Source organism: Chrysoperla carnea, chromosome 2 (genome assembly GCF_905475395.1).
Source record: "Chrysoperla carnea chromosome 2, inChrCarn1.1, whole genome shotgun sequence".
In the NCBI taxonomy this organism is placed as follows: Eukaryota; Metazoa; Arthropoda; class Insecta; order Neuroptera; family Chrysopidae; genus Chrysoperla; species Chrysoperla carnea.
This window is the reverse complement of record NC_058338.1, coordinates 32,287,492-32,348,439: the sequence shown is the minus strand read 5'-3', so window position 1 is coordinate 32,348,439 and position 60,948 is coordinate 32,287,492. Positions and strand designations below refer to the sequence as shown.

The following is a 60,948-nucleotide window of genomic DNA, read 5'->3' as shown; positions in this document are numbered from 1 at the left end:
CTGGCGAAGTTGCGCACATTAACTTCTTCCCTCGCTAATATAAATTTATATCAAAAACTAATATGCAACACTCGCAGCTGAAAAATCTCATCCCTAGCGAAGCATGCGGATAACGGCTAGTAAACATATAATTGTCTTAGTTATTTAATAATTTTATAATTATACTAACATTTGCGCCCAAAAAATATTAGGAACTATGTTATTATTTCTAGAAATTTGAGGATCATGTTTTATTGGCAGTGCTCTTAAGTAATAAGGTTGCTCTATAAATATTTAAAACGGTAGGATTAGTTTAAAAAAACTCGACTGAAATGACTTTCTTTGAAATTTTGCATCAGATAGGTATTTGTAGTTGCACCTATGACTTAAATCGGCCTTGCGTCATTTTTACTAACTAGTCTGTATATTAGAAATAAAAAAATATAATGTCGTTTTGATTAAAAAAAATTACATAATCTATATGAAACATTATTTCATGTAATTAACCCGCATACGAGCTGCTGAACGATTTACTCACTGAAAATGATGTATTTTTAACGGCGTTACTCACAAGTTTACTTACAGCATCCAAAGTAGAAATTGGAATCTGAAAATTATAGAAAAATAAATAAACGTAATGTACGCAGCACATCTTGGGTTGACTACTAAATCAGAAGTATGTATTTTTTAAACTAATACTACAATTGATTCATACAATAAAAACTAAAAGTAGCTATAAAATTAAAATTTTTAAAGAATCAAACAAGTATTTGACTTCTAAACTTAATACCTTAAATTTTCAGAAAAATATCTTGTAAATAAAAAAGTAAGCTCTGCATTTATAATGCACCAAGATACGAAAGGAATATAGTTCTTACCGGGTGTCCCACGACACCTCTCGGTCTTTTTTTTAACGTTTTTAAATTAAAAAAATCACAGCTTTAGCTGTTTACACTTGAAAAATCAGTTTAGAAATCGAGAAAATGTAAAGACTTTTTTTGGAATGAATAAAAAGACTATCGCGAGGTGGCCATACTCCGGTTGGAGTTATTTATTATATTAGGTACTACGACAGAAACTATATGAAAATGACACGCGATTTCAAGTAATTTTTACGATAATTTAAAAATTATAAAAAAAAAATTTAGTAATTGATTCATGCCAAAAGTTGAATATTTGACACAACACTTACATTAAAAATATCACGAATTAATTGTCCACCACCGCCGCTTGAAAATGTTGATGAATATCCAAGGCTACCTGCATGACCATGGCCACCACTAGAGGTTGACACAGCAGCACTTGATGATATTGTTTTGCTACCACTACCAGCAGCTACATTATTAGCAGTTCCACTTCCACTGTAAGCGTTTGATGCTGATCCTGCGATATCAGCAGTTGGTTGATATTGTTGTGGCAATTCTTCCTTTTCTTCACTAATTGGTTCTGGTTCTCTGTTCGGTTTGCTAAAATTGCAAAAATCTTATTAAATCTGGTAAATATATTAAATATTTTTAATACAAAATAATTTAATTTTAGGTATTTGTTGGACAATATTCGCAAGGTTTGTTAAAATCATTTATAAAGTAAAAATAGCTATTTTAAATTTGTATCAAAAAATGTTGTAATAGTTTGAAAATTTTTACTAATTGATTTTAGGGATTTATTGGGTGCAATATTACATAATCAATTTTTAATAGTGAATAACAGGTGAAAAAGATTTCAATTGTATGAAGGTATAAAGGTAAGTAATTTTAATTTTTGTATTAACTAAAACAATTCTGAAAATTACAGAAAATTTTAAATAAATGAACTTATTTTATTTAATAAACATTTATATTAATTTTGTGTTTCCCTGTGGCATCGTAACGGCTAAACGGATGAACCGATTTTGTTTTGTTTGAAAGGATATTTAATGGAGAGTGTTCTTAGCAATGCTTCAAGTGCGAGTTTAGGGTTTCCAGAAAAAACTAAAAAATTGGCGATGATCTCCATTTCTCAGTTTGAAAAATTGTTTAAGGTAATTTAATGGAAAGTGTTTTTAGGTAGATTTCAAGTCGAGTTTAGAGTTCTGTACCCGAAAATTTGCCGGGGGTTTAGTCGAAGTGTTTTTAGAACAGTTGGTTCTTTGATGTTAAACTCAATCAATTTACGATTAATTAATTTTGATTTGTATTAATTATGTTAAATTTATTTCCTCATATTTTTCTTTTCGATAACGGTAAATATTTTTGAAAACCAAACTGCAAGTGCAGCATAGTATTACCAAAGTTATAGCCGTTCGGATATTGTTTTTTCATTAAAAAATTAACGTTGTTTAGACTAAATCGATTAAAAAAAATTATTGAATTAAAACAATTAATGTTTTCCAGTAACGCCTTTATACCAGGAAAATCCGAAACATTAATTCCAATACAATAGCACTTTTAAGGTACCTAATTAAAAACTGGTGTTAAAAATTAAAATCAAATTATTGGTGACATAGTTTCAAAGTGATGATCATTTTAAATTGTCAAAAAGAATGAAGTAATTGCATTCAGTAGTATACGTATAATATGCAACTTTTTCAAATCAACGAATTCTTATCTTTGTTTGTTAGTCAATATTAACTTATTTATTTATTATTTATTATAATGTAGTTTAATTTTTCTTAAAATAATAAACGAAAATATTTATTCATTTTCTTTTAAATTCGTTAAACCGGTTATACGATATCGGCTTAGCGACAAAAAAGAAAAGTCCTGATCGAATCCTTCTATGTATAAACATGTATGAATGTATCGGCTATAGCCACCAATATTCATTTGAATTATAAGCCGAAATATCGTCTATAAAAAACGCATAAAATAAAACTATTTTGTTGTATATAATGTCACGAATGCCGTAGTATAATCATAACTTAGGTGTGCCTAGGTTGAAGTCCGAATTATAGTTAATGAAAGAAATGGATGCTTTAAGAAATATAATTTTTAGTATATTTATTAATTATTTTTTGGACCATGTTTATAAAAAAACCATAGATTTTAATGGAAAGGTAAGTAAAAAATTGTACATATTTGTTTAAAAAAAAATACCAGAAGGTAATGAATAATAAATTCAGTAATTTAGTGGTAGTTTTTTTCCACTTTGTAAAGTCGTAGCTCATTAATATGCAAATCTAAGAGTATTATTTATGTGGGTAAATTTGAATGCTAAATTTAGATAATTATTCCATTATTGCCTTCAACATTTTTTTTACATACTTATACGTAAAATAAACATCGATAAAACAGATTTTCTCTTATATCATGGCAGGTCTTATAGGTACCATGACCAAGGTACATTGTTGCAACTAATTTTAATAAGGACATAAGTTTGTGAGGTTACTGTTAAGGCTGTACATAAAAAATTTTGTATTTTAAGTTTCAATTGAAGAATATCTCTTCAGAAATATATTCAAGATAATTGTTTTATAAATGCAATAAATATTTTGCCGACACTCGATAAGGAAGAATTTCACTTATTTCACGAAAGTCATCAAAATATGAATTTTTTGGGTGTTGAAAGATGGACACTCAGCTCTCTTGAGGACGGGGTAAAACAGAGGATTCTTGCTCTAAACGGATATTCATAAAATTTAAGCTTATTGCTCAGTTTCAAAAACTTTCTGTAAGAGCTAATCTTCAGCTAAGACAATTTTCGTAGAAAAAGATTTTTTATACGTGACCTTTAACACAACCCCTCAAATTTTTGTCCTTGGGTCATTCCATCATTGCAGGTGTTATATTTCAATCTTCAATCGATAAAACAATATATTTATTTACATATTCCAATAACTTTGAAGAGTTTACCTTTCTTACACTGCGTGTTATCAGTTCCTTTTATTTTAAATAAGTATCATTTTATTAATTAAGGTATATTGCGAACTACAGTCTCGTCACCTGTGAGTGAATAAAAAACGAAGTTATCAGAAATAGAAGTATCTATACATATAAAATGCTTTGTTCTGAATGACTGACGGATCATTACACAGCCTAAACCACTTATCGTTGAGACCTTGACGATATAAAACGAAAAGTAAGAATACAAATTTTCGATATCTGGCTCAATTTTCAAAATATCGAAAGCTTTCTTTAAAAACCGAGGCACATATCGAAAAATTTTATTTTACTTTTCGTCTTCATTCATGAAGTTTTAACAAAATTCATGAACATCAAAAAATTCTAAATTTATGATTTAGTTCCTACTTTGAAGAAATTTATTAAAGAATACTTGCAGTTAAATGGATGTTAGATATACCCTGTGTAGACATAAAAAAAAAATATATATTGAGGCGCGTTTTGAAGAAAAATAAACAAAACATGTGAAAATACTATTTTTTAAATGTATTTGGTTAGCCTCACTTTGTGGACATGGAAAAACGGCATTCGACTAATTATGTACTAAGATCAATACTGCATGTTCAACCCGATCAATTGTCTCAATACAGCTATAAGAAATCGTATTCGATAGGATTTTTGAACAATTCTATTAGCTGTTCACTTACACGTATCATTCCTTACATAGATTGAAAGCTATGCATTGGACATTCACTTCATTTGTATTCTATTTACCACTGCGTTAGCATATGTCTAGAAACTATTTTTATGTAATAAATCAAATGTAATGGAAATGTTCACACACAAAAAATTCCAATGTAAATATATACTAAGTAAAATAATTTCTACATAAATATCAAGGACTTGATTGTGTTCAAGTAAAATTCGAATGGAAAATTAAATTAATAAAGATAAACAATATTTTCTATCTATATGATTATTAATTATTTTGATTATATCAAAACATTATAGAACTAGGGCTAGACGTGGTATTGGACTGTTTTTAAGATCGCGTTTCTTCTACGTGAATTTTGATCATCAAGGACCTCCTTTAAACGGGAAACTTAACAGAGCTATTCGTAGTCCAACAATTCTTGAAAATTACAATTTTTAATGTGTCCTACAACACGCTTCTCGTTATTAGTGAATTTTAATGAACTAAGAGTTTTACACAACCTTGGTAATAGTTTCTGAACTTTCCAGTCGTTCTGAAATGAATGCCAAATTTTACGCTTAGCACTAGACCTATAATGAAAAAACTCTTTGTTTTGACTATCAGTTAACTTCCTTTTTGCCAAGGTCAAAATTAATTCAAGATCAGTTTATATTCCTACGTCAATTAAGATATTTTTAATAAATTAATTATTTGTTGATATTAATATGATATTATAAATTTATCTTTGCAGTTTTTTTTATCAAGAAGGAGGTGAATTAGGTTACGTAGAATTCGTCTATCAACCTCTGGGATATATTTTTTTTGCCTTTTAATAAGAAGCCTAATCACAAGATGGACAAAATACCTTTGTAGGTTTGAAGCCTAACTGATTAGACAATATCTTTGTGACATATTTTTTTAAATTAGCTTTTGCCTTCATCACTTTTCATAAGACTACCATCAAAATAAAGGCATTTCATTGTTTTTGCGGCTTTTATATATGGCAATTAGAAGAATTGTCATAAATGAACGTCCATTAAATTTTGTTTTTGATTTTTTGGTTTGCATTGGTGTGTGGTACTCATGTTAAGCTAAAAAATTTGCTACTTTAGACCCGAATACCATTTTGTCAGACGTTCCATCATGGAAACACGTCTAATAGATGTTTTTATTACTTGATTTTTGTCTACAGACACTCAACAGTTTTAGGTATTTTAATTTCCAAAAACCAAATTTTGATTATTGTTGGAGCCTGTCGATGGGATAATACACCAGAAAGTTGATAATTTTTGGTATAGTTTCTCATACCCACTGTATGAAACTTAATGCGTGTCCGGTAATTGTATTCGAACTGCAAGTCGAAATAATTTCTTTGAAAAATGAGCAAAATATATTGGTTTTAATAGGTCAAATGAAAAAAAAAACCTTTTAATGCTCCAGTCACGAGCTATAATAGTTAGGTACTGTATTAATTTGCTCTCAAATGTTTAAAAGGGCGTATTTACTCTGATTAAAAAGTGTTCATAGGATTAAGGATAACAAGAGATATGAACAATGAAAATGGTTTTTGTTGTTGTCGTTAAAAAATGATCTGATAATTTCAAAAAAACATGATCTGATAATTTCTAAGAAACTGTTTAGTACAACAGCTAAAACTAAATGAAATTTTATTTTTATTTTAAAAGATAATTTAAAATTATTGTACAAAAATTGTAAAAATTTTTTTGAGAATTTGTTTATTTAAAAAATTATACAATAAAAATATTATTTAAGTCATGAATATTAATTATTTAATTTATCTAAAAATAGTTAAATTAAAATCGTTTTACCACATTCACAAAATACTTTAAAATAGTAGTGGAAAATAATGTAAAGAAATAAATATATGTTTTATATTTAGCTTCTGACAGTTCAGACAACGAATAAATAAAAATCAGGGACACTTTGAAAAATGATAAGGGTTCTTATTTATCAAAGAGTCGCATAAATATTTAGATGCGATGTAGATAAACATCTTTTATCAAACCTATACAAAATCGATTTCCTAATTTATTGTAAAAATAGTTTCTTCTTTAGCTATTATAACGTGAATGTGGCATCAAGCAAACTATGTCTTTTTGTCACTTACACAATTCTTTCCACAACTACTTCTTTTTCATTGGATGGTGCGAAATGCTTTTCTACATATCCTCCACCACTTCCACCTACACTTCCAGCAATACTAGCACTTGCTGAAAATGATCCTCCACCAACAACAGCCGGTGTTTCAACAATTGGGGCAGAATAATGCTTTTCAACATACTTTTGTTTGGTGATAACCGGTTGAACAACATTAACACGTTTTTCTACATATTGAACTGGTTCTTCGCTAATATAAGTATAATATTTTCTGTGGTGTGGGCGAGAACGAACTCTGGAACGGAGTTTTGTTTTTGTTTTGTAAATAACAGTTGGTTCTACTTCAGAGGATCGTACTTCAATTTCTTTGTAAATTGGTGCAACTGCTACAGGTCTTGTTTCAGTTATTGTTTTTGTTGCAGAACCACTTATGCCTGTAGTTGCAAATGCTCTTTTTGATCCTTTTGTTCCAGAACCAGATACTTCACCATCTAAGCCAGCACCAGCTGCTACACCATTACCAGCTGTTGCACCTGCATACAATCCACCTCCTGTGATACCATCTCCTATAAATTCAAAAAAAAAAATCCTATAAATTCAAATCTTCTATAAATAGTGATGTAATTGGTATGGACTGGAAAAAAAATCATTCTCCATCTCTTCCTGAGAATAAATCCTGATTACGAGCTTGCCTTATTATTAAATTTAAACCGTATATCTATAAACCATACTTTGAGATCAAGTCTTCTAAACGGTTGGATCGATGTCATTGCTCGAATAAAGTTTTACTCGTGACTAGGCTGTAGATTTTTTGGAAATCAAATTTTTTGATTTTTTTCTTCGATTCTCGCAATTCAAGAATGTTATTTAGTTTGCCGTTTATGTTAAAAACTATTGCATTTGCAACTATCACAAGGGTTGCAAAATCGAAGAATTTTTAACCATTTTTCAACCCCTTTGACAGTTGACAGATAAAAAAAATCATGGAAATGTCGATGTATTATGGGCTTACAATCTATTATACTGCATTTGCACAAAAATAAATCTCCCAACACATCGTTTGAGGTCTATAAAATTTATTTGGGATGGCTTTTTTTTTTAATGGATAATTTTTTTAAGAAAACCAAAAAATATAGATTTGGGAGGTTTTTCTATTACACAAAACTTGTTATAAATGCAATGTCCTCTGATTAACTTAATTTCTAGGATATAAATTGCATGTTCGAAGTTAATTTCAATTTTATGATGTGCCTTCTCTAATTATAAATATTATAACTATCATTATTTAATGCATGATGCTATCTGTCTTTTATATACAAACACTTTACAAAGCCTTGACTTCAATGCTAATTTTTAATACTTAGTATGAGAATAGTAAATATACAGTTAATTATATTAAGTGTATTGTTTAATTTCATTATTACATAATCAATAAATTATGTATGTATTAATTAATTACAATTTTTTTATAAATCATTCAATTAAAAAATTATGCAAATATTTCTTTAAAATAGTATCAAAAACTTTGCATTTTGATAATGAATAAACATTTGTTCATGAAATGCAGTTATATTAAAAAATAAAAAGTTGTAATTAATCTATTAATCGGACGGAATGAATAATTTTTTTATCAAATGGCTTTGTTGAATGTTAAGATAACAAGAATTTTGTACCGCGTGCTGGATTTCTAGAACTAACATTTCTTCTGTCTTAAGAGATTATGCAACACATTAAAACTGCAAAACGATAAAGTAAATCTTTTTTGCGGCCCGGATTTCGCACCAATTTATAGCTAATGATTTTGTTTAATCATAGTTGAATTGACCCATGAAAATTTTCCAACCACTTTATCTGGAGTCTAGTTCTCATCCATAAAAGCCATCTAGTACTCAGAAAACTTGTAAGCTGGCCCTTGAAATGGTTCCGTAAAAATGAATACGTAAATAATTACTTGAAAGATTTCGAGACAAAAAAAACAGTAAACAAACAAAAAACATTATAAATAAATTCATGATTATCTATTTATGAATGCCATCCATCCATTAATAATTAAGAATTCATCTCAAGTAGTTTATTTTTCAGTCATATTTCCCCCAAAAATATAGACTTATCACTGAATATTTTAGACTTCTCCAACAGTTCCCTTTTGTTCAATTAGCTGAAATTCGATATGCATGGTTGTATACAAGGCATATAATTATAAACCACATGAAATTTGAAATACAAAATTCCAAATACAAAATTTCATCTCCACTTTTATCTTCACTCTTACACCCCCTGGTGTTTAAATATATATAAAAACAAACCTCGAAGAAGTTTTTGAGTCCATAAGCAATACAGAAACGAACTTAACATTTTTATATACAATTTTATGGGTTCAAAAGTATTAAAAGTCAAAAATCCTGCTTAAATAAAAACATAAACTATTTAGAAGCATTCTATGAGGGGGAAACATAACGTTAGTAAAGAAGCTCTACTACTCACGAGTATTTCTTTTTTTATTTAGTTTTATTACTAATTTATGTAGGTATTGTAAACAAAGATTTAATGTGCAATAATATTTAAGTTGATATGATTGTACATTGTACTCTGCCTATTCATTATTTGTGGACACTTGGCAATGAAAACGCAATGTAAATTTTTGTTATGTTTGTGTGGGGTCCACAAATTTCGTATCAAATAAACAAAAAATGTAAATAAAGTAATTATTGGCCGGTAATGAAAGAGATTTGGATTGTCTCAAGTCACTGGGAGAAGTATACATAAATGTGAATTTTTTTAAATTTTGTTGTGAAGGGTTGGTGTAGTGCATGGTATATGCATGAAGGAGGTGCACTCAGACTCTGAAATAGAGGAGCTGATAAATGAAATCATCAGCGAAAAGGTGGTAAAAAACATATATAGTATCACACTGGGCTCTATAGCCTAAGTGTGTCCTTCGTGGACAGCCAATATAACCTTATCTAACCTAAGCTCTCCAATATCTAAAAAGGTGTATTTAAAAAAATAAATAATCAACTTTCATTAAATTTTCAAAGGTGTAAATATAGTTAGTTACCATTAACTGCTCCTCCTAGTCCAGCACCAGCTTTTTGTCCAAACGGAGTTTCGGCAGATGCATGTAATCCACCATGTGCAGCATTGCCAGTCAAAAGTCCACCAAGCCCCGCAGAGGCTTTGTATCCACCAAAGTTCACACCGAAATTACCATTTTCAAATGTCAAAAACGGCTAAAATATAAAGAAAAAAATGTTTCTTACTATTAACTTATGATAATTTAACCATAATACTAATAAATGATTAAGGGGAATTCATAGTCATGAATTCTTGTGTGGCTTAATTATGCTTAGCTCAATAAATTTGCGAGAATTTCCGCCGAGAAACTGTTATTGAGCTAAGTTTAACAAAACCATACAAGCATTTTTATAGGTTGACGTCATCATATGCTGACGGGCACCTGGTTAACAACGATACATACGTCTTGTTTCAGACCATATTTTAAAAGCGTGTGTTAAAAGATAAAAATTGTGGCTAATTTTTAATAAAAAACTTACAAGTCCAAAAGCACCTCCTCCACTGGAAGATGCTGAAATTGATCCAGAAGCTGAAGCAGAACCTGAACCAGATGGTGCAGCATTTACATATAAAACTATGTAAGTTATTGTACAAACTGCGATAATGGTCTTCATTCTGAAACAAAAGTAAAAAAGTTTAACTTAAAATAAAAAATCGAATCGTTTTCTTTTTTACCGTGCAGATAATGTATGAATCAATAAGGTAGAAATCTTATAAGGCCTACAGTAAATTAAGGCAATAATTATAGAAACAAAATTGAATAAAAAATCACTAATATTTAAAAAGAAAAGAATTTAATGGTACTGGAATTAATTTACTTATTCCTTGAATATGATTAAATATTGCAATATTTATTATAATATAATTATTTGAAAACAGGGATGAAAATGTTCTTTCGTAGATATTATGTTGCTGAAATAGCCCAAAAATTGTATTTTCTCGCTAATCCTTGAAGAAAATATAATTTCTTGATCTCACTTATCCTCTTTCCATAACACTTGCAGGGATTGTTTAAAACAGCTACAATATATGCACAGTATATCGAAAAAGTATATCAGAAAAGATGACCATGAATTGTTTAAGATTTACTATTTTACAGAAATCTTTAGCTTATGGTTTAAAGTAATGATCATAGATGGAACAGTAAAATGTCAGATTAAATTAAATTATGTTAATTTAAGAAAATATATATCTTTGTAAGTTATAGCTCATGTGTTATTCTTATGTATGAGCTATATTGTTGTACAGTTTCATTCAAAATCGGTAGTTTTTGCGTGGAAGCGTTACAAACAAACCAACAAACAAACACCCTTACTTTCACATTTATAATATATAGGGATTTGTAGTAGAAGTTGAATGATTGAAAATGAAATTCTGAAGTTTTTTTTTTTATAAACGGGTATAAATGGCTAAATTCACCTTTTGAAACATGAGAATTTAAAAAATTTAACTATATTAATAGAATTAGTAAACTAAAATACATCATTTCATTTTTTACTTTCAGAAATTTATGATTGTAATTAAATTGAAACCATATTTTTATTATTATTTTTTTTTTTTTACAGTTATGATTGCGTAGCCAAAAATTCCTCTTGAATAATTTATTTTATAAAATACCTACCTCGGAATTTTAAAAATAAATTTGTTTTACTCATGTATAATTAAAATCAAAAGAATTATATCAAAACGAACATTTGAAAAACAAGCTTTTAAAAATATCAAAGAAGTGATAATTATTTTAACAAATAATAATTAGATATTAGTTTTGCTCCGAGATGTAAAAAATTCGAGAATGGAATGTGTTTATTTAAGCAGTATGTAAATTTTAAACAGGCGTGCCCCTTAATTATTACGGTACAAAACGATGAGTTTGAATATTGATATTTGCAAGTTATCTTGTTTAAACGATTCTGGAAATCTATCTCAGAAACAGGACAACCAGCACAGAAAACACGGTTTACTTTGCTAAAAAAATATTAAAAAGAAAATCCTAGTGCTAAGAAATTTTTCTTGCTACAAGAACATTTCTTCCTACTCCAAGAATAGTTTTTCTTTTTATTAAATTCTCGTTACATAATAAAAAATTATTAGTCCAAGAAAAATTTGAGAAATTTTATTTTCTCTATAGATAGGAAAATTTGTGAGTGCCTAAATTAAATGGTTGTTTTAATTTTGGAACAAAATGATTTTAATGTTGGTAGAAACTATTTCGAAAGAATTGGTACTTCTATCTGTGTCTGCTGATTTTAATATCATGTATATATGGAATAAATCAAGGTATATTAAGGTTAGTTCCAAGTTTGTAACGCTTAAAAATATTGATTCTATGAACAAAATTTTGGCATAGGAGTTCATAAAATCTATTGCCGGTTTTCCGTTTGAATGTCTGTCTGTCTATCCGTCCATCTATAAATACGATAACTCAAAAACGAAAGGAGATATCAAGCTGAAATATCAAGCGTACTCAGAACTTAAAAAGTGAGGTTGAGTTCCATAATGAGCAACATAACTCAATGGAGTCTTGGGTCCCATTGTAAACCGTTAGTAAACCCAATGTAAACAGTAAGATCCATTTTGTAAACCGTTAAAAACGGAATAAATGTTTAATGGTAAAAATGTTCTTTATAAAAAATAAACAACTTTTGCTTTAAACATTTTAGTTTAGGACAAATATTGTATGCAAAGAAAGTTCTAGAAGCTTTGATAGTTACTCTTAAAACATCTAGAACTTTCTTGTACTTAACCTTTGAATCTTAAAAGATTTAGATGGTGTAAGCGCAATTAAATATGTAATATATCAACACTTGGCTTGTATTATGTTATTATTTGCGCTCCCACCATATTTGCAAAGCAATCTTTTTTAAGAGTTCTAAGCGGATTAACAGACAGGCGTAAATAAGAAAAATAAAAGCTTAGCGGTAAAATAAAACTAATTTTATTTTATAAATTGTACTATCAATTAATCTACCAGAATGATTTCTACTTTAAGACACTCATTGTTCAGTAATACAACTAACGCGATATTTCGAATAGTAGGTAACTATATACAACTAAGATTAAGAGACATTATCTCGATGATAATTACATAATCTTGGAACAATAAATAGCAAATGTATTCTCTGTTCTACTTTATTTAATTAATAAAGTAATATTGATTATATAAATCTTAATATATTATTCCGAAAATGAATGTATTATTATCTGACATGTTATGTTAAAAAATTGTTTATTATTTTTATTTCTTTTTTCTATCCATAAAATTTTATAATGTAATTAAGTTTATTTTTAGAAGCTCTTTAGAGATGAATTGAAGATTAATCAACAATATATTAATTATTTATTTGTTGTAATATTCGTAAATGTTATAGTTGTATCCATGTTTTTGTATCCATCTTGACCGACTTTCTCTTTCGATTGCGATTATTTGACGTATTTTAATTATTTGATTGTCGGTGTGTATTTTTGTTTCATTGCATGAAATCAGATTGTTAGTGCTATGCCAGATTTAAAATTTGGATGGGCAGTTGTTACTAAGCAAATAATGAAATATAGGTGGTTTTTTGTTTTCTTAAGAAGTGCAATTTGAAGTTTTGGAGGATATCCTACCACCCAAACTGATTTTTACGATTCAAAAATAAAAATTGCTGAACCTTTAAAAGTGAGAGTTCAAGGTACCGAAATCATTATTTTGTTTATGAGGGTTTCTCATTAAACCCGTATCTCGCTTATACTGATACATGATGGGTTTTCCCACTTACGGCTTAGACAAAAACAATGTTAGTTAGTTAAGGAAATTGAGGGACTTTCTTTATAAAGGTTTTTGGTTTTCACTTATAGAGGTTTTAATAGTTAAAATGACGAGACTTCGCTTTTATTCTTACTTATAGAGTTTTCTGGCTTAGCCATAACTCATTCCTCCCAGGTTACGCTGAATAGCCATTGTTTAACATTAAATTTCCGCGGGAGAGAGTAAACGTTATCCCACGCAACCATCTTATCATTTTCAGACATTTTCATTTAGAAAAGAGTTGTTTGTCAAGTTTTTTTGGTCTCAAGTCTGGTCATTCCAATTGAAAGCTATACGAAGCCGCAAAGTCAGACAGTGGTTAAATATTTTAAGCATTAAGATTATCATGAAACACCGTTTAAAAATCGCTGCTCAAGATGTAAGATGGTAGAAGCATTACAACATTGTCTGTGGTTTAGTGGTCTCATTTTTTGTATAAATTTTGTGGTTATTATAAATAATATGAATTAATTAATTTAAATCATAAAATAAAAAATCATGTTATAAAATTGTATAATTTAATTTCTTGGCCAATTTTATGTTCTTACAATCCTAGTTAAACAATTAATTATAAATTACTAAATTACTATTACTTATTATTGTTGTTCACATTTAATTATGCACACAATATTTACATCATGGTCTTTCGACTAATTTTGATATATAATATGTTACATTCAATCGTAAACTAATTATTGACAAATTCTTGTCCAGCAATCTTAATTAAAGAGAATTGAAAAAAATACACTCGAACCAGGACTCGAACCCGGACTTCTTGGATTCATGTCAAGCGCCCTACCAATTAGGCTATTCGAGTTCTAGACACGAATGCAATTTTTTCAACTCAATGATTTTTTTACTTTGTTTATCCACTTTATTTATTATTATTACTTATTATTGTTGTTCACATTTAATTATGCACACAATTTTTTTTTTTTTTCAATTTTTTTTTTCAATTCTCTTTAATTAAGATTGCTGGACAAGAATTTGTCAATAATTAGTTTACGATTGAATGTAACATATTATATATCAAAATTAGTCGAAAGACCATGATGTAAATATTGTGTGCATAATTAAATGTGAACAACAATAATAAGTAATAATAATAAATAAAGTGGATAAACAAAGTAAAAAAATCATTGAGTTGAAAAAATTGCATTCGTGTCTAGAACTCGAATAGCCTAATTGGTAGGGCGCTTGACATGAATCCAAGAAGTCCGGGTTCGAGTCCTGGTTCGAGTGTATTTTTTTCAATTCTCTTTAATTAAGATTGCTGGACAAGAATTTGTCAATAATTAGTTTACGATTGAATGTAACATATTATATATCAAAATTAGTCGAAAGACCATGATGTAAATATTGTGTGCATAATTAAATGTGAACAACAATAATAAGTAATAATAATAAATAAAGTGGATAAACAAAGTAAAAAAATCATTGAGTTGAAAAAATTGCATTCGTGTCTAGAACTCGAATAGCCTAATTGGTAGGGCGCTTGACATGAATCCAAGAAGTCCGGGTTCGAGTCCTGGTTCGAGTGTATTTTTTTCAATTCTCTTTAATTACTAAATTACTAAATTATTTTTACAATCCACCGTTCATTAAATAATGTTGATGAGTCATGATTTTGAAAGAACTTATTTTAATATAAGTTTAAAGTTCATCATAGATGTATGTACATATGTGCAACATTAAACATTATTAATCCTTCATTGACATAATTTTTTATTTACTTTCCTAAAGACGTAGTCTACTAGACAATTCTGACACCACTCTTATTTAGCGATAATAAACAAAAAACTACTGCTAGTGTACCAGTGATAGGATTTTTCGCCTTATACTGTCAAGAAATGAAATTGTATAATAAGGAAAAAGTGTCAAAAATATGTTTGTGAACTTTTAATTTCAGTGTAGTAGAGTAACAGCATTTTAAATAGATCGGAAACAAGGAAGTGTTCCATTCTCTCAAAAACATGGCGACGGAAGGGCGAAGAACTCAAGTGGAGAGAAACTAAAGTATCTCGTTGTGTACTTTTTATCTCTCATTCGATAGAGAGACAGCCACAAAGTACGCAATGCTGGATAGGCACCATCGTAAATTCAGCCATGGGCGCTTATAGCTCGAGATAGGAGCTTTCATGTCCTTATTATATATGTTCTTGATCGGAAGGATTTTTTTTAGATTCCTAGTATATTTGAGCTGTTTCAATGACTGACAAAAAAAGCCCAACCAAATAATTTTATCTAAGCAATGTGCCAGTGTCTCCTAGACTAAAGAATACATTTAATTTAAAAAATGAAAAATAAATTATAATAATTTTATATGTTCTGTTAGCCAATAATAACACATTTCTAATGAAACAAATTAGTGGTTTTTATTTGTTTATATTAAATGACAGTTCAATTGCATCATCATTAATAAGATATTGTGTGGTTATTTTGATTATTTCCTGCATGTTAAGTTATGAAAAATGAAAATTGTAAAAAAAATGTCATCAATATTATTCTAAAGCAAAAGCCGGAGGACCAAGAACATCGTGTTAATGTTCATCATACAAATTTTGTCCCATACGAGATCTTAATCCGTGGTCAGCAGTGTTATACACGCAGTCTTGGTGTTTTTTCACTGCCGCGGAAAGACGTTAGAGTCTAGGATGTATAGTTGAATAGGGATGGAGATATAGGTCTATTTTTATGATACCTTCTCCAGCTTTAGTGGCCAGATTAATATACCTAAACATATAAGATCGATTTCAATTCGTCTTTAACTTGCAATATACATGTGTTCGAGAGGAATGTTGCAAGTCAAGTTTGAGATAGATATCATCTACCGCTGCAGTTTTGTAAACATGTTTAGTTTGGATAGCAATACCTTTTTATGACAAGCATGACCTGATTTTTCCATCGCTTCCGCCATATTTGATATACATGCCTCTTTTTGTTTAAATTAAAAATTTAAAAAATCCTTTTTAAAGGACTAGCTTTTATTTTATTAAAAAGTAGAAAATTATTTTGCAGGAGTCACTCATACATGACTATTCGTAAAAGCTTGAGACGCTGAATATAAAATATCAACAATAATTCGAGGCACCTCGAGCTTTTACGAATAGTCATGTATGAGTGAAATAATATACTTTCTAAATTTTAGCAAAATAAAAGATTGTCCTTAAAAATGTATTTAAGTTTTTTTTTTGTGAGAATGTCATAAAATTGAGCATTATTTAACCAACGAGTATTGCAAGGACAGGGAATAACAATATTGTGTATATAAAATTATATAGATTTAAATTTTGATGAGGAATTCTATTAAAACTTATTTGGTACCTCAATAAGTCAATCAGTCAATCATTTATCGAATTTTTGATTATATGGACAGTTAATTTTTCGAAAGTTATAATAAAATTTATTCATGGGTAATTATTTAATTAATAAATTTAGGAATTACTTTATATTGTTTGTTTGTATTGTTGTTATTGTATTCAGAATAATCAGTAAATAATCAAAAAATTTCATTTATTGTAAGCATAATTTTACAATTAAATAAATTATCATTTATCAAAGACAGTATAAACAAGTGAAACATACAATTGACTGAGTTAATTGTTTAAATACCATGTATAGACAGTGTTGATTACACATACATGCATGTCACACATATATAGCTGATATTCCCATATAATACATACTATACAATTTGCGCTCTCGCGGATAAACAGTGATGTTTACAAAAAAATATTTCAAACAAAAGTTGTTTATTTTTCTATAAAGAACATTTTTTACGTTGTTCTATCTCTAACGGTTTACAAGATGGGTCCTACGGACCCAAGACCCCATCGACCTATGTTCCTCATTTACGAACTTGACCTGACTTTTTACGTCCTCAGTACGCTATCAAAATTTCAGCTTGATATATCTTTTCATTTTTGAGTAATCGTGATGACAGACGGACAGACAGACGAAGACGACAGACAGACAGACAACCGGAAATGAATTAATTAGATGATTTTATGAACACCTATACCAAAATTTTGTTCCAAAACCAAACCAAAACCTATACCAAAATTTTGCATGGTATCAATATTTTTAATCGTTACAAACTTGGGACTAAACTTAATATACATGTTTATTTCATATATACATGGTACAATTATAATATACAGTCTGATTTTAGAATAATTGTTCACATGAATTTTTTGTATTGCTTGGATGTCAAGAATAAGTTAATTGTTCACATGAAGTTTTTTGTACTGCTTTGAAATAAGTTTTTTGACAATCTGTACATAAGGCATTTTATAAACATTGTATGTTGAATCATTAAAATGAAGAAGGAGATAAATAATAATAATTATTATTATTTGTATTTGATTTTTTACAATTGATTAGAATTGTACAAGTAAAATAAATGTTATGTTGTAACATAATCATTAAAAGTTTCAGATTTCGTAAGTAAAATTTATGAGGTGATTTAGAAAAAAAACACTGCCAATTATTCCATACAAATTTTTGTCTTCATTTAGCACTATTTTTTTAAACTGATTCTAAAACAAATTGTTTCACCAAAATTTGCACAGATCTTTTTTTGAGAAATCGAGTTTTACCCCTTTCATACCGCTAATATTACTAGATAGGGTTGCTATAGCGCCGTGCTGCGGACCAATTGAGGTGTTGATCGATGCGCATTAACGTAATGATATTTCTTCAATATTTGATGGAATTCACTTAGCTAACGCAGCTCTTAAGTAATGATTAGCTAAGTAATGATTATTGGTAAGCATTTAAATCGTTGTTGGGAAGGATATTTGAAAGGGGATTTGCAGAGAGGAATACGCGAGTGAAAAGAGAATGAAGGCTGTAACGCATTGGCCTTTGTTTTTGTTAAACTGCTAGTATAAAATAAAATGGCTAATGGGTAAGGACATTTATTAAGTACTTAATATTTTACGTTTAACTTCCTGTCAGAATAAAAAATTATTGACCAACAAATGTGTTTTGTTTCGTCATTATAATTCCGGTTCTTATAAAGAGACACCCTCTTAAATGACAACTTTAATAATAATTTAATTAAGGTTAAGTAAGTGCAATTTGCAACCCAGTTCTCCTTCAAAGAATTTACAAAATTTATAATTATTTTTTAAAATATGCATTTTTCTGTAATTGTATCGATTAAATTTGTAAACCGTGAGCTCTAGATGTGCCAGATTAGGATTCTGTATTGTATTACAAATACAATAACTTTTTGGTAACACAACAACTAGACTTAATGAATTAGGCAGCATTTTAAAATAGGGATTCTTTAGGACAGAAAGTAGTTGGTAAATTGTTTCCGAGCTAATAATCCAAACAAGATAGAATTGTATAGATCGGGTATAGGTAATAACTTAGCTTGCGTTAAGGAAAATATTAGAAAAAAATGAAAAATCCAAGATATAATATTTATCTCTTTTACCTAAAGTTAGTTTTTTTTTTTGGCATATTTTTTAAAGATTTTTAGAGGACAAAATGACAATAGTTAATGAAATGTATGAGTTATTGAAATGTTTATGTTAATAAAGGAGGCTGTTATGACTCATTTGCAGTTCTTTACATCTTAATGTTATAGAAAATCTCAAATTAAAATTATTGAAAAACACTAATTAATTAAACTTAATGTACTAAAAATTGTGAAAATAAGAAATCAAATTGCATAAATATTATTTTTCAAATGTAAATTATCATAATTATTTATTTAAACTTGTGAAACAATAATATTAAATTTTCAATGTAAGTCATAAATGCAATCAATACAATTATATATGCATTCTTCAATTCTATAATAAAACTCTTGTATCGTTACCAAGGAAACGCTTCCAATAAAACTCACGCACGGTGCGAATAGATATCTCAGACAAAATGTGTCCGTAAAAAGTGAAAAAAGAATTTTCAAGCTCATTTCTATATTCTTATTTATTTTCTAAAAATGAATACTCTGTAGGATTAAACTAAACCTTTATGGAATTATAATTAATTTTATATTCTCAGAAAGTATGAAATTCAAGAAAGAATGATAATTATTATTTAAGATGAATTTGCGTATTCATTTGTGCTGACGTAAAATTATAATGATTAATTATTTATAAACTATATATTAAAAATAAATTAAAATTTTCCTAAAAAGATTTTGACAAAAATTCACCTACTCGTGTAAAAAAATTAATTAATATTACCTTCATGGACCGAAAGCACGAAATAAAATATAAATAATACATTCATGTTATAAAAAATTATGAAAGATAATTTATATGACAACACAATTTATTTATTTATTATTTTAATAATTTTTAAAATATTGCTTAATACGTAACAATAATTAAACTCAACAATGTGTGAACAATATGTATGTATATCTCTACAAAACTCCTTTACTAATGTCGAAAATTTACATTAAAAAAAACTGAATTAAAATAAGTCATAAACGCAGTCAGAATGACATTTATATTTCATTTCTAAAGCTAAAAAACTTCTACTACCTGCCAACTTGAAGGTTTTTATCCACAAACCTGGTATTTCAAAATGATAAGCCTTATATCGCTTCAGTAACAACATCGAGTTAGAAAATCAAATGAAAAGAAATCATAGTAAGTAGTTAAATCTAGCGGAATTGGATAATAAATTCGAAAAATTTTTGCTAACGGCTAATTTTTCAAATAGGTTTTTTTGGTGACGTTTTCTTGAATATCTCTGCTTCTATTGATCTGATTGAGAAGAATAGAAAAAAATTGTTTGAAAGAAATTCACCTTGCCTGCTATCGAACTTTAAACATACCAAACAAAATAACTTCAAAATGTCAAGAAAACCTCTGTAATCTCATATTTTCAACTTTCTCGGATAACTTTTCGAAGAATTTGAGTTGATATTCTGGGAAAAATGTAGCTTATGATCTTAAAAAAGGGTGGTAAATTTTAGCCCGATACATCACCACAATTTTGAGAAAAACGAATTTTACAGCTAGTACAGTTCAGGCAAATCATCGCGCTTTAACTTTTTTTTAATTTCAGGTTTTTATGTCCTTTCGGATAGTGCGAAACATTGCAAAACAAAAATTTATATCAAAATCCGTTAGATTCACCCAACTGTAGTTATTCGAAAATTTTCTTATTTTGTCAATATTTTGAAGAAAATAATTTTACGCGTGTTCAACTCTTCTGATTTTAATCATCCTTGTAATTGTTCTAGAGAAAGAACGTTATCTTAATGGAAGAATAAGTAAAATAACTAGAACTTCAATACCTCGATAACTATTTGTCAAAATATCATCAAGTTTTGACACATATCGTTAGTTATTTTTGGACCAACTACAAATTCCATGTGTAACCCATTAAAATAATTAATTATGTGTCATTCGCGACTGTTTCGAGACTTCTCTTACCAAGTATAATAAACGAAAGGCCAATAATATATAATACAATAATATAATGAGATTCAGGGTTAAGGATTAATTAGATTTTAAGCATAATCGAGCACCCTGATTAATCCGAAGAAAATGCATATAAAATATTGAATCCATTTTTTGATAAATTCCGTCATCGATACGAACCCAACAGCTTCTTTTCCTTGAAGCGATTCTCTAAAAGCGAAGGTAAAATTATTCACGAACAAAGAATTTTCATTAAAGTAGCATTTAATTTTTAATGCCAAACGATAAAATAGTTTACACTTATTCTGATGCAATTTAAAATTAATTTTTTTGTATTTCCCTTTCATATATTTTTACACCATTATTCCTTGAAGCTCTCTTAAATCAATAAAAAAATATTACTACGGAAATTTTTTTATTAATTAATTCTTTATTATTTCGTAATTGATTAATAAATTAGAAAGGAATAAGTTTACTGTCAAACGTTTTAAAAGTATAATAGTTATTAATTAAGTACGTGATAAATAATAATAGTACTAATGAATTTTTTATTTTGGGTTTTTTGATCTTGTTATTATTATTTTGTTTATCTTTAAAAAATATTCATTATTATATCGTGTTATAATTTTTGGTATGGAAAATTTATAGACTCAAAGAACACAGATTAAACAACGCTTTGTGAATTATAAACCAGTCCAATGTGTAATTTTTTGTTTATCATCTTTCCTGTACAAAATTAATATCTTTGGCCTGGGTAGGTTGTTATGTATAAAAAAAAACCCAATTAGGTATAAAAAACCGATTCCATTTGGGCCGTTGATATGACTAATTTATTATCTAGTTATTTATAAATGATTGCAGTTCGCTGTGTTTTAGAATACAAAAATGTATAGTGCATTTTGAATGGCGCAGCGCTAGATACACCTCTCAAAAAAAAATTCAAGACTTTTTGTTGTTGTTAAAAATACACAATATTTGCAGACGTGTATAACACTGTTATTCTTGGTCCCTTTTGGCTCTATCCGTGCTCATTTTAACGGCAAGCCAATTATTTTCAAGTTCTACTCCAATAAACTAGAAGACTCGAGGTATCGTGATGGCAATCGGAAATTCAATACTATTTCTAAAAGAATAGAATTCACGCTCTGTTTATTAAAATTGATATATACTTGGGAAAGAACTAAAAAACAAGGGGTGTTATAAGTTTGACCGCTTTGTGTGTGTGTTTGTCTGTCTGTGGCATCGTAGCGCCTAAATGGATGAACCGATTTTGATTTTTTTTTATTCGTTTCAATAGTATTTAATGGCGAGTGTTCTTAACTATGTTTCAAGTGGGAGTCTAGGGTTTCGTACCCGCAAAAACTAAAAAATTGGATATGATAATCAAAATCGGTTCAGTTTGGAAAAGGTTCAGGGTGGAAAAGAAAAGGACAACTTAATGTAGTTAAACGTATATAGTGTCGTTCCTTTTTTGTTGAGTGGAGAACAATATAAATATTTTCGAAGATAATAAATATGTGCAGTCCGCCACCAAATTAGCAAAGAGTAACATTCAGAATAAGAGTAATCACGATTAGCTAATTCTTACTGATGATGACTACATGATAGTTGAAATACGTATTTATAAAATACAAAAAACTGATCTAGAAAATTGGGGAAAAAATTGAAATTTATTATAATTGATTGACATCTTTATTAGACCGATTTGATTAACGTAATAGAGACTCGTATTGATGGTTTAATGACAAAAACGAATTTTCTGGCGAAAACTAACATTTTTATTTACTTTTCTTTGTTGAATATAATAACGTAGCAGTTTGTTTTATGAAGTGCTTTTCTGAAGTTGGTGTTTAAATGTTTTCTGGGCCAACCTTTTATAACCTGTACAAGTGACAATGACATAAGAAGAAATATTATATGACTTGGATATACTTAATAGAAATTTTTTAAGAGCCCCAAATAGTTTTCAGCAATTAATTTGATGTCAATGTCAATCAAACTCACAGGTTATAAATTTTTTTTTTAATTAATCTCATTGAATCATTAAAAATTTCAGAGGACGTTTAACCTGGAACGATAAGGGGGTTGTTAAGCTTTCGGAATTAATCCATTCTATCAATCTGCAGATCGTAAATGATACATACTAAATATTAAAAAATCTGTTTTCTTAAAAAAAAATTGATGGTTTTTTTTTGTTTATGTACTAATGTTGTTCACCTTTGAGAATTTATTTTATTTAGTATGGCATTATGTAAAGTTTCTATGCCATTATGACAATATTATGAAATTTAACTCGTGGTCATAATAAGATCCTATGTAATTGTGCTTATTCTACATGGAATAATTGAATCAGAAATTTCAATTAGAAGGATTTTTTTAAATTGTAGTATTTAATTATATTTAAACAATAAAAAAAAAAATAAAAAAAAAACGAACTTACATGATTTAAAAATAATTTAAAGTTTGTACACAACAAAATTTACACATACATTTAACTATGTATTAGAATGTCTTGTCTAGTCCACCGTTAAAATCACCAATGGTATAGGTATATAGGAATGCTTAATGATGATACCACTACAAGATGTAAACTAACACAGTCAATAAACAGATATAAACAAGTCATTTTTATTTAAAAATATACCCAGTAGTTTATTATTAAAGTTAAAGTCAACTATACCTACCTATAGTCTAAGATTATTATTAATTTATTAAATTACCTCTATCTATAGTCGATTCAAATTAACCAAATGAAGATAGTAAGCATTCCAGGTACACTTAAAACTCAAGTAAAATATATATTAGTACATATTTAGGCGTTTCCATGATAACGATACACTACTTTAATTACAGAATTGTATGGATGTATATATAATTGTATGGATTGCATTTATGACTTATATTGAAAATTTAATATTATTGTATCACAAATTTAAATAAATAATTATGATAATTTACATTTGAAAAATAATATTTGTGCAATTTGATTTCTTATTTTCACAATTTTTAATGCATAAAGTTTGATTAATTAGTGTTTTTCAATAATTTTAATTTAACATTTTTTATAACATTAACATGTAAAGAATTGCAAGTTAGTCATAACAGTCATCTTTATCGCCAAAATTCTTCACTGGAAGCGCTGGCATCGATTTAATTGTCCCTACCATGACTACCCACACAACGAATAAGTCCATATTACACTAAGAATTAAAAATATTTATGATAGTGGTATCTGTAAACGACGAGAAGCACCTGTGCGATGCACTTTAGAGAGTCGTTCTAAAACTTTACGCATTGTTTCTTCGAACTAATAAAATGAAATTTCACCTAATGTGATCAAATTTTTTTCGATGGAAGCACGAAATGATGTTATTTTAGTGTTTTTTCCAAAATAACTCCCTAAGAAAATTAAACTTAAGAAATTAAGTATCAATTGACGATAGATGTATCATTGTCGGATATTTTGGTCACGGAGAGTCGAATAACACTGGTAGTTCACATTTCTTTTGTCAACTTGTGAGCGTTCATCTTTCACACACAGGTTGATAGCTTTGCTTGGAATCTTTTCCAGATAATTGAGTGGAACCTACGATGAACTGAGTGGAATTATTATAGGTACATAATATTTTTACTACAAGGTCAACAGGTAGATTTTACTATTTATCTTTAAAGTTGCAAAAACACTCAAATAAATCTGTGTTTTTTATTCTTAAAATCTGACACACGCAATTTAATATAACTTAATTATGAATCACTAGTTTGTTTTGTAAACAAACTTTCCCACCAATATAAAGTTTTACTCGGTAACAATTCGTGTTTCTAAGAAAACACTCGAAGTGTAGTTTATAATTTCTTCCATACGCAGGTTGCTTGGCTTGGAATCTTTTTCAGATAATTGCAACATACGATGAACTGGATAAATTCGATACCAGGTCCACGTCGAATGATGATTGCAATGTTAACTTCTATAACCTTTTACAACAGGGTATTAGTAAGCATCACCGTTCGTTGTTATAATTTTTATTTTTATTACAACAAAATTTCCTTTTCATATTTTCATTACTAAAATGACAAAATATAATGTTTATATAATATTGTAATAAAAGTTGCATTTGTGCATTCATTGTTGATTTTAGTCGGTAACACAAGCCTCCAATTTCAAAGTGAAGGGTTGAGTGAAAATTTCAATTTCGTCATAACTGCATTAGTTTCCATGCACTTGAATTTTTATGTGTGAAAAATTGATGTTTAAGGATGTACGAACACCAAGGCAATTTTAAATAAAAAGCTTGAATATGGTGGAAGAGATGGGAAAATCAAGACGCCCTACCTTACAATGCATTATCTTCTAAACTAAGGGTGCATCCAAAATTTCAACTTAATCGGTTGACGATATTTACTTCAAAATTAAGTTGCAAGATTCCACCCGGACAAACATACATAAATACATAAAAGCTTGAATTATTTTTAAATATATATTGACTGTAAATATATTTGGAAATCAAGACTGTAAATTGATTTTTGTATGAACAATTAATGTGTTAAACATCGTTTTGCAAAGAATTTATCTAGTGTTGTTTTATATTGTATTTAAACTGCTTAGGGAATAACGTTACAATACCACTGATTTTGAAAATTGAAAGGTGCGCAGGGGATTTGTAGACCCCAGTATTTATATCCAATTTTTATCACCGGATTCGTTTTCAGTTGATAACTAAGCAAGCACTAATTTGATGCGTGAATCCAAATATAAAGATTTCATTCAAATTATTTCTTTAGTTACATTTGTATACACTGTTCCTAGTTGGAAGTTTGCTACTTCTAGTTGGATATGTATAGATCTCTAACTAGAAATATCTACAGATCTAGTTAGCAACAATGTACGTATGCGTACCTCTACAAAACATTGGAAAAAACTTTTTAAAATATGTAGTTACAGACATCTATGTTTATTTCTTATTAACTTGTAATTTATCGGTATATAAAGCTATATCGTAGCTCACTAACAATTTGAAAGGTAGTTCATAGATGGCGGTAGGCGTTTCAATTGTTGAAAAAATTTTTTGTGTTTGAATTAGTGTTGTGGTGGCTACAATGATGTGCACCTGTCGTTTAGGTAAAAAAACTTTTGGTAGGTAAAAAACTTTTGAAGATTGACCCATTTCATGCTTGACTTGATATATTAACTTTCTATTAAATTTGATTAAGATTTCTTTATTTCTGAATTGATTACTAAAATTTTATACACAGAATTGCTTGCTTGTACTGTAAGTTGCATACTAGTACATTGATTATATCGACATTATGGTTTTACAATACAATCAACATACACATACTAAGAAGCAACATAGTTTAGTTCTGCTCAGAATTTTTGGAACTATGCTCATAATCGCGCGGTCGGCGGATGGAAGCTATACAAAAAAAAAGTCTCCGATACCGACCGACATATTGTGGTAACGGTTCCAGTAACTCATGCAGAAGGTCACTAGGTTGTATCTCATCCACATTAATAGTTTTTAATCGATCAAGAAGACAGATTGTTAACCGTTAGTTCAATGCCACTAGTACTTCCTGTGACTTTTATATCATTCTGTTACAGTTAAAGTTCTTTCATTTATCGTTATGAAGTTAAATTCGATAAAAGACCGTATTAAGGTAACTAAATTCCTAACGCAAAACAACGTTATTATGAGGACATTGGAAAAAATGGTCATCTCAGCAAACCGTTTACTCCATTTAATGGACACAAATTCTAAATTTCGCAAAAAAATTCTCATAAATGCTTAATGTACCATGCATCTTATCGACTTATCGCGGTCGACATTCAGTAAACACTTTACGTAAAGAAATCGAAATGTGGCTTTGCATATTTCGAAGTTTATGTGAGAATTTACAAAGAGCATAATCAATGTAACAGCTTTCATTAAATACCACAATTGCGACACTACTTCCATGAAAAATGCTCTCAAAAATTCCGACCGTTGTATTGATTAACAGAAATGGCAAAGTTTAATATTTAATTTTAACATCAAACTTCTAGTATATTTATACGGCCACATTCCTGCGCGAAAACGGGCAGAGATCTTGTAATCTTATTCAGGAAATATAGGGAAAAAAATTATTTTTCTTTTAATATTTTTATAAAGTTTTTATTTAAAAAAAATACAAATATTATTAAAATCTTACGATTATTGTATATAATATCAATCAGTCTCCTAGTGGTAAAAAATGTACATATGCATAAATTATATAATAGTAATTATTTTTTAAACAACATAACGATTTATTGAAAAAACAGTAACAGGATCATTTGGTCTAAATCTTTTTAATAGTAGATAAAATATTGGTTGAAACCTATTAAACCCGTCTATATATAGACTAATCAATTAGTCAACTTAAAAAATCAAACATTTTAATTAAACGATAAGTATATGTATCTAAATACATGACATCATGCTACCCTTGCCGATTTTTTTTTGCCATTCTTACGTTAAATATAGATGAATAACAAGTACAAATCTTCATGGGCAGCAAGAGAGCTTGTATTTAGGAACAGACATTATAATTTTACATTCCTGTTAGAATTTTCAAATAATTAAGTTAATTCGTGTTACTTATAATAGAACTCTAGTGTTTGTCTCGAGTTTACTATTTCAAAACTCTCTACTTTTCAAGTGTTCAAACATTATCATCCCTTAAAAAAGTTTAGTTTGCCTTTGGAAAAATTTACTCCTATTCATAAAAAATTGACTAAAAAATATATATTTCAAAAATTAGGCAAGAATTGATTTTAAATAAAATGTAAACAATTTGAAAATGTTATAGAAAAAAATTCGAATGAAATCGTAAATTCGTAGTGAAAGAATTCTAAATTGAATATCCGCATGAGGATATTTATTTTGCAATAATTAAATCCCAACGCAGATGATTTCAGTAACAAAACCGTCTGTTAGAGAAGTAATTTTCCATAATTTATAAAATAAGTGTATTCTTCAAACACATTTTGTATGTGAAATTCGGTGTAGAAACATTTTTGGAGAATGTTTCCCATAACTTTGCCGAATTTCACATGAACACGAAATTTTTAATATTGTTTTCATGGTTTTAAGTAATAATTGCTAATAAACTGAGAGTTATCTATCAATCAAACTGTTTTTATCTATTTACAAAGTCTAAATTTAAATTTTGTGTTATAAAATATACATTTTTAAAGAGATCGAAAACATGTTTTCCAATTCATCGAGCAAGAAAGGCACTATATATTTGGAAATAATTATTTTAAATCCTTTATTTTAACAGTAATAACTAAGTTTCTTATTTTTCTTATTAAACAGAAAAATGAATCTAAAAATATGATTAAGTTTACTTGGTAAGGATTTTGGACGAGATTGATTCGTTTTCTTGGACTTATAAGGCACACTATTATAGTATTAGGTAAAATTGAATTTCAATCATATAAAAATAATAATCGAAAACTTTGACCTTTGAAACAGTTTTCATAAAAATGTCTTTGTCTTTGAACTTTTTTTAAATTTACATTTTTAATTTCAGGCAAGTTTTCACGTCAAAAATAATTCTTGCTGAACTGGATAACATGTAAAAAATGCTCAACAAAAATCTTGCGTAACAAATTGTTTACCTATTTAAGTGATAAATTTTTTTGTATCTACAATAAAACTTTGTGAGCGTAAAAAAAACTTTGTGAGCGTAGAGATAATGCTTCATTGAGCTATTAAATATAAGCATCCACAGATGGTATGTATCCATAATTACTATTATATAATTTATTATTAATATTATTCAGTCTATATATCAAAGAAGCGTCCTCCTCTCGATAATCGGGATGTTCCCGATTGGTTATTTGTACCCCGACGTGTATGCTGTCCATTGGTATTAAATTGAAGACCTCGGGGTGGTTGTTGTTGATTGGCCATTTGGTAGTTTTGGATGATTTGCTGTATTCCTGGTCGTGTGGTTTGGATGAAATTGTTGACGGCTGAAAGAGTAGCGATGGGAATCTGAAATTAGTTTATGTATCAAGAAAGTCTAATATACTTAGTTACTAAAAATGTGGAAAAGAAAAATTTTAGAAACTTTATGTTTATTGTGTCAAAAAATTCCCATTGGGTAATTAGCGAAGGATAGCAAGTGATTATGTGGTAAGTAATGAATTCTTGAAATATTTTTACTACCAACAATGAAAAGAGCTAGTTAGTTAGGGATTAAAGATTTAAATAGCTTTGCTTTTGGTTTCGTTATGTTTAGCTTAAATCATTTTTTATTAGGAAAAACTTAACGTCGTAATCTTAAAATTGATTAATGACCGTCTTTTTTTTGTTACTCTAGAAAGGAATTCCTCAGGTTTTATAAAATGTCTACTCCATTTTCTATTTATTATTTAATAATCTTCTTATTAGAATAACGAAAAAGGTTTTTAATCGATTTTGTCGTTATTTTCGCAATTGATATTTTTCCCGTTAAAAGTCCCGATTAAAAAAGGTGATGATTATTTCTTTTTTTATTCACCTATTCTATCAATTCTTTTATTCTTATTTTGTACAAAGTTTGCATCAGTCTGAGATATGATTGAAGGAGAGTTGCAAATTCTGGACTTCGTGTCTGGCGTATGTCAATAGATATTGGTTTGAAATATACCTTTCTTTCTGATAATGTGATATTTTTTACTTAATAGATAATCAATCAAAATTTATAATGACAAATAATAATTCTTATGAATATCATATATGCGAAAGTAACGCTGCTTGTCTGTCTATGAGATGATCTAAGGCTACTTTGGTTTCCGAAAATGGAGCCTTAAAAAAGTGAATGGGTTGAAATTGGCAAAGAGTTTGTATTACATTTGTTAGATAAGAAATAAAATGAGATATATGGCCAAAAGCAAAAGGCTTGTTTAAAACTTAATAAGAGTTAATGTGGCCAGGGGTGTCGTTGAATTGAAGGCCATAGAAGGGTAAAATGGGAGACGAAAAAGGTATGTTTTACTGCCCCTATCTGTTTCGCTTTCACAGCTACATAGTCGGGCAAATTTTTATGAAATGTTAATGGGAAATACCTTGTACCATGGTATTGAGAACAATAAAACAAGAAAAGGAACATATAAGGCCGAAAGACGTAGTAATAGGATTAAGGGACGATTGAGGGGTGATAAATGGTTAAGGGAAAAATGATGCTTTGTGTTGCATGTAATGCTTTGTGTATGTAATTATTAATTTTATTACTAATTTTGGAAATTGTAATTAAAGAAAGCTGCATGCCTGCAGCGAAGCGAATGCTTAACGACTAGTATATTATAATATAGAAGTTTAAAAAAAACAACAACATAACAAAATTTCCGACAAGTTATCAAATGAACAAACCGCGCATCTATTTTATCTTAACGTAATAATGTGTAATGTTTATATAAAAGTGAAAGTGTTTTATTTTGGCTTATTAAATTGATCTTTTAATTTTGTTTTCTTTTAGAATAACACACATAATAAGTTTATATAATTTTTAAAAAGATTAATAAAAAGAGAAATCGGTTAACAGAAAGACAATGATTTAAGTTCGATATTAATAATGATGATTACTGATGATATATTATTATTTTCTAGTTTCACCGATTAACATTAATAATAATTTTTAATTATTATTTTATTTAAATAAATAATTAATTAATGTTAAATGACAATTAAAAATAATTGAAGTTCATTAACATAATTGCATTCATTATAAGGTAAGATCAATGCATATTCAATAGTAGGGTAAGATGTTGTACCTAGAGTCAAATGTATATTAATATTATCCGTGTATTTCCGTGTTATCAACAGGTCCGTAACTATGGCGTGGCAAAGGAGGCATACGCCTACGGCGTAAAACAACGGGTATATTTTATACTTAAAGAAAAGTTAGTAAAGAATCACGTAAAAGGCGCTCATTAATTTACAGTATTAAAAATATCACAATTTGTAGAAAAAAATACTTTAGTGAATTCTCCGAACTCCGAAATAACTTTTAATATTAGAATAATTTTGATCAAAAATCTGAAAAATATCGCCCAAATTTAGAAGGATTACATACTTGGTTTACCAAAATTGGATAAAATCTGAATGTGATAAGCAAAATTAATTTTTTTGGATTTTGATGACGTCATAGAGTTAAAAAATTCGATTTTTTTGATAACACAGGCAAATTTGATCCAATCTTATTAGAATTTTTTTGAAACCCACTAATTTTGGATCACTATTTTGAGCTGTTGTGTCAGTTTTTCGCTAGCTATCACTTATTTGCTTAATTCCGGAACCAGGACAACACATTCTCGAAACTTATTAGAGCTAGGTTCATTTTGATCGCAAATTTAAATATTATGGCCCAAATTTACTAAGATAACATACTTGGTTTATTAAAATTGGATAAAATTTGAATGTTATAGAGTAAAATTATTTTTTTTGGATTCTGATGACGTCATAAAGTAAAAAAATTCCATTTTTTTGATAACACTGGCAAATTGGACCCGATCTTATTAGAATTTTTTTGAAACCACCTAATTTTGGGTCACTCTTTTCGGCTGTGATATCAGTTTTTCGCTAGCTATCACCTATATGCTTAATTCCGGGATATGGACACCACATTCTTGAAACCTATTAGAGCTAGGTTAATTTTGATCACAAATTTGAAAAGTATGGCCCAAATTTATTAAGATAACATACTTAGTTTATCAAAATTGTTGGATAAAATTTGGATGTGATAGAGCAAAATTTTTGTTTTGGATTCTGAAGACCCGATCTTATTAGAATTTTTTTTGAAAAGTTTAACTCGTAGTTGTTAAGCCACATTCAGTGAGTATTATGACAATATAGTTATCTTCACGATAATACTTACATTAAATAAACCATCAATTACAGGGGACGATACAGATGGTGACTGTTGGCGTTTTTGTCGTACAGCATAATCAAATATTTTATTATCTGGTTCCATTTCAAACTGAAATAAAAATATCAAGAAAAGATTAAACTTTGAACATCAAACATAAAGAGAAAGTATATTGAACAAAATTTGGTTTGCATTTTTTCGAAAACATATTTAAGTTTCAAAACTGATAAACATTATTAGATATTTCTCACGAAATTTCGGTCGCTAGGCTTTGAGGATAGACAGTCAACATGCAGAAATTTTTAATTATTTTTCTTCAAAATAAAATAATTCCCTCACCGTTTTACGAATGTTAGGTTTATGAACGCATTTTTAAAAATAAAACATGACAGACAATTATTTGTAAGTTTACTGAAACTTATGCGAAAAGTTTTTTGAATACAAAATATTTTTATGGCACTCAATTTGAAGTTTCAAAATTTGATGGGAAAAATCCAAATTCCAAAGTTATTGACGAACTAAAACAATAAAATAGTGATATCGGAGTAGACTCAGATATTTTTTACCACCTTACCAACAAGTGATGGTTTGTCAAAGTTAAAAAGACATTTTGACAAAGGTCGTCGTGAGATCATATCGGATCGTCTGGATGCTGCATCTAGATTATACCAAACTTGGCTTATTTTATTTATTTTACTTAGTTTTCTTTTAGAGACAAATAAGATTAAAAATGGATTCATTTTTAATTCGTTGGGAACCAATCACGTAAAGTCGGCAGAAGTAACAACAGTATTAATTTAGAGTCGTGACTTTTTAGTAAACAGATTAAATCATACCATATAAAGAATACTTATTTAAATTGAATTTTTACTCCAATAATGATAATAATAATAATAATATTAACAAATCTGACCGAATTAATAGGTTTGAAGGTCAAATTGATATTTAACTCTTTAAAATATTGAAAAATAATTACATAAAATTCTTCAACACGAATATAATTGAAAATATTTGAATGAAGATAACAAAAATTGACTAACTATTGGATAGTTTTTATCCCTAAACTTGATATAGAACTACAGGAAGAAACCGATTGTTTATTATGCTTGTCCAAAAACAGAAATAACTGTAAGAAATATTGAGATACTAGCTGAATGCTGATTCTCTCAGTCGATGGCATTTTATTGACAATAAATGAATCACATTGTACTAGTTTATATAACTCAAATTTTAATTAAGCGATGTAATTTAGTACATATATGCTCATCAGATCTCAAAGTCAATTTCAGGAAGAAGTTCTACATTGTCGGCTTTGCAAAAAGGTGGCGGCATTGATTTCCATCTAAAAAATAATTTTCCCACAAAACTTGAAAAACATGCAATTAAAACTAAGATGTGGTATTTCCTGTAAATGTAATACTTTCGAACTTATGGCTTAATTAATTGTACCCAATAAATTGTTGATTGAAAGCACTAAGGCCAGGGAAATTAATCGTACAGACTTGATCAAGCAATCACATTTGGTGAACGTCTTCAAAAGATTCTAATTTGGTGAACGTCTTCAAAAGAATCTAAGTGCAGAGTCACAATTCGCCTCTCGCCTTCATATCCATATTCTTGAAACATAGCTAAGAACACTCTGTATCAAATTACCTTTCAAACAACGCCGCATTCCAATTGGTTCACCCGTTTATTCTAAAAGTCAATACAATCAAGAAATGGCACATTTAGAATCGTTTAGACTTCTACGCCTTTTTGATTATAAAGAAAATTTCTGACACGATCGTTACGCGGCGGCAGATAATACTAGTTTTTACATATCAGTATGCTAAGAGTTAAATGCGAGAACATTGTCGAGTAAAATCTATTTCCATCTCCCAATCTTTGTTAAACTCGTATGCAACTCAAAATGGAAAATCAATCAGTCTCGATAAGTTTCAAATTTTAAATTCAATCATCTTTGATTGGTAGTGTGTTTATTTTTTTGGACCAATTTCTATACAATCAAATAAAAGTAACCTTGACCCTAATTCCAAATGTTAATAAAAAATAAACTAAATCTAAATAAAACAAAAAAAAATTGGTTTTATAAATTAGATACATTTAATATATTTTATTATTGATTAATGATGAAGGTCATCATTAATTTAAATAATATTATTTTAAGGAAAAAAAAAGTGTTTTTTTTCTATTAATAGTATTCTTTTTAGTTCATTCATTAAAGTCCATGAAATTTTGGTTTAAGGTTATGAATTTTATAAAAAAAAAACTATTAAATGCATTTTTGATAGTAAATAGATACTGATTCAGTGGTATTTCTTGTTTTAATTATGTAAATAAAAAACTTTATAATTTTTTTTATGCGATTATTCAATGCAATTAAAATTTCAAAAATTTGAATAATGAATAGCAAATATTTCTTGCATTACGGGGCCAAAAACTGATCCGGTTTTTTGTTATACCAATTTTATGTTGTACTAGCAGATACCCGCCCGCTTTGATGGGCAAATTCTCCTTTAGACTATCATGTTTATAGCCCTCACTTATCCACCCTTTTGTTTACAATTTAATGGATTTTAATTTTTTGAAAATGAAGTTTTGTCCATTATACTCGCTGACATTGTAACTTTCTATAGGTCCAATCATTAAATTAACCTGATTTTTATACTTTTTGGATCAAAATTACCCCACCCACCGAGTTTCATCAAATTCCAAAACAAAATTTTTTTTGCGATTTTCTCGATTTTATCAAAGGGGTACCCCTTAAAAAAATTTTGACCCAAAAAGTATAAAAATCGGGTGCATTTGATGACTGGTCGAATGATTGTTGAGATAGGGACTAAAATCAAACCGAACATTGCGATAATTTATTCCAGATTCTGTTTATGCAAAATAACTTTGGTTTTTCACGCTTTTATGATGTTTTTAGAGCATTTTATTAAATTTACGTCATACAAATTGTCTAATTTACGATATTTTTAGAGCATTTTATTACATTTACGTCATGTAAATTGCCTAGTTGACTACACAACATCCGGACTACTCTAACACATACATATTTTAAATTTTGTCACATTTTATATTTATATTTGCATGAAAATTAGTTATTAGACTTTATATAAAAAAAATTATTAAAATATTTTTAATGTTAAATAAAATATCACAAAAAAAGTTCATTCTAGTACAGTTATTTATTTATTTTTTTTAAATTGAGTAACTGTTTGCGTTGTATGTTATATGTATGTATGGTAATTAAAAAATTAATATATAATAAAATAAAAATAATAAAAGTTTCATAATTTATACAAAATAAAATATATTTTTTTTGTTTGCACAAATTATTATTTTTAACTAATGTATAATCTTTTTACCTAATTAAAAATAAAATAAATGGTTAGAAACCACATAAAATTTGAAATTAAATTACGTATTGCCTTAAATAAATGTTGGTAAAAAGCAAATTCGTTTCAAATGGTCCAATTACCTAGAAATATTTTAATGTTCTAATTTAGTCATTTGGATTTTATTTTTAGAAATATAGCCACTTTAACGAAAAACTTTTATTTTTAATAAATCTAATAATAAAAGTAATAACATGTTTCATTGTGGAAAAGTGGAAAAGTGGTTTGAACATTTTTTTAGAATTTTATGTTCAGGGACGTATCATCTTATCAAGCCTGTATTAGGTTTTTCAAAATTTTGCATCTTAAACACTATCGTATAGGACTTTAAAGTTGTATAATAATAATTAACCCACCTGAGCATGTCATTCTCATAGCAAGATGCTTCTCATAGCGTCATGAAAACTGTGTATAATCACAGCTAGGCCATTTGACTGAGCTCAGCTGAAACTTACTATAGCACAGTTTCAAAGAACAGTGGGACTCTTAACAGGATACTGTCGATTGAATTACCTCCTTCATAACATGGAGATCTTTGGTAGTCCAACTTGTAGCGCCTGTACGCAAGACAATGAAATCTCCATACATGTTATTTGCAACTTGCAGGTCGTTAGTCTTAGAATGTTTGAGTCCGAAATCTTCGATCAATAAATCTTGGGAGATATCCCGGAGGAGAAATTGTGGACTTTTTTCGTGGCGCGTGGACTCAAGAGAATCCTACAGCTTCATCTGTTTAAAATAGCATCTCTTACCCCGAGAAGTCTCGCCTTCGGATGACAGGTTGTTTTCAAGGAAAGCACAGACTACACTTGGTGTACGTGCTAGGGATCCATTTGCGGCACCCATGTTATGTATTATTATTATTATTAACAACTGTTCATTTAAGTGTGGGCCTTATCAATTGATGGCTACTTGGAGAAAAAAATTGCCAAGTCGAAGCTGACTTATTTATATCCAGTCTATCAAATATATAAACAAGGAAACTAAGTACATGTGTTAAGTTTTACGAGAATTGATTAGGAAAAGCAGGTGAAATTTGGTTAAATAATGAATAATAGATTATTTCAAAATGCTGATTCAAAATTATTTCATAATTTCATTTAAGTGATGGTATTTTATCATTTTATGTATTAAAAAAAAAAACAAAAATTATTACCTGGAAATTTTCTTGAAGGGGTGTTGATGTCTCATGGAATTCGTTAGTTGCAACAACGCCACATTGTTGAAGTACAGCTGTTGTAAATACAGTGATTAGAAGCATCCATACAAATCGGTCCATTAAATAAATTAAAAACATCTGCAAAAATAATAAGAAAAAAAATTAGTTTTTTGATAGAAATTCGTTGAAATTTTGATCAGGAATCAAATAAATAGTTTTTCAACCGCGTGGCAATTACAAATTTCCTGCATATAAAAAGCAAGTCCTGCGTATTGATAATTGATGACTTATTACTGATTGATAGTTGAAATGGAGAAGTGACATAAAAATTTGGCGGATATATGTAGGCAAAAATAAGTAAAATTGATAATATACAACTAAATTATGATTCAAAACACTTCAATTACTATTCAAAATGATGGTACGAAGCTTTAAGAAATAAGCTGTTCATATCAGGGATCCTTATGGTCTACAAATTCAATTTTCTAGATGATAAGTTAAGAGATGAGCAGCTTAAACGTAACATAGGAGCGTTCTATACAAGAGGTACTGAGTTTCTTAAGTTTAATTTTTCTACCAACCCCTTCCCTCCAGTCCCAATCTCTTTCTAGCTCCTCTTGATGTTATCACTCAACGATTGGCACAAATTTGAGAAACGAGGCCCATGAAATGTAAAGATATATTGAAATTTCGATGTTAATTTTCGAATTTATTACAAAAACTGCCCTTTATTAGGATATTGAAAAAAAAATCAGAATCACTTTATATAATCAGCGGTAAGGCGAACCAGTCTTAGAAATTTAATTGTATATTCGTAGTTAATTTAAAATAAATAAAGATTATAAATAATGATGCGGGTGGCCTCTGTTTTAGATGGATGTCTAAAAACGGAGGTTAAACCTCTTTATTATTATTATTATTATTAATATTATATTTTCCATTTTTAGTTTATGTTATACAAAAATCGAATTATACTAACTTCTTTTATCATAAGAAATGACTTTAAAAAATGTAAATTGTAGCTACACTTACTTGAACCTTGTTTTCCATAAACATAGAAATTTCGAACATGGAAAAGGTAAGTGTCGTTCATTTTTCAATAGGTTGTACGTGTAGTTTTGTAATAATTGAAAACAATAAAAACATTAAGGGAATTATAAATAATTTAATGAATATACAATAGCTTTTAATACATTATTAAAAGATTCTGATAAAAAATGTCAATTTCATAAAATTGAATATTGATTAATAATTATATATTTCCCTATCTATTCATTTATCTTTTCATATTACGCATTAAATATTAGGAAAAAAAATAATTGCAGGGTGAATTTCGATTATAAATAAAGATAACTTATATATTTTTTTAAGGTTTTCAATTTTTCCATTAAATTTGAAACTGAATAATAATTAATACTTTGGTAATGTGGTGTACAATTTATTTTGTAAAGACTGGATATTTCCAAAAAATGGAAAATATTTTGAAAATTTGCACGACATTAAGTTGCAAGTGAGCACTAAGAAGGGATTTTTAGAACTTCATCCCCTAAGGGACTCAAAAAGGGGTGGGAATTTTGTATATAGGAACTGCATGCAAATAATGAAACTCGGTAGATGGGGTAATTTTGATCCAAAAAGTAAAAAATCAGATTAATTTAATGATTGGATGTAGAGTTTCTGAGATATCGCAATGTTTGGATCGATTTTGACCGTATCTTAAAAACTATTCGACCAGTCGTCAAATACACCCGAGGTGTGTACTTTTTGGGTCAAATTACTTTCCCTTTGAAAAAGTCGAGAAAAACGAAAAAAAAATTTTCTTTTGAGATATGATGAAACTCGGTGGATGGGGTTTTTTTTGACCCAAAGAGTATAAAAATCAGGTTAATTTAATGATTGGACCTATAGAAAGTCACAATTTTACATTTTTGTACTATTTACATCCAAAACTAGTTGTGGATACTTATGCATAACTACTTTTGGATGTAAAGAGTACAAAAATGGCAAAATATGTGTACTATGACTATGTGTCTTGAAACCCTGCATACTTGGTCCACAGATTGCACAGATTATCTATATGTATTTATTTATAGTTTACATTTGTTTCTGTGCAGCTTCGTTCCTCGCGGGGATACCATGACATTGAAGTATTGTTTAGTGATGACCGTTAAGCAGAAAAGCAGACTAGATATATATTATGGCAAATATAAAAGTGATTTTATATACGATTTAAATGGCAGTATTTTCTCTTCCCAATTAGCATGTATACAAAGTCTTTCTATATAATGTGTACATGCGTTAAGCATTATATTAATTTTTTTTTTACTAAATTATAAACCAAAAATACATTTTAATAATTCTATTTTTCACTGTACAGAAAGTACATAATATACTTTTTAATGTATTAAGTATGTAAACTATTAGATGCACTCTTAAATAACCTGTTTTTTATTTTTATTTTAAATTCTCAAACTCAATATCGGGCATTTCAAAATTTCTGTTATTTCGTCAATGTTTCTAGATTACTATTGATTTCAGTGTTCTAAGTCTATAGCTTAACCAACTGCGCTATCGATGCTAGTTACGTATATACCAAAAAATATGAAACAAAAATCTTCATGAAGTTGGCTTAATCACATATGGACTAAACATGATAGCTATGCGATCATAATCACCAAATCCTATATTTAAAGCAAACGCAAGGAAATTTTCTTTTAATTCATCCATTCGCTATATTTACACGATTATATATTCCTATTAAGTACAATTTTATTTTCCGTCAATAAAATGCATGACTTTAAACTAAAATCAATCTCTTTCATAGAAGTAATGATTTTGTTTATTTAACTTCATTGATTTTGTACCAATGAATTCATATTTTAAATTCAATCCTATTAATTTGTAAATGCAAATATTTAGCTGTACTTGTTCTAATCGCTAGGTAATTGTTTGAAAGTATTTTTAATTTACTTCAATATGAAACGGCCAACTTCGGGATGAGGCTATCATTCTTATAATTTTTTTTTCTTCAGTGTATACTTCATTTCTCGTACAAAAAGTTGGGAGCCTTAAGTACATCAGAACATCGAACTAGTTCTACTCTATTTTTCTGTAGTAGGCAAAGGCGATCATAAGTATATAACAGAAGCACACCGCAATATGATATTTCAATATGCAACTTCTCCTAAGACTATTGCTTCTTGTTTCTCTTTGTGGATTATTATTCAAATCCCATTAGTTTTGAGATGTTTGAGTTTTATGTATCGCGTGAAGTAAAAAAGATGACACAGAAATATATAGGCACATAATTTATATCTTTTACCTACTTTTAATAATAAAAACAAGTGAAAACAAACAATTGACTGAGTTAATTGTTGAAATACCATGCATAGTCAGTGTTGATTTCTTTATCACATTACACATACAAATATGTGACACATACATAACTGATAATTAAGTATGGTACATATTATAAAATTTCCGCCTAGTTGGCGCCCTCACGGGTAAACAGTGATGTTTACGAAAAAAGGTTGAAACAAAAGTTGTTTAATTTTTGATAAAGAACATTTTTTACATTTAAACTTTTGTTCTATCTCTAACGGTTTACAAGACCCAATGGACCTATGATGCTCATTTACGAACTTGACCTCACTTTTTACGTCCTGAGTACGCTGTAAAAATTTCAGCTCGATATCTTTTTTCGTTTTTGAGTTGTCGTGTCCACAGACGGACGGACGAACGGACGGACAACCGGAAATGGACTAATTAGGTGATTTTATGAACACCTATGACAATATTTTTTCCCTAGCATCATTATTTTTAAGCGTTACAAACTTGGGACTAAACTTAGTATACCTTGTATATTGCATATATACATAGTATAAAAACCTATTAACCTAATTTAATAATAATTATTTAAAAGTAAATTTTGAAATAAAGTATTTTTAAATTTAAAATGAACATACTTTTAATCTCAGTGACCTGATTTATTGCCTTATATACTTTTTATATTTTTTGAAATAATACAGAACTAAAAAATACCCATATTACGGGGATTTGGTTCTCGTAGATAATTCCCGATGCGTCTTTTAGTAACTAAACCATAGCTGGGCAGCCGTTGGCTTTGGTTTACTCTTTATGGTTCTTAACAAGAAAGGTTCCGAAGTGTTGTTTAAATACGGAGTGTCTACTTGTTTAGAATCTCAATTCTAAACAGAAAATGGTTTACTGTTGTTTAAAGGATTACAGGAGGAATTTTCATTTACTATACACATGCCAATGAAGAGTTAAGAAAAATTTTTTTTTTAATTAAACAAATATTAAAATCTTTTCTATATTATGATGTCGAATTAATTGACACACTGTATTATGTTTTCGCCAAAGCAATCAACAACAACTTGAAAGGACGTTATCAACAAACACTTAAAATTTTACATAGGTAATATTAAATTTCAAAATTGAATTAACAGTTTTTAACGCGTATAATATTTTTAAAGAGGGGAGAAATTAAATAAACGTATTGAATTCGTGCAACATGTAACCAATATTGATTCGTGTTCTGCTTATTGTATGTATTTGCGATTAGTATTTATTTATCAAATAATAAAATTAACAATTTACGAGTAAAACAAAAACAAATACAATAAATAATACAATTTCAATTAATATTTTTACACATTGCGTAAAGATATGTATATCCGTAAATAAATAATATTGTATTACAATATTCTACCATGAACTTATTATAAGAAAGTTTCTGAAATTAATTTTAACTAAACCTCTCTAAATCTAGCTCCGTGGAAATAGCACCTAAAAATTTAAATTTTCATAAAATGCCAATTAGATTCGTTTGTACATTATTGGGCTTATTTGTACATCCAATTTTTTTTTTCGTTTAATATGAATAATGTTAATATGAATATGAAAATCCATTTCAGAAAACGCGTTTGCTTTCCAAGAACTTTAAGCTAGAGCTTAATTAATTTCCCAGTTTTATGCATCATTAATTTCTGGGTTTTATACTTCAAACACGTGGGAAAATGTTATTGCCGAATTTCGATTAGAAACTTCTAAAAATAATATTGGGTTACAACTTTTGCATCAACTTGTACACTTTGGGAACTTTGATATTGTATTGGAATTTTATCATAAGTCTGTCCCTGACTATACTTTTTCATGGTGGCAAACTACAATTAACTTAGTTAACGTGTTGAATGAAAGTGCTAGCATTGTTTTTTAATGAATTAGAAAAGTTTAAAAATCCAACGTTTTTAGAGAATATTTCGCCAGACCTCTAGTTGAAGCTACCTGTAAATTTTCAACTCCTTATCTTCCATAGTTTTGGAGAAAAAGAACACCGAAATTTTGTCCTCATTTGGAGTCTCACGGGTATAAACAATGATGTTTTCGAAAAAATGTTGAAAATTGTTGTTAATTTTTGTACTTTTTTGTTCTATTTCTAACTAAAATTAGTATACCTTGATATATATTTCATATATACAGGGTATAAAAGTAATGTTACTTTAAGGTTATTTGTAATAAGTAATATATTCAGTAAAGGTAATTGATATTCCGTTTTTCAACAAATTATTATTATTACATAAATTTATCTAATTATTCATTTAATTTATTCAGTGAATTATTTAATATTTTATTTCCTGCTAAAATAAAATAAAATCTGTACATATATTATAAAAACCTAATATTTCGAAAACGAAACCGAAGACTCCGGTCAAAAATAAGAGGATTTGCAAACCTGTATTTGTTTAGTCCAAACCATATAAGAACAGGTCATGGTTTATTCAATTCAATTAATAATGTATTTTTGTAAAGATAAAAATAGGTATCAATAAAATATACATAATAAACAATTTTTTTACGCTCCGATAATCAACAGGATTTCTCGACTTTTTCTTTGTAATATGCCAACCAATATCCATAATAAAACAATCAATTTTATTCACAAAGGAAGTATGTTAATTATTATTTTCTAAAAAAAATTATTCGAAAAAAAGATATTGACAAATCATTAATAATTTTCTAGACAAATGACGATTGAAATTCTGTCTAGGTATATTAATTATTTATTATGATCATACAATAAATTAATCATTACCAAAATGTGACAAAAACATATTTATTAAGAAATATGACTTTGAACTTTTGATTTTTAATTGATTACAATAGTTCAGTAAAATCTGATGATATTGATGTCAATAGATGCAATATAATATTGAAATTTATGATTCCAAAGTTAGTTTTTATTACTTTGTTTTTGTTCTATTATTTGACCTTGAAATAGAAAAAATACATAGTCAAAATTTATTATAACGACGAACTTGTTAATAGGACGAAATTGAAAGGGCCTGACTGAACACCCATAAAAAACATACAGTCAAAACCACTGGTTATAAGGGATGGTTGTGTCACACACATATATAATTGATATTCCCTTATCATACATATTATATAATTTGGGCATAATTTACGCCCCTTCGCTTACAACGACCAAAATTGTTGGTTCCACAACGTCTTTTTTTTTTAACAAACTCACTTGATTAAAATATTGACTGAAAAGTATTAATAATTTCTTTGTTAATGTAAAACCGAATGTTAAAAATCGTGTAATATTCTCTGAATCTTGTAATATACTCCTATTTATTCCTGACACCGGCGACGGTTTTTTGTTTGATCGGAATGTATGTATGTATGCATGTTCCCTATTCCCTCATAACGTCGAAATTATTTATCATAATTTGACAAATGGTTATACATTAAATAAAATATGATGCCCTCTAGAAGGCATAAAGTAATGAACTAACTATAACTGGAAGTCAAGGATCCGGCTTCTGGAAAACTTTTAAACCTTAGACGTCCCTCGACTATAATGAAGATTTTACTTAGTATACAAATTTCAAATGAAAATTTTTTTTTTGGTGTTCATACTTCTTAGAGCGTGGTTTTGGAGTCGTCAAGTTTTAGTTTTTTTGTGAACTTTTATTAACTGATATTGCATCCTTTAATTATATTGAAATTAATATTTTCATAAAAATTATTTGTTACTTTTAAATCTTTATGTTATTTACTCTACAGTATAAAAAAAATATTTTGACTATCAAATGCCCTTAAACAAAACTTTAGCATTCTAAAAATATAAGTTAGACTATATATTGTGAATGTATTGTGTAGATTGAATAAAAAAAATATTTTATTATAAATATTGCGTAATAAACCTTGATCTTTTTATATTTTACTTGAACTAGAGGAGAAAGAATTAAGTAATATAAAGAATATAATAAATAACTTATTCAACAGCATCAGTATCTCTCATTAAAGGTCATATTTACTATTGATGTTGCTTGTAAAATAATATTAATTACTATGTTAAATATACGATGCACGATGTTTATTTATGTGTGTGAAATATTTATTGAAATAACATAAAATTATTATTTTAATTTATTATTCCCGTTCTCCTTACTCTTCGTTAACTAACTCTAATTAACTGAAAACGGAACCAATCTATAACATTAAGGCTGTTAATCTGTTATGTACAAATTTTAAACATTCTTTGATTGGCGTGAAACTTTATAATTATTTTAAGAATGCTCTTAAATATTCATTGGTGGAATATTTATAAAGAAAAGCGCTTTTCCAACTAAGAATGGTGAAAAGTTACAATTGAATTTCAAGCACTGCAATTATATCCTTTATTCTATCGATTTGAAAATTGGATATGTTATATTTATTCATATTCTACCTGCCCTAAGTACCTAAATCCTATTAATTTTCCCAATATTCATTTTTCACACCCAGATACAGTAGAATAAGTACCGTGTACTTACGTTTAGATTGATGTGAATCTATGCAAGCAATTTCCAAGAGGTTTGAGGAGTTGAATTTCAAAGCTGTTATTAAATTGTTACTTGTATAAATATGTATTTGCATCGCAAAAAATGTGATAAATTGAAACCCACAAGAATACAATTAATTTCATCAGTTTCTTTATAAATATTGTTATATTTTGATGTATAATAATAATTATTATATTTTTATTTGATATTTAATTTCGGATCTTTATTTGATGTGGCATAAAAATCTTTCTTATTTGCTTTTTATTAACTGGTATACCGTTTCCTAGCAAAAAGTCGATTTTTGCTAAATCAAGACAGGGAGAGTATATTATAGTTAACTCTTTTTACTAAAAAGACCAGTAACAGTCGACCTTACCAAGGAGGAGTTATCTCCTACTCGAGGATCAACTTTTCCTGTAACATATATAATAAAATATGTCCTACTTTTTTTATATGCAAAAAAAGTTTAAAACCTTTTTTCTTGTTAATTATTTAACACAAACGTGTAAAAAAAGATTAAATATATTCAAAATATTTGCTTTTACACCTTTTTTTGTTTTCTTATGTTCAGACAAGGTCATTATTATTTACAGCTAATTTCTTTCATGACTCATACACAAAAGTCATCTACACCACGTTGCGTTAGTCTGTATTGTATCAAAATAATATACCTATATTATTAATAAGTTGATGAATATGGTGGAATTATTTGTCTCTCTTTTGCACTACGGGAGGTTTTATTATTTTCCATATTTGATTAATAATTAACAAGTTAAGGTTTAAGTTATAGCTTGGTTTTATGGAAAACTAGATGACTCGGCGAACTTCGTACCGCCTAACAGTCGGTTCTTTTTATTTTTATTCGATACTAACGTCACTCAACCCTCTACGACCACTTAAACTTTATGGTATGTTATTAAAGTTCAAATTGATTTTTAATTATTATTACGTATCTTCTGTATGGGAATATAGAAAAGTGTTGTTTTTAGACTTTTTTATGCAATTTTTTTAATTTTTCTCTCCGTAAGAACCATCCTCGTACTTCAAGGAATATTATAAAAAAAGAATTAGCGAAATCGGTTCAGCTGCTCTCGAGATTTTCGCTTAGCAATACATTCAGCGATTCATTATTATATTATAGATAAACAATATTTTCAGGCATTCAACTTTGTTATCATTCGCTCTCTATACTCTAAGACTTGAAGTGTTGTTAGGACAATCAGAAATTGAAGACTAATTGTAATGGAAAAAAGTTAAGCTCAAGATCAAAAGTTATTCCCTACACTCTCTTTGTGGTGAAATCTCTGCTGCTAAATACTACTGCCAGGAAATTGGTATTTTTAGTTCTATTACGATTACAATAAATTGTATAGACTACCCACCCACCTTGAAAAATTTTCGAAAGTATGTAAGTTGACAAAAACTGTGGACCAATACAAAATGCAAAAGGCAATTCACCAGCTCCATTTAGAGGACATGTTGAGAGTGAAATAGTAGAGTGCTATTTATTACTTTATTTTTGAATTTAATTGAATCCAAAATTATTTTGGAAAATATAAAAATTAATGTCTCCGTATTATATTGAGTTTCGATATTTTAAAAAGTTAAATACTATTATGAGTAGGGTTCTACGAACTCCAGATTGTGTTAAGTAATGTCCGAATTTTCTTGAAAATGAAAAGATATTTATAGTAAATGTTCAGGTCTTCAGATTTTCTGAACATCTGAAGTTAGCAACTCTTATTACTTGTATAAATTTGTTCTGAATAATTAACGGAGTGTATTTGCTTCTAACAAATTCGTAATCAGATGGTCAAAAAATATACGAAGAGCATAACATAAAATGTAGTATATAAATAAATAAAAAAGAACAATAATTGTTACTACAGAATGCAGGTCAATATATTAATAAAAAGATAATGGAATATTCTTTATTGCTTGCTGACAAATATTTCCACTCAAAATATTAATTGAAATATTAATCATGTTGAAACATATGCATACGACATATTATTGTTCTTAGAATAAAAGATATTGTCTTTATATCTGTCGAAAGCAAGCTAAAAAAACAAAAACTCCAAAATTAATTTCTTTAGTTATTAATTAAAAAATCTTTAATGTAGTCGGGATATCATCATCGACCAAATATTTTTGCGTCAGGTATAAAACTTTTTTTTATACATTTTATTAGCAGAGAATTAAATAAAATACATTAAAGAAATAACTAATATGTAATTGTATTAATATGAGTTCTCACAAAACCATTTTGTCATTTATGTAATAATATTGCCTATATTTTGCAATTCTGATATTATTTATTTAAAAATACAGGCAATATTATTGCATAAATGTTGAACTTAATGTGTGAAAATTCTTCTTAATAAATTCAGGAAAAGATATAGAACTTAATATTTTCGCAGCGATTGTTGCACTGGAATTTTGCACACAGTTAGTATACAGCCTAAGGTAAATTTTAAGTCGTGCCACAATGATATTCTTTACAGGGGGAGGAGGCATTGATTGCCTACCTCTCAGTCGAATTTAGATTCATGTGATCTTTAAAATATAAAACTATGGCCTTTGAGAGTAGAAAACTAATATTGATTCAGTTTACATAATGTACATAAGTAAAACATACCCGGTCGCAACGGCAATGTTCTGTCGCCTCAATGACATCGGACTAAGACAGACTGTCATAATTTTTAAGAACTTGAGTTTATAAATCAGGCGGACAAAGTCAAATTCAAAGCTATTATAACATATTCCATTTGGAGACTAACAACTTTGTCTGAAACATTTTTTTAAGTAAAAATAATTCCAGAAATTCAAAAATTATGAATATAAAGTATCAAGAATTTAAATAACAAGCTACCAAAAAATAAAATGCATCAGTCATGGTCGTCGACTTTATAAGATTATTTTCTTAAGCTAATAAGATAGTTGTTGAGATAGTTATTAAAATAAAGGCACAGGGTATGTAAGAATATTGTTTGTATACATAAAAAACAACAGGTAATTACTATGTAATATACCAACAATAATATTAAAAACTTAAATAATTAGTGTAAATAAAATTACTGTTCGTAACAAAACAACATGTTATATAATAAAAAAGCAGTCAGTAACTCTTTATGTGGTAGATATAGATAGATAGGGGAAGGTGTATGAATCAGGCCAAAATACCAAGTAATATACCAAGATAGTACCTGAAAGGACTCTCTTACATGTAACAATTACAGTTCACTCTAAGGAACAGCATCATCGAATAGGCATGATTGAAACATTTAAAATCGTACATGTTTCTCTTACAGATATTCAAAAGTCCAAGGGGCCAGCAACAGATTCAACTGATATTTGTAATGATTCGGAGTACTTGAAACTTTGGAAATCCATAAAACACAATAATACAATTTTAAAATTTAATGCCCATATGTTATCATTTATAAATTGTTAGATTCAAGGTACATTGAGTGGTACGATTCAAGGTACATCATCTTTTGTATTTGAAACTTTAGCTCCTTAAAATTTAACGTTATGTTTAAAACGGTAATATAATATAAAAACTTAGTCACCAAGAGTCTCGTACAGTTTTATCAATAAAATAACATACAACGGTCAGCTATTAAATACAAAATCAGATAACATTCGAAAACAAAACCACATTGACAATCAGTCTTCAGCTTACTTGCTTCGAATAAAATACCCTCATTTAAAAACAATATCTGCCGAGATAGTTCGATTCTGATTCAAAGTACATTTGGCTCTAGATAATACTTCTTACCCTATATTATTTTGTATTAAAAATTTATAATATTTAATGCATGCTAAAAATCACGTTTTATAAAATTTATTAATACCTAAATAAATAGTATCTTTAAGTTTCTTGAACTTACACAAAAATAATAATAACATTATGATTATTATCATTTTCAATTCAGATGTTTGCAAATTTCATTTGAAATTGATGAGATGAAAATAATTTTACCGAAGGATAGAAAAGAAGAGGAAATAGGCTTTTGGTATTCTTAATTACAATACAATATTAAAATATACTTCCCAAGGACAGCAAGTGTTTGGAAGTCTTATTACCAGATAAAACCGATGATAAGCAGTTAATATACAGGGACATGTATAAAAAAGAATACAGCTTTTAAAATGATATTTCATAATTTTAAGATGAAAACTTTCAATCAATCTAAAACTTGTTCATTTAATCCCGTAAGAAATATTCAAACGATCTAAATTTCTCTACTGATTTTCAAGATGGTCGAACTCGTAGCTTAATTCATATGAACAATTTTCTAATGCGTTGTCTGAAATAATGTGAATTGTCGGCATTGTCTAGAAAAAATGCATACAGAGCGTGTAGTTTAATGCTATCCCTTTGAGATTTTTTTGAATTTTAATTGGGGTATGTTCATTTTTGTGTAGTACCTAAATAAAAAGTGAAAACAAACAGTTGACTGAGTTAATTACTGAAATGCCTTATGTAGAAAATGTTGATTATTAGTGCATTATTTTGAATAAATTAGAAAAGTTTTAATAATAAACACAAATATGGCCGTCTTTCGGCTATTATTTTTTTTGCTTTTCGAATGTATTTTCTAGAATTTATTTTCCGATTTATATAAATACTTCCCCTTTCCGTATAATTCCCATATGAATTTTAATATGAGCCAGTAAATTGATTTGGAAAATGATATAATTTTTCCCCCAAGTTGGCACATGTTATACATTGACACTATAACACGTTTACATAATTATAAAAGAAAAATTCCATAATAAGCTCAGTATGACACTGGAAAATTAAATGTTTTTTAATGGTAGGAAATTTTAATTTCTATTAATAGATATCAAGTGAAATAGAATCCAAAAATGCATCTTGGCTGTGGAGAATGCTGGTGAAGGAACGGATACAGACAGAAGGACAGATAGACGGACAACCGGAAATGGACTAAAAGATGATTTTATGAACACCTATACCAAAATTTTGTTAGAAGCATCAATATTTTTATGCGTTACAAACTTGGGACTAAATTTAGTATACATTGATTGTATTTCATATGCACTGGGTATAAAAGTAACATTTACTGTATAATTTAAATAGCACCGTAAACGCCGCTTGTATTGTCTTAGTTTTCATAGTTCTTGTGACTCAGAGAGACAAAAAATTTAGACTCGATAAATGAATATCTTGGGTTCACGTCCCAGTCATAGTGCAACTTTTTCTTTCTATTAATTTACTTTACTGTACCTATAGTTTATGTTATTATTAAAACTTTTACATTTATTTGAGGCGCCTGTTATAAATATTTTCATAATTTTTTGTCACGTATTTTGTAAGTTTTGAATAGATTTACTGACCTGCTTTCTTTGCCCACAAGTGTATAACATATATAAATAAATAAAATTGCATATGGTACTATCATAAAATATATAAAATATAATATATATTTTAACTAATTATTCTTATTATTTTGTACATGAATTCTTAGAATTCATTTATTGTTTATATGAAATCAGACCAATGGGTTATTGAAGGTTAAATGTAATTATCGTTAGTTTTATTGAAACCTATAAAATATTAAAATAAATAATACCTACTATTACTTTTTATCATAAGCAAAACAAATACCTAATAGAAATCTCTCTATTTGTTTGTTTTAGTGCCTGTCTTTTAAAAACAATCGGAGAAAACAAAAATAAGTGTGCTGCTCTTACGTCTTTAAGATCATTCCTTTAGTTTCGTCATTAAGCCTATTTTAGTGGTTTTAGCAAAAAATAGACACGTAAAACATTTCTTTAATAGTGTCCCATTTTTGAACGCAAGGGTTAAAAAGTTTATCACCCAACAAACTCTTCTATAGTCGACAAACTCCAACCAACTAACTCGTAATTACATCAATAACCCAGGCCTATAAAATTTGCATTCAACTTTTTCCAGGTCTATTTTTTCCGAATTTCATTTATTTTCCGAGAGTCGGCCAAAATAGACCTTCCTTAATCACTTCGTAGAAGAAAAAAGTTTCAAAAGTTTTAAAATCTTTCGCTATATATAGTTTCCGGCTCAATATCTCGAGAGCGAAATGAAAAACCAATAAGAAATATCTATCTGCTACTTTTTGCGTAAAATGAAAATCGGTAGCGTTTTGTAAGGTGATAATCGAGTGATTATGTATAAGTAACAAAGATGTGGTGGGGGTTTTACAGAGTTAAACGAGTGGTTTTATCACATAATTAAGGAAAATGATTTTAGGTATGTTTTAAAAAAAATATTTAATTCTGTACTTGTTCAAGCAAAAACATTGAGTAGTCTTACAAAGCAGAGTTTACTACGCCTCTTCTACTATATCTAGGATTAACGAAATCGTGACTAAAGGCTGTAATTTTTTTTAACAAATTTTGTTTTATATTCTTTATATTCAAATCACTAAAAGTTTTATTGTTATTATAAAATAGGTATTAAATCTACGATTTATTCGATATTGCATGTTTTGGACTTTGGACAAATTCGTAGCGCAGAAGCTGCGTTAGCTAGGCGAATCCTTCAGAGATTGAAAAATAATAATAATTTATATTTCGAAAACTAAACGCCTAGATAAAAAATCACACGAGTTTTTTTTACTTTAAACTGACCAAAAATACAAAAATATTTTTAACAAAAAAATTCAAAATCTGTTACTTTGTGCAGCTTTATCAAAATTCCATCATCAGTACAGAAACAATCGCACCATCTCCTTCGGAAATTCGCTAATATGCATTGCAAAATTTATATACATGAAAACCGTTTTTGTATAATTTATGAAATTATAATAAATATTATTACAGAATTTTTATTTATGATATAATGACTGACAATGAAGAGTAAAAATAATACTTAATCATATATTTCAATTAAATGTAGAACCTAACGTTGACTGGAAAATTTGCTTTATAAGAAAGAAAACTTTGCTAGCCGGTTCTACTGACTCAAGAATACGATCCGATCGATAAACTCGAGTAAAAAAAGCTAAACTTGAAATTCATCGAAAAAAAGGCTAATGTTCAATTTACTACAACTTCTAAACTAAATATTTATCTTGCAGTTTAATATATAAATAATTATTTAATTCTGAAATAAAATTCGCTATAGCCTGAGATCCACGGGCAACACCTAACGTGTAAGCTTTTGTGAGAGCTTTTTAACATAATTTTTGGTGTAGCAACTAGTCTTGGAGTGACGTAGATTCCTTCGGACTCACAGTATAAATAAATTTATAAGAATAGTTTTAAATTATAATTATTTAATTTGATTAGTTTAGTTTAATCCGTTTAATATTCTTAATCCGTCTACAATATATATTCTTGAAACTGGATTCGTATATCTTTTACAATTCTCTTCATTATAACAAATATATTATTATTTAATATAATTTTTATTATTTAAAATATTTGTAAGCAATAACGAGTCTCAATTATCGGAGTTTCATAAAAACCAGGGGGTTTCGAATTATTTAGACTTTATGGAAAAATGTATTTAAAATGTACATATATATGATATATCATTGTTAATGATATCGATATATTCTATTGCAAGTTCGGCGAACAATCAAAATTTGGCAGACTTGGCTCTTAGTTTATGATAGTCAGATATTATTATTTTTCTTATTAAAATAATATTTAATGATTAGATATACCGGGTGTAACAAAGGCCGCATACAAATGGACTTGCAATGATACTGGAAGATTCTATGAAAGTCAACTTCAAAATTTCAAATGGAAACTTTTATTTGAAACATTTTTATAACGTTATATCAGATATTATAGTTATGTCAGTTATGTCATTTTTATAGTATGTCCGAAATAGAATGCTTAATTCTACTTATGTAGTTATAGAACAAATATATATTCTGCTATTGTTTTAAAAGTCACTTCTTTTAAGGGCATTTTTTGTTAAGTTTTAACTAGGAATCTTTGGTTCCCTAATTCTAATCCAGAAAGGTAAACAAATCAATTTGTGAAACAAATATTTAAAACAAAACCTTTTTTCTAATGATTTGGGTGTATAGGTATTAGAATAGGATACCATTAATTTCCCGGTTGAAAATCACTTAAGAATGATCTAAGCTTTTTAAATCTTCCAAACAAAATATCCATCTGTTTCGTTATACTTTATAGATAGAATTTCGCATTTTATTTCTGCCGGAACTATTCGGCTTACAAAAAAATTTTTTGTTAAAAATATATTTATTTTTATATCTTTTACACGAATCGACAATAAAAAAAATGGGGGTTTTTATTCGAAATTTTGAAGATCGGACCTTCGGTGGTCATTTTAAGAGCACACCAATATGCTCAGTCATTGGATTTTTACGACTCATAAAACTTTTGTTTGAAACATTTTTCGAAAAAAAAAACGCTTCTCTGGAAAGTTCTTGAACCGTACTGTTACTTTTGTTACGGGAGTGTATGTATCACAGAATATTTCAAGGTCAGTTTATTTTAGGTTTATTAAAAATTGTTTTGAAAATTATAAATATTTATCTAATTTTAATTGTCTATGAATTAAACAAATTTAAAGTATAATAATAATAAATTATTCAAATAATTAAAATAATATTCAGGATTGCACATATAATTATTATAGTTTATATTTTATATTTGTAACATTCCAAAATAATGATGTCACTTTCCAAAAATTCCATAAAAATTTGTAAAATTTTCAGACTATGTGCATAAAAAATTAACAAAAGAATGAAAATATTTTAAAATCAATAAAAAAAATTTTTTTTAATGGTTGTATCAAATTTCGTATTATTTTATTAGGAATAAAACTAACGTACATTTTTTTTTTTTTGAATATTTTCAATAAATCAATAATTTCTGTATATTGTTGACGTAGTCTGTCAACAATAAGCAAGGACGCCATTAAACATGTAAATTTTTTAATAGCTACCTGGAACTTAAAGTTGACTAAAGCATTTCGAGTTTGTGTGTTGCTCATTTACAAACTAGACCTCACGTTTAACTTCCTGAGTGCACTGTAAAAATTTCAGCTTGATATCTTTTTTCGTTTATGAGTTATCGTGTTCACAGACGGACGGACAATCGAAAATGGACTAATAAGGTGATTCTATGAACACCTATACCAAAATTATTTTCGTAGCATCAATATTTCTAAGCGTTACAAACTTGGGACTAAATATTCTATGCATATTTCATATATACATGGTATAAAAACAACGATATTATCTTAATTAAATAATAATTCCAAAACTAAAATTTGATACTTAAGTAATTAGTATATCATAATACTGTCGTAATTTGTAGGGTAATTATTTAAGGTAAAATATAATATTTTATGCAACTGAACCCTAAAGGGAAATTTGCAGTTACATCTTGTACGGCCTTCTAAGTAATTAAACAAGTTTTATTTCCTTAATTATTTTGCTTTTAACTAAGGAACGAAGTTAAAAGAGAAACGATTTTCAGTAATTGATAGAAGTTGCTTAACTTCTACCAAAAGCTACGAAACATAGTTTTGCAACGAACAGTATTTCCAACTTTGAGGTCATTGTAGGTTAAAATATTTAGGTTATTGTACCAATGAATTTATCGTTTTATAATTTATTTTAAATTAAGTACAATTCAATTGTAAATTATTTTATATAGCGCAATAATAAACTCAATATATTACGTTCTTGTCCAAAATATAAAGTGTTCCTTAATAATGGAATTTGGATACTCACATTATTCAAAGATTAAGAGTTAAAGTAACGAGTATTACTAAAAATTTATTCAGATTCATCGTTTGTAGAGTGCTAGAGAAAAGTAGGATTCTTATTCTTGAAGTCGGTGTCAGCCTAGGAAACAACTGTGACAGAACAGTTTGCTACATTAACTTGGCTGACACCGACTCCGAAAATAACAATAATTGTAACTACATTATAATGTCGTTATTTTTTTACTTTTTAGTGCATATTAATTTATTTTAGTTTTTTTTTGTTAAAATTTTTTTATTTTGTGATTTATTGTGAATCTGAAGTACCTACACTCACTAATTTGGCGTGATATTGAGTTATTCGTCCATTTGTCGCGCACACACTTATTTAAGACTCATATAGTATTCTCATGGATGCCATTGTCAGAAATGAACTAAATTGAAATGGGACCACACGAAAAGCACCAGCTTTCAAATAAAAAGAAACATCGAAATCGGTTACCTAGTCGAAAGTTCTGAGGTAACAAACAGAAAAAGAAGCACAGTCAAATTGAGAACCTCTTTCTTTTTCTTGAAGTTGGTTAATAACATTTAATGTTCTCTTTCAGGAATTCAAGACTAAAAAGTCAATAACAAAACAATCAGACTATAATATTGATACCAAATAATATATCAATGATAATAAATGTGGAAATAATAATCAATGTAAATAAATAGTCGATATTAAAATAACAAAAAACTTAACTATTAATTTTAATAATTAATTTTTTTATTGATTGATTGATATTGATTATTATTGGTTTATATAAAAAATAAATTTGTCAGCTTGGTCTTTTTTCGTTTTTGAGTTATCATGTTTACAGACGGGCGGACGGACGGACGGACAACCGAAAATGGACTAATTAGGTGATTTTATGAACACCTATACCAAAATTTTGTTCATAGCATCAATATTTTTAAGCGTTACAAACTTGAGACTAAACTTAGTATACCTTAGTATATTTCATATACATGGTATAAAAATTGAGCACTAAGAATTGTTTACAGAAATACAAATGATTCTTATAAATAATTATTGATATAGAAAGGTAATAATCAATAAATCACGCTTAATTTATATTCATAAATATCAAAACTATATTCAGTAGACATAAATTATAAACAATACAAAAGGAAATACCAGAAAGAAATACTCACATTTGCATCTGTATCTTCCATTTCACATAAATAAACATTATTTAATAAATAATAAAAAAATAACACAAATTTATTATTTTTATTATTTATATATATAAATTTATATTAATAAACAATAAAATAATTATTATAATATTTTTATTCCATCACAAATGAGTTATATTTATCCAATTATTATTATTATTTTTATTTATTATAAAGAATAAAAAAATAAACACTAAAACGCATTTAAATTTAAAACAATTGAATAATTAATCTCTTTAAAACAAATGAATGTTACACTCTTGTCTCTTGAAAACAAATGAGAGCTGATTAAGATACTTATGATATAAAAATTCAAAATACAAAACTCTTTTATTTATTTTATAAAAATTGTTTTTTAATTTTTATATAATTTTAATTATTCATTCAAACAAAACACTTATTTTATTTTCTCTTGTGGTGAGTGTGTGATGATTATGATGATATATCACGAGAGGAGCACGATAGAAATTGTCTCTTATGTAGGCTGATGATGATAGTGTTATTAGTTGATGATGCTTGTTGATCGTTTGTAGAAGAAATGTATTACTCATTTATACTCAACACTGTGTGCTCACACTAAAATACTCATGGAATATAGTACAGTAACAACAGTCAACAACCACAACAACGAATAGTTTGCCTGCCTTGTAAACAATAATCTTTCAAATGAGTCAGTTTCAGTTTTATCAAATACTAAAATATATACATAACTGATTGTGTGGTGAAGTTATAATAGTGAATGTATTTTATATTCTTTTTTATGGGGGTCTGTAGGCGAATGGACGAAATATTTTTACAGTTATTTTACATAATTCATGGTTTTCTTTTTAACTCTGTTTTAAGGCTCTTAGAGCTCTGTTGGATGTACCTCAGCTTTCTCTGACCATCAAAAGTACACCAATGAGGTCTGCATCCAGACTACACTGTATAGGACAATTGAAAAGATGGAATAGTGACCTGTCCAAACTTTTGAAAGGTAAGCTGTTGGCTCTTAAAAACGAACCACAGGACAAAATCAGAACCCTACCGATGGAGGATCAACTCTACAAGATATGCCTTCCAACGAGAGAGGGCTGGAAGGTCAGCGGAGGACCAAGACATGGCCAAATTTGGTTCACAGACGGCTCCAAAACCGCAGAGGGTGTTGGCGCGGGGTTTTTGCGACCCAAGAAGGGCTAATGACACATCAAGTTGGACAGTTACAATACTGTATTCCAGGCAGATCTGGTAGTCATCATGAGATGTGCTGACCACCTCCAATTGGCCAATTTGAAGGATGTTGTGATTATTATCTGCACAGACAGTCAAGCAGCACTCAAAGCGCTATCAAACTGTATAGTGTCATCGCGACTCGTCAAGGAGACTAGAATCAGTCTAAACAGACTGGTGAGGCACAATAAAGTCAATATTACCTGGATCCCCGGACACTCTGGTTGGAACGGTAATAAAGAGCAGACAAGCTGGCCAAACTGGGAACCACCATGGCTCCCACTCAAGAAAAGCTTGCGAGGATGCCATACCAAGAAGGTCTTAACAGATTAAGAGATAATCTGAAAAACCAACAATTAAAGGCATGGACCAGCTACGAGGGAGGACGAATCGCCAAAAGCCTGTTGGGTTAAGGAAACTCGCTCGGTAACAGAGTCGAGGAGATCTTGAAACTAAACAGAGCTGATATTAGAGTTATCGTAGAGTTACTCACAGGGCATGATAACCTGAACAAGTTCCAACACCAGATTGGAAAAAGACAATCTCCCGCGTGTGACTGATGCGGAGAAAATTCAGAAGAAACATCGATCCACTTTCTCTATTACTGCCCGGCGCTCGTACAGCAGCGAAGGAAATGGTTTGGTCCGGCCATAGTCGAACAGAAGAAATTAGGAAACTCGGCGCTAGGCAGATCCTGGGTTTCAGTACATCAGTTGGTTATAATAGCCACTGAAAAGCGTAGCGGGGAAATTAATCTTTATAAAATATAAGGATTATTATTATTTATAAAAAATAAATTCTTTAAAATTATACTTCCAGTCACGTGACAGCTTACACAATTCCGATGTTCTTTGAAGGTACCACGTCACGTTATATGAAAGGGTATGTAAGCTTACAAATACAAATACAAGTGAACTTGCAAATACTTGTAAACTTGCATATACCAAAGTGATAGTATGTCACGGATTGATGTCATTCACGACGCCATTTAAAATGCAAAATACATACAGTAAATAGTATTTCTTTTTATAAATTATACTTTCTTGGTGTAAACTTCAGCTTTTTTAATACACGATATTTCGTCTAAAGCCAACGGTGTAAACCATTAAATCATTCAATTTCCTCTTAGTAAAATAACAGTGTTCTTTTAAAACTGTGCTAATTGATTTTACAACATAATTTCATTTCCTCAAAATCAATTTCTTTAAGCAAATTAAAATAATTTAAATTCATGATTAATTTCAAAATAATGTATGGCATATCCGAAATTAATAAATATAAGTGGGAATACTTTTTTTTGTAACATCTGTACCATTTGTAAACTGGTTAAATATGTGCACTTGTTTATAATATTTTACTACATAATATTTGACATAGATCTATAAAAATGTTTACAATATGTACATTGTAGATATATTTGATTTCTTACTTAAAAAAGTATTTAAAGGTATATTAGCTAATACTTGCAAACCTTAAAGCCCTACACAATGAATATATAGGGTGGTCCAATTGCTCAGTTGGATTATTTGATTTTCTTTTGAGAACTATAGGCAGCGTTGGTGCTGTGTTTTGTTCATTTGCTTGTCATTCCACAGATTTCCGTAACAAAATAAACAAAAGGGCCGTTCTCAGTTAGACTGAACTGAATCGTAATTAACGTATAAATATTGAAAAATTGATTCATTAACGTTGCTCTTATCGATTCAATAATGTTTACTCTAGTATGACTGACGGAATATCCAGATTTCTTCTATTGATATATTTATTTTGCGAAATTCGAAGAGAACCATTGATTTTCCATTGCACAATACATTGCACAATACATTTCACATTATCTACACATGTTTGATATAATTGCAAAAATTTTACCGTATTTTGTAAAAATAATTCCATATTCAAACCAGAAAATAGCCAAAAATGATTGTGATTGAAATGATTTTCAAATTAAATAGCTAAAAACTAAAAAGAGCTTTTGAAGTTTTTATAGGAAAAAAAGGAACTATCATTGTTATGTTATTCTTGCATATTGGTTTATTGTGTAATCATTAACATTAATTTAGCAATTTCATAAAGAAGCCAGCAGGCTAATCACATTTTTATATCATAAATCACCTAGGAATTTCATAAAACAATTAAATTTTTATGGGATTTGTTCTTATAAAAACAATTATTACATGATATTTATCCTTTCACTAAAAATAATTGCAAATTTTGCATTTTGCACATGCCATATGAAATCAGCTTACAATTTACTTCCTCCAAGCATAAGAAAATCTATTTACTTGAATTTCATTTATTGACACATGTATGGTATTTATTATGACAATTTCCTCAGGTATTTTTTTTCTCGAAAGCAGAATTTTAAAGGTACGTATTATTGGTTTTTTTTTTTTACTACAAAGGAAAACAAAACAAGGTTTTTCCAGTTCATTCTAATCACTGTCCAAAATTAGGAACTTCTATCAAAGAAATTCCGGGCATACTGTTGATTTACTCAACTGTAGTGGAGTTGGACAATCGCAGAATTACTTTGATAATGTGTCATCACACGTATATCGTACAAAACTTTATCTACGCCAAAAATGTGAAAATAAACGATAACTATTATGAAAAATTTGTCATGGCTTATCGAGAAAAAAAGAAAATTAAATAAAACTATAGTAACTGAATTCTATTACCGCTCTAGTGCGGGAATGAATTCATTATCACACTAGGTAGGCGGAAATTATATTTCTCTCGCATACTGAATGAGAAAAGTACTTCCTTTCTCACGGGCGTAGATAGAAAAAAATTTTTTTTTCTTTTTTTTCCTTGGATTATTATAATACAATTTTTGAACACGCCATATACATAATTGAAATAATAATTTGCTATATTTTTCAATGTTCATCATTTAATGATTCCTTTAGTCAATGAACTGTGTATTGTACCTATAGGTGTACCTATATAACACATTACATGTTAGTCAGAGTGATAAAGAGTTAAAGAATATACAGGTACAGTTACTTTGCTTATGACCTGAAATTTACCTTTTTCTATAACCATCAGCATCACATCTTTTTTTTCTTTTATCAGAATTATTTGTAAGAAGTTTTTTTTACCACCTTCATGAGTTCATATTAAATGAAACAGTACATTAACGCAGGTGAGTTTTAAAATGTATTAATTTGGCATAAGACAACTTGAAAATAGAACTGTTAATTAAGAAAAGATAAATAACTTACTTTTGAATTTGTTATTTTGAAAGCATATTGGTATCTTCTCTGTAAGCTTAGCAGCGTTAAAATCCTCTAGTCTATTCAATCTGTCTTCCAAGACGCTACAGGAGTAATCATTAAACGAGCTGTCTGAAAGGTTCACTGTAAATTGGACAAGGATGCCCAGCAATAGGGAAGGAATTGTGAAGCAGTTATCTCGCAAGAAATATAAAAAAGCCATTAGAAACAAGTGTCACTAAATGCAACTGCCCTTGGGAACTATATCTTTAACCCTCGAATTAAAAAAAGGGGTGTTATAAGTTTGACCGCTATGTGTGCGTGTCTGTCTGTCTGTGGCATCGTAGCACCTAAACGGATAAACCAATTTTAATTTTTTGGTTTCATTTGAAAGATAATTTAACGGAGAGTGTTTTTATGTTTTTAGCTATGTTTCAAGTGCGAGTTTAGAGTTCCGTTCTCGAAAAACTAAAAAATTGGCGATGATCTCCAAAATCGATTCAGCTGGGAAAAGGCATGACATATAATTTTAACATATGAATAATTACTATGGAATTGAATAGTCAAATAAACCTGACTCAATTCATTTTGAAAAGTGAAATGGTAAAATAATTAAGTTATTTAAAACAATAATCCAAAAGAACAAAGTCAACTCAAATATTTCAATTTCAATTAAAATATTTCCAAAAATTTGTCCCAAAAAATGATAGCTCTCTAAGTATCCTTTTCATCTAATCTGATGTCCTTGACCATCACTTTGATATTGATTTAAGAAGGAGTATTATAAGTTTAAGGTAGTACCAGCATGAAATCACTTTTCGACAGATTTGGCCGATTTTTTTTTCTCGGGTTTATAATAGCTTTATTTATGAATTCCTAAAATTTGATAATTTTTGACCGTTTAGATCGCGAGATATTTAAAGACAAAGTTCGCGATTTTGAGGGTCATGTCCCATTTAAAGCATGTAAAATGTCCGGTCTCTCCAACTATTTTTTATGATATTATTATATATTGAAGAAAAAGTAGAAAAAAATGTTTATACAATACAATTCTAAAAAAAAAATTTAGAAATTAATTTTCACTTTCGAGATATTAATTTTGACGTAAATTGATCGAAATTGGGACGTTGGCATAATTATTTCCCATTTTAAACGGTCAAAATTTCTGAAACTTTGGGAATTAATAGTAAGCATTATTAAATTCTTAAATTTAATTTTTCGTTAAATTCTGTCGAAAAAAAAATTGTACCATTGCTTTAACATAGAAACTGCAAATACCATGCTGGAACATCGTTAAAGTGTTTATTTGTGCGTCTGTGTGTTTCTCAGTGGCATTGTAGCCCCTAAACGGTCGAACTGACTCGATTGAGAACATTTTATAGTTAAGTTTCCAAAAATCGGTTTACAAGGAATAAATTGCATTTGTCGGGGGTTTTTTAAATTTTGTAAATTT

At 28.5% G+C, this 60,948-nt stretch overlaps 2 protein-coding genes across 4 annotated transcripts; both read right to left on the bottom strand.

Annotated features, from left to right (window-relative positions):
• Positions 1-448: 448 nt before the first annotated feature.
• On the bottom strand, positions 449-23,468 carry LOC123291663. Of its 2 annotated transcripts, none has more exons than XM_044872026.1 (6): positions 23,306-23,468; positions 10,164-10,299; positions 9,668-9,839; positions 6,620-7,175; positions 1,172-1,445; positions 449-586 (listed from the first exon to the last, which is right to left on the bottom strand). In XM_044872026.1, exons 2-6 carry the CDS (start codon positions 10,296-10,298, stop codon positions 482-484), a joined length of 1,242 nt encoding a protein of 413 aa, XP_044727961.1. In that variant the 5' UTR covers position 10,299; positions 23,306-23,468; the 3' UTR covers positions 449-481. The 2 variants fall into 2 exon arrangements, with proteins under 2 accessions (XP_044727961.1, XP_044727962.1); XM_044872027.1 differs by having other exon boundaries at positions 23,355-23,468.
• Positions 23,469-28,388: 4,920 nt separating this feature from the next.
• LOC123293679 lies at positions 28,389-55,136 on the bottom strand. 2 transcript variants are annotated; one of them, XM_044874564.1, is made up of 4 exons: positions 55,048-55,136; positions 36,295-36,435; positions 31,747-31,848; positions 28,389-28,861 (listed from the first exon to the last, which is right to left on the bottom strand). In XM_044874564.1, the coding sequence occupies exons 1-4, from the start codon at positions 55,066-55,068 to the stop codon at positions 28,598-28,600; spliced, it is 528 nt and encodes a 175-aa protein (XP_044730499.1). In that variant the 5' UTR covers positions 55,069-55,136; the 3' UTR covers positions 28,389-28,597. The 2 variants fall into 2 exon arrangements, with proteins under 2 accessions (XP_044730499.1, XP_044730500.1); XM_044874565.1 differs by having other exon boundaries at positions 28,558-28,883.
• Positions 55,137-60,948: the final 5,812 nt, after the last annotated feature.

What these genes read in the sequence shown, in the direction of transcription:
- LOC123291663 (XM_044872026.1), bottom strand. Translation starts at nt 10,298, where the DNA reads ATGAAGACCATTATCGCAGTTTGTACAATAACTTACATAGTTTTATAT. An exon ending in GAGGAGGTGCTTTTGGACTT is followed by an intron (nt 9,840 to 10,163) that starts GTAAGTTTTTTA and finishes TTTATATTTTAG; the next exon opens with CCGTTTTTGACATTTGAAAA. An exon ending in TAATTCGTGATATTTTTAAT is followed by an intron (nt 587 to 1,171) that starts GTAAGTGTTGTG and finishes TATAATTTTCAG; the next exon opens with ATTCCAATTTCTACTTTGGA.
- LOC123293679 (XM_044874564.1), bottom strand. Translation starts at nt 55,068, where the DNA reads ATGGAAGATACAGATGCAAAT. An exon ending in CCCTTCAAGAAAATTTCCAG is followed by an intron (nt 31,849 to 36,294) that starts GTAATAATTTTT and finishes TTTTTATTTCAG; the next exon opens with TTTGAAATGGAACCAGATAA. An exon ending in TAATTGATGGTTTATTTAAT is followed by an intron (nt 28,862 to 31,746) that starts GTAAGTATTATC and finishes CTACTCTTTCAG; the next exon opens with CCGTCAACAATTTCATCCAA.